Raw genomic sequence first — 72,089 nt, 5'->3', positions numbered from 1 at the left:
CCCCAATGGACATAGCTCAATACCCTGAACTCAAGATTTTGGGGAACAGAGATGCTGCCAGACCAGCCTCTACAGTCATCTTCCTAAGAAATAGCTCCTATGTAGTCAGAAAGGCAACCAACAGGTCTTACAGGTGCTATTTGCCACCTGTACTGAAAACCTAAAAAAGAAAATCATCACCAAAGTCCCTCCCGCTCACTGCCAAATAGTTTAGCATTGGAAACTGATGGGATTTTTATGAACGTAAATGACTTTAAAGAAGAGACCATCTACTTTGCCCCTTTATGCTAAGGAACATAGGATCTTTCCATATGATTTGCGGTTGTAATCTTCCATATGTATTGTCTGTACCACTCCCTATTAGATTGTGAGCTTCTTGAGACTAAAGGTTGTCTTTTGCCTTTCTTTGAATACTTAGCACAGCACAGTGCTTTGCATATAGTTGGTGCCTAATGAATGCTTTATTCATTCATATTTAATAAAGATAATGTAAAGTTTCACACTAGTGTTTAACAAATAGCTTCACAAGTGCAAGATGAGAGAACCATAACTAGAAAGCAGTTCAAGGAGAAAAAAAAATCTGAATTTTTTAATGGACTCTATTAATTGACAATATGATATGATTCCCCCCAAACCCCCAGAAAGATAATTCTATCTTAAGCTACGGTGCCTATAACATGGAGGTGATAGTCTCATGCTGTGTCATGGTCAGACTGCATGTAGTGTATTAGCTCATTGATTTCAGGGTTATGGTGATTGAGAGATCAACTCTGTCACCCTCCTCCCTTCCCCCCCCCAACCCCTCAGTTGGTTTCTTCATTTGGCGACACTGGAAGACAACTCTGAGTGAGTTTCCTGATAAATCTAATAGATAACTCTCTCTTTGGATAGTTTAAACAAGGGGGTGTGTTTAGGAAAAGGGGAAGGACATGGAAGTTTGATGGGAGAGAGGGTTTAGGGTTTCCCTAATTATAAAATACTCCTAAATTGAAGAATAGTAGAATAGAGTCTTGAATTGAGGGATATGGCTAACAGGTTGAGGATTTTTAGTGACTTTTGTCCAGTAGGGAGAAATCAGTAAGAGAAGGATCTTCTCAGTCCTTACTCCTTCCTGTCTCAAGAGCAAGAGGCCACTTCCCACAGTTTGGCTGTTCCTTTCAACAGTCTCCCCCCAGTCACCATTCCATTCCAAAATGCTTCATGATTGACAGCTTCTGCAAATCTTACTCCTTTGGCTCTGTTGCAGGTTTTCTCAAATGTTCTCATTCACAGTAGTCTGCTGTGATTGACCTTAAGCAATATGCTTAGGAAGGTCATCAATGATAAGTTAGAGAGCTTCCAGAGGGGGATAATGAAGAGCCTTTTGGGGTTTAGTTGAAGGAAATGGATATGTTTAGCCTGGAGAAAAGAAGGCTTAGATAAGGCATGATAACAATCTACAAGTATTTGAAGATACTTCCCTGGAAGAAGGGTCAGGCTTCTTCTGCTTGGTCCTATATTGGGGTGGGGAGCAGAACTTGGAGCAGCAGAACTCAAAAAGAAGCAAATTCCTGCCTGATATAAGTAAAAAACTTTCTAAAAATTAAAGCTATCTAAAAATGCAAATGGATTACTTCAGTAGACAGTGGGTTTCCCCCATGAAGTTCTTTGAACAATGGATGAACATTTGTTGGGTATGTTGTAGATGGTGTTTTCCATTCAGGTTTGGGCTAGACCAGAAGGCCTCAGAGGTCTCTTCTAATCTGAAATGACTCCAAATCTGGCATTCTTTCCACTATGCCATTCTGACTACATAAGAAGTGGTCTACTATTAACCACATAACAGAATCAGCTTCCTTGATGTACAAAACCATATGCTCCTTGATGGTACCTCTGCCTGGCCCAAGGAAATGTCTTCAGAGGTGGCATTGTGAAATTATACAGACTCACTGAAAATACATTTTCCCTTCTTCTTGTCTTAGCTATATCTGCTCATTTGAACTATTTTTTTTTTTTATTAAAGGGGCTAGGAGTGGAAAGATTACCAAGATTACTGGTGCATGAAATGATTGAGAAATGTTTGCCGTTTAAAGCAGTTTCGCTTCCTGCCTGATACCACAAAGAAGCTTTTTAATAAAGTAAGTCTTTATTTTTTTAACCCCACTATATTGTCTGGTCTGCCTGGATTTTACTTTTTTTAAATATGTTTTCTAGTGAAACACTTAGTTTCTATGATATTCTTGACTTAAGGCTCTTGAGTATAGGGGGAAAAAGAATAGGAATTGAGTCAGAAGCCCCAGGATTGGGGGTCTTTGCCCCTCTGGTCCTCAGTTTCCTCATTAAAACAAAGGCATTAGACAGATGATACCTAGGGTTTCTTCTACTTCTCTCATTCTGTGATTTTGTGAGTGACCTTATTCTAATTTGGGAAGGGGGTAGTGAGGGATTAGGATTCAGCCCCAGGATAGGACCTGAGAAAAAATGAGAAAGCAGTTTCTCTCCCTCCTTCAAAGAGCCTAGGCTGAGTCAGGTAACCATGACAGTTAGGAAGAGGTAGGTAGGGCCCCAGCCTTTAGTGATAATATAAGTCTGTGCCTCTGATAACAATGCTCAAGAGATATTTTATAGGTTGGGTGTGAGGCAGAGAAAAGGTGTGTGTGTGTGCCTGTATGCGTGTGTGTTTGTGCATGCACACATATGGCCAGGTATGTGTTTGATTCAAACCGGTGCTTAGGTGTAAGAAATGCCTTGGTTTTTTTTCAATTACGCTAACTTGACTCATAGTCTTCCAGAGTCCAAATCCAATACTCTACCATGCCATAAAGCCCCTTTTGCTGTTTTCTCTCCTTAAGAATGTCATCCCTATTTTCTTTCAGTCAATCCATATCTTGCCAGTCATTCAATGGCTCATCAGAAGTCAGCTTCCTCCATAAGTCTTTCCAGGGATTTCTATTAGCAGTTGTTAACAATTACTCATCCAGACTCAATTAACTTTTAACTAAGGTGATATGGAGGGAACAGTTGAGGCTGAAGGAACTCAGTGTCCAGAAACCCATGTCTGAAAAACTGAAAAGAACTTCAATAGCCACCAGCTCAGTTTCAGGGCCTCGAAGGAGGGGCAACCCACCACCTTCCAAGGAAGCCCGTTCTTCTTTTGGACAGTTTTCATGGTTAGGAATTTTGTTTTCTGACATCCAGTTTCTTTACAATTCTTCCCCCTTGCTCCAAGTTCTGCCCTTTGAAGCCAAAAAGAACAAATCCAATCCTTCCTCCACATGACAGTCTTTCAAGTACTTGAAGACAGCTATGGGGTCTTCCTTGACCCTTTTTCTTCCTCTAGGTCAAGAATCCTTGATTCCTTCCACCAGGCTGAATTTGAGTCTTCCCAATTTGAAGTCCAGTGAGTGAGCCATTGAGTCATACTGCTTCAACGGACTCGAATCCGGGCCTTCTGACTCCCATTTCAACATTCTTTCTGCTGCATGGCACAAAGCTGCCACATATCCAAAAGAACTGATGTGGGCCTTTGAAAACCCATGCAAGAATTAGTCTAGATTTGTGGCCTGTTCTCCCTGACAGTCTCCTAAAAGTGCAACTTAATGAATCCCTGAACAGTTGCATTTTTATTGGATGACAGTAGTAAAAGTGCCCCTAAACAGCTCTCTGCTGAAATAGAAATGGCATTGGCACTACCTGAACCACGCTCATCTGTGTATTTTAAAACAATTTGCATTTGGCCTCATGATATGTTATTCTTTACTACTTATCCTGATGGCAGCAAAACTGGCTTGTTCAGGAGTGGAACCTGCTCCCAGCCCATGGATCATTGGAGTCCTGTAATGTACTCCATCGCTGGCAATCGGAGGAAGTCACCGTCTAGTTCATGGTCGCAGCCAGACCACTCTGCAGCGGCAGCGCCTGGCATCCAAACAGAGGTAGGCATGGTCAGGTGCTCAAGCTGCAGCTTCCAAATGGAAGGAGCTGGGGCGACTTCCCAGCTGCCTGCCAGCCCGAGCATGGGGGAGGGAGCCCATTCCCAGGGTCTCAAGGTAAATACCGCAGCATCATTTTTCCCTGGCATGCCAGCTTGGTACTTCAGGACTTTCACATTTATTTTCATCTCAAGTTGCCTCTTCCCTGATTCAGCCAATTGAGCTATTCATGGCAATTACCTGATTTTTATACTTGGCAAAATGCATGTAAATGGGTCCATGAAGAGAGGACACGTGGAAATTATTCATTTGTAAGTAGTTGCCACTCATTGAAGTTAAAAAAAAAATTTAAGGACTCATCCATAGTCTTCCTCTGTTTTTAGGAGAGATTCAAGTCCTGGCTCTGATATTAGTAGCTATGTTAGCCTCAAGCTAGCAAAGATTTTTATTTTCTAATATGTTAATAGCAACAATACCTATAATTTGTCATATGTCATTTATTATAGCATAATATATTTGTCCTATGTCATAAATTATAATAAATATGCTTACCTAAGGAGAAATAATTCAGCTATGATTATGCACCCAAATCTATCTCATTCCTTTTTTTCTCTCCATCCCCAAGAAGAGAGTTAATATGATTCAGGTTATACATAGATTATCAAATTATATATATTTCCATGTTTTCTCCATTGTAAAACAAGACATTGTTTATACTAGAGAAAAAATCATGGAGAAAATAAAGTAAAGAATATTACATTTCAAACTGCCTTCAGACTTCATCTTCCCTTCTATGACCATGGGTATCCTCTTTCGTGATGAGTTCCTTGGAGTTGTCCTGGATCCTTGTTGATAAGAATTAAGCCATGCACACATATTACCGTTGTTACTGTGTACAACATTCTCCTGGTTCTGCTCACTTCACTTTGCACCATTGTATGTAAATCGTTCCAGGTTTGGGGGAATTGATTCCTAGTCATTTTTTGTCGTTTCTTTTTGTCATTTCTAATGGCACAATAATATTCCATTACAATCATATATCACAACTTTCTCAACTGTTCCCCAATGGATAGATATCCCCTCAAGCAAACTTTTGTTTTGTTTGTCACACAAATTGTCTAATAATTTTGTCTAATAATTGTCTAATAAATTCCAAGAACTAAAGAGGAAAAACCAAAAGTGAAATGTTTCCTGCCTCAAGGATTTAAAAATCTAGCTTCAGATCCTTTCCAGCTATGACCCCTGGGCAAGTCAACCTCAATCTGCCTGAGTTTCCTCAGTTATAAAATCAGGATAGTAATAGTACTTATGTCCCAAAGTTGCTGTCAGGATAAAATGAGGTAATATGTGTAAAGCGCTTCACAAACTTGAAGTAATATAGAAATCCTAACTCCTATTGTTATTGTTAGTCATAGTAGCTATATATGTCTAAACTATGTTTTATAGGTTATGTATTATCATATACAACACATATTATCACACATAATTTTATATGTATTGTTTATATATGCCTATGATAATGTTTATAAATGCACGTTTAGGTCCATACACATACAAAATAGATGCAAAGTGATTTGAGGAAGCAGGTACTAACATCTTATTCCCCTTCTTTGAGTCTCAGCTGCCTTAACTACAAAATGAGAATATTGGACTAAATCACTTAATTTGAAAGTTAGAAAGGACTTTAACTGTCATCTAGTGAAAATCCTATTAAAAAAAAACCAACCTTTTTCTATATAACACATTTGACGTGTGATTATCTAGCCTCTGTTTATAAACCACTGAAGTGGGGAAAACTTCTACTTTGGGAGAGCTTGGATGGTTAGGAAGTTTTTTTCTGATGTTAAACCTCAATTTGTCTTTTCACAACTTCTATTCATCATTTCCTGGTTCTGCCCTTTGTGGAAAAATAAAAAGGAAGACCAGATCTAATCCCTTGTCCACTGGTCAGCCCATTACCTACTTGGAGATAGTTATTATTTTCCTCTTCTCCTAGGTAAAGATGATCTGGCATTTATTACCTCAAAATGCTCTGATGACTTCCTATTGTTTATTAAGCAATGTTCAAATATCTTTGCCAGGATTTCAAGGCATTCTATAATCTGATACCATCACCTCTCTCCCCCAAATCATGGTAGAGTGAAAGAGCAATCAATTTCAAATCATAAGAGCTGGGTTCAAAGCCTAACTGCTATTTACTCCCTGTGTGCCACTAGGCACACACTTTGCTGCTTCCAGTCTCAGCTGCCTCCTTTGTAAAATGGGGTTATTGGACAAGATGATCTTGAAAGTCTCTTTCAGCTCTAAATCCTATTATCCTATAATCCAATCTAGCTCTGACATTCTAAGGAACTGTGAGTCTTAAGGATAAAAAGTAGATTAGCTCACATAGAAATAAAGACAGTCTCTGATTTTCAAATTCTTTCCTTACTTATGACCCTTCCACATGAAATCATATGACTTAGAAATAACCATTCCAGCTTGGTGGTTCCAAGAACTCAGCTTTCTTTCCAATCAATGTTGTTTTAGGATTTAAGAATCTCCCCTGCTTTTTTGTTCTTGCAAGGTAGGTATAGACTCCAGTGATTGCTTAGATCACAGATTATAAATCATAACATTTAAGACCAGAAGGAAACTTGGAGGTCATCTATTTTATCTTCTTTATTCCATGAATGTTTTACAATGAAATCTTGGGAAGTAAAGTGGCTTGCCAGGATGCTGGATTTGGATGAGGGATGTAGGAATGTGATTGCAGGAGCAAAGAACCAGAGCTGTAGACCAGGTAAGAAGGCTAAAATAGGAAGAGAAGATTAGAGTACAAGGAGTCGATTGTTTGTCACTCAACATGTATCCTCAAAGCATTAGCCTTTTGTGGGAACTGTGTGCCTTTCTTGCCCTCATCCTCATGGGACCAACCATTCCCCCTTCTGACTCAGTTGCCGTAGGAAGGCGAGGACGCGAGATGTCGAACAATTGGCCTTTTCCACTTTTCATACAAACACTGGTATTCTTTCTCTGGTTTTGGGAGCATCATCCAAGAATCAGTACCAAGAAAATTCCCCAACATGTGAAATAATCACAACTAGAATTGGTAGCTGTTAGGTTGCCTGATCGGGGGCTCCTGAAAACCTTCGCCGAGTCAAGGAATACAACACGGGGCAGTTACTCCCAGTAGGGCTCTTCAGGATACAGGCTCTGATGTTGCCAGTAGCCAATTTCCATGCCAAAAATTTTCTCATCCTCCCCTTCCTGTCCCATCCCCAATCCTCCACACCTGCCATCAGTGGGGCCCCCTAATACCTATGAAATTAGCATGAAAATATAGTTTGTCATAATCGGCCAAATCCCCTGAAACTTAATAAAGTACTCAGAGCTTCAGATAGATTTGCATGAAATTTACCTTATCCTTGGTCTTTCCTATATCAGGTTTTTGTTTTCTGTGTGTGTATTTTTACAAATATTTGCACATTCCTTTGCATATGTGTTGCTTATATGACAAAGAGCATTCTCATCCTATAAAACTCAGAGTCCATAAAAATCATGGAGTATTTGATCCGGGAGGGTTATATATTAAAGGTGATGATCTATTATGACTATCTTACTTCATGGAGGAAGCAACTGAGGTTCAGAGTGGGGAATGTAGTTGGCCAAGCTGCACTTCAAATGAATGGCAGAAATATAACTACAAGTCAGGTCTCCCAGATTTCTAATCATATTCTCTTTTTTACTAGACTATACCTTTACCCTTATGTATGGTTTTCAGATTGTATTTGAGAGAGAAAGAGGTCTCAGGGTAAATACCAGCCTCCTGCTATCTTTTTGGGATTTGCTCTTAGGGGAATAGGAACCAAGATGTCCTAATGTAGGTCAAATCCTGCAGAACCTTACCTGGGTCTCCCACAAATCCCTGGCATTCTAAAAGACCCTCAAAAAGGGGCCTGAGCCAGGAATTCCATAAAATGGCTTCTTCCTTTTCTTCTTCTTTTTACTCCTCCTTCAAAGTATACTTTGGACAGGATGTAATTAGGACTACACTGATTCTAACAAGGAGCTACTTTTGTCCCTTGTCTGATTCTATCCTTTGGGTCACAAATCAGGATGCTTTAGAAAAGCTAGAGAAAAAAAAAAGAAGCACTCTTTGGCAGGAGGATGCTAATTCACCCTCAATGCATAGACCAAGGAGCAAGGGATTTTCCTTCTTTCACAGCTTTGTAGAACAGTTGGATAACCCCCCCAAAAAGTTAAAATTTAAAAAAATAAAGAATTCTGAAGGAAATCCATATTCCACAGGGGGAAAAAAGAATATTCTAAATATATTTTAACTGTATATCTTGAGAATCTGACTAAGTGCTTTCTTGTAGACCCAAATACCTTGACACAAATCATACATTGTCCCTTCTTGGAGCAAACCTTGGGGTATGATCCTGCAATATAGATCACCTAGAAGACATATATGTTTTTGCATATGTGTGTGTTTCTGTGTATGTGTACTTAGACGTGAATGATGAATTTGTTTTCCCTAAGCGTGCATACTTATTAAAGGGTTTTTCTTTCATTTTCATTCCCAGTTGTGGAGAAAAAGAGGAATAAGGCAATAGGGAAAGCAAATAAATTTTAATTTTTAAAAATTATTTTAAATTCCCCCTAAGTGTTAATGTATGAGAGATTCCAGTATCCACATACCATCAGACAAGGTGAATTGATAGCAAATCAGAACTATAAAAATTGCCAGTTTTGTTTTTCTTTTCTCACCCAGGAAGGTTAATAAAATTGCTCAACCTATTACATGTTGTTCATTAGCTTATTTTTATAACTTGGTGACGAGAATATGAGTATATGCATATGCCTATATCCTTAATCCTCCTCATAAAGAGTTGGGGGGTCAAAGACAGAAGAAGAGAGACAGTATCACAGAAGTTGAGAGAAAAGAAGATCAAGAAGATGAGGCTAAATATAAGATGAAATTTAACAGGAATAAATCTTTCCAAAAAATCAGATGCACAAATAAAATATTAAAAAAGGTTTGGAGGTTTTAGTGGCCCATAAACCTGCTCAATATGAGCCAGTGGTAATAAGAAAAGCTAATGCACTTTTCAGTTGCATTTGTAAAGGCAAAGAATATAGAACATGGAGAGAAATAGCCTCTGTATTCCTTTAATCCATCCAAGAAATCCTGCATCAATTTCGGGGTGCTAATTTTAAGAAAAACAATTTGCATAATAGAAAAAATGTAATTTGAAGTCATAGGGTCTAGATGTGAATCCCATATCTGCTATTTACTCTTTTGACAAAGCAAATCTTTTCATCTTTAAATTATGAGGGTTGATCCAGAATGTCCTTTCTCACTCAGGATTTACAATGATGGTGAAACTCAAGCGAATTCCAAAGGAAACCATGAAATATGAGGACTGGTGGAAGGAACAAGAGTTATTCAGCCTGGAGATGAGAAGACTTGAGAAGACAATGGCCAAGGTGATTTTTATGAACTATACATCTGACCATATCACCTTCTATTGAAGTTACTCCAGTAGCTTGTGACTTCCAGGATATAATATAAAGTCCTAGGTTTGGTATTCAATGCTCTTCCTAATATAGCTCCTTTGCACTTTCCCAGATTTTCTGTGCCTTCCTCCCCTCCACAAATTCCATATTTCAGCTACACGGACCAACTAGAACTTTTTAAAATATGGCAAACCATCTCCTATGTCTGTGCTTTTGCACTATCTGTCCAGCATGCCTGGCGTATTCTGCCTTCTCATCATCACCTATTAGTTTCCTTGGCTTCTTTCAAGATTCATCTCAAATTCCACCTTCTCCCTTTCCTGCCCCCCTTTTTCCTAATTCTTTCCCTTTTTAGATGCTCATCATTTAGTCTCTATTTATCTTCCATGTTTCTAGTTCTTTGCATTCTTTCTTTCTCCTTAGAATGTCTACTCCTTGCAAGCAGAGACTGGTTTGGGGGGCCTTTTTATAGCCCCAGGGACATGGCACATAATGGGTACTTAATAAATGCTTGTCCACAGACTGACTTGGGAGGGATGTTAAAGAAGGGATTTTCTCTTCATGTACAGGTTAGCCTAAATGGCCTCTGAGGTCCTTTCCAACTCCAAGAAAACAGGTGATAATGAACAATGTTCGATCCTTCAAAGAAGTCCAAGAGGACTCAGAAGAGATGATTCTCATGATGAAAATACCCTATAAGTGAGAGGACCCATAGAAATGCAATCCTGCAAAACTGGAAATATTTTATGCTATCAATTTAACAGGATGGAAAGTTGGCAGTGCACATGTGGACTTTCCTTAGGGAATTTAGCAATCCAAGCCCCATCCTTATCCATCAGGAAATGAGGCAGTATATGAGAACTTATCATAAGAACTTTCTATGAAATGATTAATTGTAATGAATCATGTAGTATTTGAATAGTTTTACTTTTATACTTTTTGATGAATATATCTCAAGACAAATAGAAATATATATGAAATACAATCTTTAGTTATTTCTATTGGAGCACCATCTACAAAAGAAAACCATACACAGGTGCCCCTTCCATATCACAGGAATGAGGGGTGTAGTGCCCCCACAAACTGGAAAATTTGCCTAAATATTTTTGGCCCTCCCTTCAGATAAGAGAAGACTGATTTTTTTTTCTTTTTTGGAGTATTTGTAGTACTTTATATACATTTATGTGTTACAAAATCTTTAAGATAGGTTCTACATTTCTAGCATTTATGTGTCATCTGCTGGCTTTTGTGTTCTTTTTGAAAACATTAACTTTTTACATATTTTAACTTTAAGAAAAAATGGTATAGATGGTATTAAAAGACAAAATATGTTGATCTTATACAATACTTCACAACCATTTTGTGTATTGCTGAGTTTTTAAACTTTTTCTTTGTCTTCTGCTGGCCTTTGTGAGTCATCTGTGGTTTCCACAAAACTCTCCCCCCCCCAAATTCCCATTTAATTTCTTATGCTGGCCAGGGCACAATATATCAAAACTGTGATGGGGAAAGTCACAATGGCAAAGGGATACCTGGACTTCATCAGTATTAACTGCATAGGAACTTTTAGCCTGTGGGAGGGAAAATTAGGGAAGATGATGGTAGCTTTCTTTAAATCTCTGAAAGTTTATATCATGAAAGAGGTATTTATGCTTGTTCTTGGTGGCCCCAAAGGGCAGAACTATGAGCTTTGGGTGATTATTTCAGAGGTAGATTTAAGTTCGACATAAGAAGATGCTTCATCAGAATCATTTCTCAGTGAATGGAGACAGAGGAATTCATATCACTGCAATCATTCCAGTGGATGAAAATCATCATGAAGGACCTGGAATTATGTGACCTGGGTTCAGATTTACCTCTACTATTGATTAACAACAGATTTCTTCTTTCCCCACTTGTGCAATTTCCCCCCAAATGAAAAGATATGCTGATCTTTAAGTTTCCCTTCAGCTCCAAAATTCTGTGACGCCTAAGGGAGATTCCCATTTAGGTATGAAGTAGATTAGACATCTCTGAGTTTCCACCTGATTCTGAGGTTCTATGAAATCTTATGCAAATAGAACCAATGGTTTCTTTTCCTTTATCCTTTCATTCAGAGATTATAACCACTTCAGAGAAACAAGACTCAGCAAGTCAAACTAAGGGAGGGGGCAGGAAAGGGGAACAGGTCCCAGAAAGGTTCAAAGATAAAATGTATCACTGCTATTGATTTCACTGTTTTAAATACAAGATTTTATTTTGAGAAGAAAGTTTAATTAGCCAGAGACAAATCACCTAATTCTCTTACTTGATAATCGTACTTTCTGCAAGATTTCACCTGTGAAATCCCGCTCAGACACAGCCTCTAATTATGGCCTCACTGAAAAGCAGCATCGCTAAAAGGAGAGGCTCGTTTGGGCTTCAGATTCGGGGCCTGTAAGCAGTAATAATTATATATCAGGTGTCTGTGGTCAATAATCCTGAAATATTCTTCCTCCCATCCTGCCCTCATTTTAGGCTATTAACCTTGAGTTAAATACTCCAATAATTGAACTTGGACTGGAAAAGCCTTGGAAACTGTGGTTGATGTTTTCCCCTTCTCTCCAGTGTTTGTGTTTTTGTTTAAAAAAAAAATAAAAGAAGAAGAAAGAAAGAAGAGAAGAGAAAAGAAAAGAAACATTTGGAAATCAGTCCTTTACTGGACGGATTTCTTCACTTCCCAGAAAGCAAGAAAACAATGGTTTCCTGTAATTGGACAGTTTGATTGGAGGCAGGTGGTGCAGAGCTGAGGAAGCTGGAGCCACAAAGCCAATTTTGGCTCTAAGCACATTTCCTTTAGCTGTGAGCTCCAACAGTACAACATGTAAATTGGATCCACAAAAGACGACTATAAATTTAGTTACCATTTATCTACCAGGCACCTTATCAGCAACGAAGATTCTTCAGAAAATTGGGACGATGCACACATTTGACATGCTGAGCAGGACACTCAGGCTTTTGCCCAGGGATGATCAGCCCCTTCAGGCCCTCACACCAGTTTTGCCAGCTCCCTCCCTTCTGAGAGACAATGGATTAAAAATTCTGGAGTCAGGCACATTAGTGTCTCCCTTCTTCTAATATCAGCTGAGATTTTATTGTTTCAGGTTGGACAGGCCCTTACTTACTTGAAGTCAAGTTATGTTTGTATCATGTTTTATTTTGAACTTTTTTGGAGCACTACATATATTTTGTCTTCTAGTTGTTTTTCAATTATGTCTGACTCTTTGTGACCCCATTTAGGATTTTCTTAGCAAAGATACTAGAGTGCTTGCCATTTCCCTCACCGGTTCCTTTTATAGATAAGGAAACTGAGGCAGAGTTAAGAAACTTGCCCAGGGTCATACAGCTAGTGGGCAACTGAGACTCAGTTAGATGAGCCCTCTTGATTCCAAACCCAACACTATCCATGGAGCCATCTTGCCACCCTACTAGATATAATAATCAAATAGTATCTCCACTCCCAAAGATTTGTGATTTTGTCAAGGTGAAGAATTCTTTCTATCTACAAAGAGTCTGGAACCTTGTAAACCCAAGTCTTAGAGATTTGCCTTTGGATAGATTAAATGACTTCCCTATGGTCAGGTAGCTTGAGTCAGAGGTAGGATTTGAACCTAGATCTTCATAAACTCCAAGCCCAACACTCTATTCACTAAACCCTTTAATAAATATAATAATCTTTTAAGACTAGATTTATCACTTGACTGGAAACAAGATCTGGATTGGAGTTCCATTTCTGCTAGTTAACTAGTTTCTATCTTTGTGACTTCTCTCTTACCTTCCCTGTTCTCTCTTCTGACATTGCCCCGGTTCTGATGCAGGTCCTCCTCCCCTCACCTGGCCTGTTGCAATAGCCTGATGGTAGCTCTGCCTGCCTCAAATCTCTCCTTATTCCTCCTCTTCTGTGCTGTCAAAGTGATTCTCCTGAAGGATCAGGTCTGACCATGTTATTCTCATCCCCTTTTATTATTTTTATTATTAAAACCCTTACCTTCCATCTTCAAATAAATACTATGTATTGGTTCCAAGGCAGAAGACCTGTAAAGGCTAGGAAATGGGGGTTAAGTGACTTGCCCAGGGTCACAAAACTAGGGAATGTCTGAGACCAGATTTGAACCTAGGACCTCCCATCTCTAGCCACCCAGCTGCCCCCTCCTATCTCCTTTTAACAAACTCCAATGATTCCCTGTTATCTCCAGGATAACATATTAAAATCCTGTTTGGTTTTTAATCCCTTCATAATCTGGACCCTCCTAAACTCTAGTGATCCACATTTACTTTGTGATTCAATGACACTAGCTATTCCTCACACATGGCACTCTTATCTTCCAGCTCCAACTACAGGATACGCCATTTTCCCCAGCTATCCCTCATGCCTGGAATCTTCTCTCTCCTCATCTCCATCTGACTTCCTTCAAGAACCAGCTAAAATCCCATTTTCTATAAGAAGCCATTCCTGATCTCTCTTAATGCCAGTCCCTTCCCTCTAAGATTAGCTCCAATTCATCCTGTCTCCATCTCGTTGGTACATGGTTGTTTGCCTGTTCTCTTCTCCATTATTAGAGCTCTTAAGGATGTGTTTTGCATTTCTTTGTGTTCCTAGCACTAAGCATAATACCTGGCACATAGTAGATGCTTAATAAAAACTTGTTGATCTAATTTGTGGACTTCCCTTCTCTAATTCTTTATTACTTTATAATAATAATAATTATGATAATGATACCTAGCATTTATGAGTACTTTAAGATTTGCAAAGAGATTTGCCAATATTATCTCATATGAGTCCAGATAACCTTATGAGGTAGTAAAAGTCTTATGATTTTTATTTTATAGAAAAGGAAATTATGGCTCACAACATTAGTAATGTCAAATCATAGATTTTAACCAGAAAGGTCATCTAGCTCAAAATCCCCTCATTAAAAAAAAAAAAACCCTTAACTTCTATCTTGGAATCAGTACTAAGTATCAGTTCTAAGGCAGAAGAATGGTAAGGTACCTTTGAACTACATTACCCAGGAGCCCACTCACTTCCTGTCGTTACATGCTGACATAGACAGAAGATAAATTGGGTGGAGTTCCGTGTCTGGCTCTCTTTTCCTTTCTGTTGGCGGTTTTGGTGGAGCGGGAATTTTTGAGCAGGTGGAAAGCTTACTCACGTGGTTCTATTTTATCAAATAATAAACTTTATAAAAATAATACTTGAAGTAGTAGATATTAATTTAACTCTTATACTAGGCAATTGGGGTTAAGTGATTTGTTTAAAGTCATGCAGCTAGGAAATGTCCTCCTACCTCCCCTCATTTTTCAATACACCTGGAATGTTCCAGATGAACTCAAGAGTCTGATAGAACCTGTACTTCAAAGTCCCAGGAATAGCAGCATCCATTGTCCTCTTACCTCATAGCACCTTGCTTCTTCTGTGGAGTTGGCTCACTTGCTCCATGTTGACAGCAGTTGGAAGTGGTGGAAAAGTCTTACCCAACAGGGATTGCCCCCTAAGTGATAGCTATGGATTCTTGGGCTTTCCTGCCCAACACTAGCAGTCAGTAAACAACTGGAGTTGGCCATGACATGCAAAGGCTAGGCAAAGACTTGGCTATAAATTGGGTTGGTGCTCAGGACTCTTGGGAGCAGAATTATGGTCTGTCTACACCTCAGTCTAAGGGAAGGTGGGATTTGACCTAGTTATCAGATCCATTTCTTCATTTCCTTCAAGACAGAAAATATTTTTTCTTCCTCTAACCTCCCATAAGGCTTTGTAGCTCCTTTAAGCAGTGGAAAGTTTTCTTGGTCTAGACACAGAGTTTGTGGATTCTGACCCAAGCTTTGCTACTTAGTACCTTTGTAATCTCATATAAAGTCACTTAACCTTACAAAGCCTCATTTTCCCGATCTACAAATTAAAGAATTGGACTAGATGACCTCAGAGATACCTTCCAGTTCTAAATCTGTTATTCCATGATCACAACCTGCACTCTCTGGTCTGCACTGCCATTGTTGGATAATATTTCTTATTCCCCTCTGCATATCCTTCCTGCTAGACTATAAATTCCATGAGGGCAAGACCCATGTCAGTTATCACAACATTTCCCTCAGTACTTAGCAGAGTTTTCTGCACATAAAAAGTCCCTCAATGCATTTCTGTTTAATTAGTTAACATAAATGTGCAGATTTGTTTTAAAGGATTACTTAGTTTGCTTAGCAACACATTATTGCTGCATTGCTGGCCAGTATACTTTTGTACAAGGAAATGCCGCTACTTTTCTCTCCCCTGGTAATAGTTCTATGGCATACATTTGTATAGCTAAGATTAACAAGCACCTTCAGCTTTATTAGCAAATAACACCAGTTCCCAACCTTTTAAAGTATAAAGACACCCTTCTTAGCATAAAAATATTTTTTCCAGTCTTCACATAACAGTAGTTATATTTTTAGTGTCAGTTTATTAAAAGAAAAAAATGATAACAAAAAGCGATAATAATAACTGATGTGTAACATTTTGTTTTGCCAACTATTCTGTATATATGTGTATATGTATGTATGTATATATATATATATATATATATATATATATACAATTTCAGTGCCATAATAACTTAATTAAGTAGTACTCTCAATATCCCTATATTACAGATAAGGAAACTGATATTACAAGATTTGCCCAGGATCATACAGCTAGTGTCTGAGGTGGGTTTTGAATCCTGAATTCTAGTGTACTAGCAAGTACAAATTTGTAATACTTATTCATTATAGTAGCTTCTACATATATTTAAAAATATAAACTTATTTATTTATGAAATAATTTTCAGCTTATAGAAAACATTTTATCTTATTTATGGAGTTGCAATTGTCTTTAAGAGCCCTTTGGAAATTCTCTATGAGCCCACTTCCCACTCAACAGGAGCCTCTTTCCCATAGATCAGGAGCCACTGAATTAAAATCCTGATACCACAGTCAGTTAGGTGGCTCAGTGAATTGAAAGCCAGACTTGGAGATAAGAGATTCAAATGTTCCCTCAGACTCTTCTTAGCTGTAGGACCCTGGACAACTCACTTAGCCTCCATTGCCTAACCCTTGATTCTAAGACATGAGGTAAGAGTTGGCCAAAAAAAAAAATAAATCTGATACTTGGTCCAGATAATCTTACCAGGTAGTAAAAGTCATCTTTTTCTCATTTTAGAGAAAGAAGAAAACAAGACTCAACTTGAGTATCCTCAAATCATAGATGTTAAACTGAAAGGGTCGTCTAGCTCAATGTCCCCTCATTTTTCAGACCTAGAAAGCTCAACCACACAAGCAACAAGCAACAAAGGCAAGACGTCATCGGGTCAGTGGCTTTAGGTCTGACCCTTTCTAGTCTCCCAAGTTGCTTTCTCACACAGTAAATGATGAGGCCAAGATAGAAACTCCCTCAACCTTCAATCCAATCCATTTTCCAAAGACCTATGACTTATCAGTGTGGTAATGAGCCTGTCTCTTCTTAGCTAGGCTGGATCTCAGATGACAGACACGTAGTCCTCTTCTAGAGCCACACATGAAATCTTTCCTTCCCAGAGGGACCAGCTGGAGTTTATTATTCTTACAGAGCATTTTTAAGAGCCCAGAGTGACCTCTACATGACAAGACATCAGAAGAGGCCTTGAATGAAGGACTTTTTTCCCATCACCTGTTCCAAATCTCAGTCTCTTAAGTGACAGCCTGAGAATCCCCACCATGAATGCCAAGAAGCAGCAAAACTCCGAGTGACTCTGTGACTTTTCCTTTTAACCTTTGACTGGTGATATCATATAAAGAACTCCCAGCCTGCTGCATGGATTTCATTCTGAGTGTCTTCAATAGCAGAGTCGTGTCCTGTACTTTTCTGCATGATACTTCTCCTCGGTCATGCCCGAGATTAGCAGCACCATAGTCTCCATGCCCAAGAGACGGTCATAGATGAAAAAGAAAGAACAAGGATCATTTTCTGAGAAGGCCCACATGCACAAATTAAAACTGTCACAAGGCAGATTCAGTTTACACAAGTTGAACTTGGTTGATAGATAACTTGGAAACCTTGGCAACATTACAGGAACTTTTTTCCTTTTTTTTCTTTCCTTTTTTTAATGGATGGCATGGTCTTAAACAATGTCTTCAGTGTGTGAGGGACAAACGTGCTTTCTGTAGAATCTAGGTAGGTAGGATTTTTTCCCACCTTTTCTGAACAAACACATTGCTGATGGTAGATATAAATGAGAAGTGAAGGGAAAATAAGAAAAAGACAGAAGAGGGAAAAGTCATATTGAATTCATTTTCTAATATGCTTCAACTATTTGTCTCAACTCAAATTAGACTTGAGGGAAAAGTACAGTCATGGCAGGTTACAGAGAACGAAGTATTGACCATTATACAGGGTGCCCCAAAAGTCATGGTGACTTTTTATGTTTTCAAAACTTGGGACACCTTGTATTTCTTTATAAATCTGTGTAGAGACACAGACCACATGGAACTAAAGTCTGGTTCAAATTCAAATGCACAGTGCTTTTTTGCTGAAGAAGGATATTATAGAATAAGGGATTTATAAACAAGACTGTAGAGGTCCAATTCAACCTCCTAATTTTACGTATGGTGAAAATGAGACTCATAAAGATTAAGTGACTTTTTTCAGAGTCACATAACTACTAAGTGCCTGAGGCAGAATTTGGTTACAGGTCTTCCTAACCTCAAGTCCAAGATCTTTATTCAATTATTATTCATAAAATCCCTGCTATGCCCTTGCTAGGCTATCCATCCTTCCTATCCATCCCAGCCCTTGAAAAGAGGGGTAATGTAAAAAGAAAGTTTCACATAAAAAATAATAACAATTTAAATTTTAAAATGAAATAAATTGTTCTACAAAGACCAAAATTGTTATCAGTAAACAACAAAGAATTATCTGTTCACAGATTTTCATAGTAGCATTATATGCTATTGCAAAAACCTGGAAGTCACCCAAATGCCAACAGGTTGAATAAACAGAGATACATTAATGGAATATTATCATGTTATTAAGATTGACAAATATGAGAAATATAAGGAAATGTGGAGAAATCATCAAGAAATAATTCCGAGTGACAAAAGCAGAGGCAGAAACACACATGCATTATCATATGAAGAAAAATAATTAAGAATGAATGGACAGGGGAATCAGTAAAGAAATTAATTGAGCCAATTAATAGCTTCAGCAAAGTTGCGAGCTGAAAAATAAGTCCACAAAAATCAACATTTCTATGTGATAACAACATAACCAAGAGGCAATATAGAGCAGGAAATCCCACTAAAATAATTACAAAATACACTAAATATTTGGGAGTTGTTCTACCAAAGCAACTTGATATTTGTATAAATTCAATTACAAATAAGTAACTTAAACAGCTAGAAAGGTATTCAGTACTCAAGGGTGGGCTGTGCCAATATAATAAAAAGGACAATACCACCAATGTTAATTACGGATTTAATGGCATGCCAATCAAACTACCAATAGGATACTTTATATAACTTGATAAAATAATAACAAAATTAATTAGAAGATACAAAAATTTAGAATATCAAGGAAAATACTGCAAAAGGTAGAAATGAAAGGGGAATGGTGCTTCCAGACCTTGAGCTATATTTTAAGCAGAGATTATCAAAGCCATTTGATATTCATTAAGAAATAGAAAAGTAGATCAATAAATTAGACTAGAAAGGGGAAAATCAGAAGTGACACAACTGAATAACTCCGTGTTCAATAAACCCTAAATACCTAGAAAAGAACTCCATATTTGATAAGAACATCTGGAAAAACTGGAAAACAATCTGGCAGAAATTAGGCTTAGATCAATGTCTTATACCATATTCCACAAAAATTCAAAATGGAAAGTGAACCAAATGTTAGAAATTATATCCTTTAAAAATGAGAAATAAAGCAGATTACATTTGTTCATAGCTTTAGATCAGAGATAAATCCTTAGCCAAACAAGGATAAAGGAAATTATTTTAAAAAATTTCCCAACATATCAATCATCAAAGGATATGGACAATCTTCTAATGAAGAACTGTAAACTACTAACAACTGGATTAAAGAATGCTAAACACAAGATATGACACTGGTTTTACCTCACAATGGGAGAAATTTAGGAAAATGACAAAAGATGGAAATATTCAATGTTGAAGGAGTTGTGGAAAAACAGGTAAACACATTGATACATTTTGTTGAAACTATAAATTCCACCTTTACAACTAATACAATAATTTTTAAAAAATAATTTTGAATTATTCAAAGAAAGTAAGTAAAAATGTCTTGATGAGGTCATTGACAAGAAGAAAGGCTGCATTTGTTGTGGTATCAAAGAATTGGAGTCAAAGTAGATGTGAACTGGTTGAATACAGGGTAGTATGTGACTGTAATAGAATATTACTCTGCTATATGAAATGATGACTACAGAGAAGCATAAATTATTTGAACTGACATAAAGTGAAATAAACAAAGCTAGAAATACAATTTATATGACTATAACAATAAAAATGGAAAGAATAACCACCACAAAAGAAACAAAAATTCATGTTAAAGAATAAGTTTGGCCCAAAGAAAAGAAATAAGAAGACACTTCCCCCATCTCAGCTCTTTTGCAAACATGGTGAAAAGAATGGAGTAGGAAGTCCATGGATGTGAATATCACATATAATGTCAAATTTTTCAATGTATTCATTGGTTTTTTCTTCTTCCTTTTTGGAATAATTCTTTATTTTAAACCAAGGAATGGCTTTCTGGGGGGGGAAAGGGATATGGGAAAGGAAACAAGGGGGTGGGGGATCTGTATGATATAAACAAGAAGAGATAGCAATAAAAATCTATTTTGAAAGAATGAATAGTCAAAGAATCCTGATAGGTTTACAAGGAGTAATTGAAAAGTTGTTATGACATTTTATGGTATGAATTTCATTTATTTAAATTAAATAGCTGTAAACTAAGCTTAATTGATTGATTTAGTGTTCAATCTTGCTTCTTTTTTTATTTCTTTTTTAAACCCTTACCTTCCATCTTGAAGTCAATACTGTGTATTGGTTCCAAGGCAGAAGAGTGGGTAAGGGCTAGGCAATGGGAGTCAAGTGACTTGCCCAGGGTCACACAGCTGGGAAGTGTCTGAGGTCAAATTTGAACCTAGGACCTCCCATCTCTAGGCCTGGCTCTCAACCACTGAGCTATCCAGCTACCCTCTCTTTTTTTATTTTTAAAGGCAAATCCAAAACTGAATTCTACATTCTTCTAAACTAGATGTAAGAAGTAACCTCTCCTATCTGGGATCCAAGTTCTTCCTCCATAAAATGAAAGATTGACTTCATGGTATCTAAAACCCCTCTAAAGCTTATGGGGGGGGGAGGAGAGAGAGAGAGAGAGAGAGAGAGAGAGAGAGAGAGAGAGAGAGAGAGAGAGAGAGAGAGAGACAGAAGGAGGGGAAGGGGGAGGGGAGAGGGAGGGATGGAGGGAGGAATGAAGGGAGGGAGGGAGGGGGAGAGGAAGATAGCCCTAGCTGACCTCTTTGTAAATATCCAGTGAAGGAATCATGAAGAAATTAGATTCCACAGTTAGGAATCATAACTTCCAAGCATGCCATTGGCTTGTCTGTAGAGAAGTCGGTTTATCAAGTACCAGTTTACAATATACAAAGGCCTTTACTGTGTCCAGAAATTCTTTGTCTTTGAATGGTAAGAGACTCCAGAGGTCATTTAGTCCAACCTTCTAATTTAAGAGTTGAAGAAACTGAGTCCCAGAGAAGCTGAGTCCCAGGGAAGCTGTGACTTGTCTAAAGTCACTAAGAGAATGAGTGGCAGAGGTCAAACTCCAGCACTCATTCCATCGAACCAAATTATCTCAGTTGTGATATAACAGAAGAATGTAAAACATACAGAGGAGACAGCATGTCAGGTTGGTATGTGGGAAAGATCATTTTCAGCTAAAGAAAGGGAGGCGTGGATAAGATCAGGGAATGCTTCATGGAGGACATGGCATCTAAGGTGAGTTTTGAGGAAAGGGCGAAACTTCCATAGACAGAATGGAAGGCAAGGGACTTTCCACTCATGGACAGCATCATGAGTCTTTTAGAGGCAGGTAAAATCATAGATTTAGATCTGAAAGGGAAATTGAAGGCCATGAAGTCCAACCGAATCATTTTATAGCTAAGAAAACTGAGAAACAAAAAGAGAAGATCTGAATCTAGGTCTTCCTCCCTCCAAGTCTGCACTCTATCCAAATGTCCTTCTAATTTAATTCATTGCTGGTGGAGTTGTGAATTGATCCAACCATTCTGGAGGGCAACTTGGAACTATGCCCAAAGGGCGATAAAAGACTGTCCGACCTTTGATCCAGCCATATCACTGCTGGGTTCGTACCCCAATGAGATAATAAGGAAAAAGACTTGTTCAAGAATATTCATAGTTGTATTCCTTGTGGTGGCAAAAAAGAGGAAAATGAGGGGATGCCCTCCAATAGGGAAATGGCTGAACAAATTGTGGCATCTGTTGGTGATGGAATACTATTGTGCTCAAAGGAATAATGAACTGGAGGAATTCCATGTGAACTGGAATGACCCCCAGGAATTGATGGAGAGAGAAGCAGAACCAAGAGAACATTGTACACAGAGACAGATATACTGTAGTACAATTGAATGCAATGAACTTCTCTTCTAGCAGCAGTGCAGTGATCCAGGACAATTCTGAGGGACTTATGAAAAACAATGCTATCCACATTCAGAGAAAGAACCATGGGAGTAGAAACACAGAAGAAAACAACTGCTTGATCACATGGGTGGATGGCGATATGATTGGAGATGTAGACTCTAAGCAATCACCCTAGTTCAAATATCAATAATATGGAAATAGGTCTTGATCTTATACATCTTATATATCTTATATATAGATCTTATACATCTATACACATTTAAAACCCAGTGGAATTGCACATCAGCTATGGGAGGGGATGGAGTGGGGGGAAAACATGAATCTTGTAACCATGGAAAAATATTAACTAATTAAATAAAAAATTTAAAAACACCCATTTCCTGGTCCTGATTTCCCTTGATAGAGTAATTATATTTGTTTTCTAGTTAGTTACCACCACCTGCATCATATACAGAAGGAGAACACATTATAGTCACAAGAAATACAGGGTAGTAGAAAGACCACTGTCCTGGGATTCAAGTGACTTTTCCTGTCTTGCCCTGTCCCTCAATTTCTTCCTCTAAAAAATAAGGGAGTTGTTTTAAATGACTTCCAAGTCTCAGCTATCCTATAATCCCTCTATCCCTTTCTCTACTACTAACTGTAACCTGTGCAAGTCATGTCACCTCTCTGAGCCTGTTCCACCAGGTAATAGATAGAAAGGACCTCAGAGGTAAACTAATACAAATTGGTCTTGACCTAAAAATACTATCTAAACTCAGATACCAGGATGAAAGCTAGATGATCCCTGCCTTTGATTAGTTGACATATTAATAAGAATACAAATGGTAACAAGCATTTTAAAAACATCTATCCTCTTCAAGGTCCTGTCCTCTAAATTGAAGATACCAGAAATATGTATACAGTTCCTGCCCTTGATAAGTTCAAGTTAATGAGAACCTAAATGGTAGAGGATAGGGGAGCAGTTAGGGGATTTCTGGGACTCTATATAATTTGGCATCTTCCTTTCCTTTCAGTCCTACCCATTAATTTCCTCTTCACACTAATCCAGCCATACTGATCTTCTTGCTGTCCTACATTCATGACATTCCAGCTCCATCGCCAACCTTTGCACTGGCAGTCACCCATTCCAGGAATACATTCCTTCTTCCCTTCTACCTCATGGATTCCCCTGGCTTCCTCCCAGACTCCACACAAATCCCACCTTTTGCATGAAACCTTTCCCAACCTCTCCAGCAGCTAGTGGACTATCTTCCAAGATTATTTTATATTCATTTTCTCTTTATGATCATATGGTCTCCTATGTTAGAGTGTAAGCTTTTCAAGGGAAGAGACCAGATCTTTGCAGTCCCAGCAATTAGCATGGTATCTAGCACAGAGTAAGCCCTTAATAAATGCTGGTTTCATCCTAGCATTTTTTTAAATCTTTGCCTTGTGTCTTAGAATCAATACTAGCAATCAGTTCCAAGACAGAAGAGTGGTAAGGGCTAGGCAGTTGGGGTTAAGTGACTTGCCCAGGATCACACACCTAGAAAACACCTGAGCCTGTATTTGAACCCAGGACCTCCCATCTTCTGGACTGGCTCTCTATTTACTGAGCCACCTAGCTAGCCCATTGTTCTAGTTTTTAAAGTTATTTATTTCATACTCCAAAATAAAAGTGTTTGCACATATACATGTGTACACAGACATACAAACACACCTACATGCTCTATCTTGGCATAAGCAAGGCTTAGAATAGTCACTGTCTCTGGGCTTTTGTCTAGTATTATTATTCTGTCTTCAGTTTCCTAAATATCATTATTCCTATTAATGAGCTCATCTCCTTGGACTATTCTAGGGCATTGGAATTTATAACAAGCATGAATATGGTTTGAGAAGCTAAGTTCCTCTTGGAGGTTCCTTACAACAAAGGCTGAAAACCAGTCCTTTGAGCCCTAGAATGTGCCAACCACAAGATGTCTATCTCTGGTTTCATTCACAGCTTTAAGAAACCACCATGTTGAAAAGACCAAGAATGGCAATTTGCCTTCATAAACAATATTAAATGTTAAATGTGTTTTATTTGTCTCACACCCTCCAATTCCTAAAATTTCTACCAACTGAACCTAGTTCACCCTTCAAGGACCAAATCATCACCATCCTCCTCATCATCATATTTGCATTGCTCTTTAAGGGTTCCAAAGTATTTGACATATGTTATCTCCTTTGATCACTACAACAGTCCTGTGAAGTACTTGCTATTATTATCCCCCTTTTACAAGTGAAGAAAATGGGCTAAATCTGATCTTTCTTCCATATGACATGGCTTAAAGCATGGAAAGATGTAGCTGACATTCCACTTGACTTTTAAAATGTGGCACCCTGAACTGAAAACAATGTTCGAGGTATGTTGTGATCAAGGCAGACTACAGTAGGTCTATCACTTCCCTCTGCTGAAATTCATTCATTTGTGTAAGTTGTGCAATTCTCTTTCCTTGGGTACATGGCATTGGTGGAATCTAAGGAAAGAACTTCAAAACTGACCCAGCAGAGTCTGTCAAGAATATACAACAATGGAGATGAAGGTAATTTTCAGATTAGTTGAGATAAGGGAAATTGAATTTTGCAATGATTTTCATAAAAGAAGTATCTTTTTATATACACTCCTTGGTTGAGAATAGATTTAGATCTAAGAGATCTTTGAGCTCATCCAGTTCAGTGCTATCATTTTACAGATCTGGAAACTGAGATTCAGAGAATAGAAATGATTTGCCCAACTTCATAGAGTTAGTAAGTAATAAAGATGGATCTTCTGGCTCCAAATCTAGCATTCTTTTCACTCTAGCTACCTCCCTTCTAGTTCTGATGGTTCATACTTCCAAATTTAACTAACAGTTTTGATGTCATTTTATATAACTTAATAGAACAATAAAATTCATTTGGAAAAATAAAAGATCTCAAAGAAATAATGGAAAAAATAAAAGTGAAAAGGGAATAGATCTCATATTATAATATAAAGCAGTAATCACCAAAGTATTTGCTACTGGTAAAGAAGAAAAAAGTATACCAATGTAACGGTCTAAATAAAGAAGAATCAGGAAAATTTGTCAATGACACAATGTTCATTAAACTCAACAACATTATCAGATTGGGAAAGAATTCCTCAATTGACAAGAATACTGGGAAACCAGGAAATCAATTAATCATAAACCAGGTTAGGGCAAAATCTTTATACCATTGATCACAATAAATTCAAAATGCATATATAACCTGAACATTTAAGGTCCTATCATAAGAAAATTGGAAGAGAATGAAATCAGCTACCTATTACAACTACAGCTAGGGAAAGAATTCTTAATCAAACAAGGGATAGAAAAGTAAATAATTTCAATTACATGAAATTGAAAAGTTTATAAACAAAATTAATGCAACTAGGATTAAAAGGGTACTGTCCATCAGGAAAAACTCTTTACATCAAATATTTTATTAAAACAGGTATTCATAACCTTTTTTTAAAAATGAACTCCTTTGAAAGTACTATGAAACCTATAGAATCACCAGAATTATGTTTTTAAATGCATAAAACAAAATACATAGAATTACAAAGAAAGTTAATTGTATTGAAGTATAACCACAAAAATATTTTAAATACATTACAAGCCTTTCTTGAAGGTGTGATATCCAACATAAATTAAAAAGTAACACAAATGTATGACATTAAAGTCATACCCCAAAGGATATGAACAAACAATTCACAAAAGAATTAGCAAACTATTTTTAAAAATCCAGAAGATCAAACTGATAAGAGAATGCAAATCAAAACAATTCTGAAGTTTCATCTAGAAAAATAGCAAAGATGATAAAAGTTTGGAAACTGTCAGTGTTGTAGCTAATATAGAAATGTTTCATATGACTTTACATGTGTAATTATTATTATATTAATTGCTTTCTCAATGGGAGGAGGAGGGCTGGGAGGAAGAGAATTTTAAACCAGAAAAATTTAAGAATATTAAAATATATTTTAAAATGTCAAAAAGGAAACTTTCAGGGTTGGAGAGACTGTCAAAAGACATGCACACTAACATATTGTAAGTAGAATGTTATTTGGACCAACAGATGTTGAAAGCAATTCTGAATTATTAAAAAAAAAGTGACGAAATGCCCATCTCAGAGATGATACACTTGGGCCTACACCTCAAAAAAGTTAAAAGAAAGAGTAATAATAAAAAAGAAAGAAAAGAAAAAGACAAGTAATGTGTACATACAACAAATATAGACATTCTCTTTGTGGTAGCAAGGGATTTGAAAATTATTGAATTACAAGAAACAAATGGCAGATCTAAAAAATATGCAAATACTTATGTGATCTATTATGAGGTGGAAAATGAAATAATTAGACACATAAACAATATATACAATGACTACAACACTACACGTGTTAATTTAAATAGAAAAAAGCCATAGCAAAAAAAAAAAGTGGAAACTAAAGACTATAAATAATAAAGGCAAAGCTTATCCCCAAAGAAAGAAGAAAGAAAAGAAAAAGAAAAGGCACCCCCTTCCCTCCTGCAAATTTCAGAGACCATGAGCAACATGAGTCAACAAACAAGAACAATTTATTAATTTCCTGCTATGCAGCAGGTACTGTGCTAAATATGCATTGGGGATACAAAGAAAAGTAAAAGATAGCTTCCTCCCTTTCAGGAGCTTACTTGTAGGGGAAGATAGGATGCAAAGAATACAAACAAGATTCATATAGGTTAAGTGGAAGATAATCTCAGAAAGAAGGCATTATTATTATGTGGATTAGGGAAGAAAGTTTTGGTAGAAGGTTAGATTTCAGCTAAGATTTGAAGGAAGTCAGTGAATACATGAGGCAGAGATAAAGAAAAAGAGAATTGGGGGGGAGACAAACAATGAAAATGCAGAGTGGAGAAATAGAGGATTTTATGGGATAAACAGCAAGACCAATGTTACTGGATTATAGAGTATGTGGAAGTGTATAGAACAGAGTAAAATGACAGAAAATTCATGTATAGGTTAATTGCAACCAAGTGGTTTTTAAACATTTGTTTCATGAGTCTCTGGGAAGATAGAGGGAAATATTAAGAAATCGGTTTTAGATACAGGAGGTCCTGGGTTTGAATCTGGTCTCAGATGCTTCCTAGCTGTCATTTAACCCTCATTGCCTAGTCTTTACCACTCTTCTGTCTTGGAACCAATACATAATATTGATTCTAAGACAGAAGGTAAGGGTTTTTAAAAAAGGAAAGAAATTAGGTTATGTACAAACCAATAATAAATTTAACATAAAATAAAATTTAAAAATAAAATTAATAAAATATAATAAGAATAATAAAATAAGAGAAATATTTGCACCAGATATCCCCCTGAAATTCTGGTATCCCAAACACAAAGAGAATTAATATAATTATATGAATATAGCCATCAAATATACTGAATAATTTTCAAAAAGAGAATTAAAAAATATAAAAGGCTGCATAAAAACATACTGCAAATGGCTAGTAGAGAAATGCTAATTTAAAGAACTCTGAAATTATGCTTCTCACCATATAAGTGGGAAAGCATGACAAAATAATTGATAATAATAATAGTTAGCTCTATATAGTGCATACTATATGCCAGGTAATGTGTTAAGTACTTTATAATTATTATCTCATTTGATGCTCACAACAACCCTGGAAAGAGGGTGCTATTATTATCCCCCATTTTTACCAATGATAAAACTAAAGCAAATAGGTTAAGTGACTTGCCCAGAGTCACACAACTGCTAATTCCCTGAGATCAAATTTGAACTCAGGTCTTCCTAACTCTAGGCAACAAAGTCTCTCCATTTTTCCACCTACTTGCCCCAATACCTTTCATATATTGCTTTTAAATTTACAAAGCCTTTTTTATTTATCATCTCATTTGATCCTCACAACAACCCTGGGGGCGGGTGCTATTATTATCATCCTTGTTTTACAAATGAGAAATTTGAGTTTATGAGAGGTAGGTACAATTGATGTGGAAGAGGGTAGAGACCATTGGATCATAGGTGTAGAGTATGAAAGGACATTAAAGACCATTGCTTCTAAATTCTACATTAAACACATAACACTAAGGCCCTGAGAAATTAAATGACTTGAGTAGAGTCACAGATATTTTTTGAGGCAGGATCCCAATCCAGATCTCTCTGACTTCAAATCAAGTGCTTGGCACATTAACTTGGAATCAGAAAAGAAAAAGTAATTTAATTATTCCTACCCTTTGAGCTAGCAATCCCACTGTTGAGTATAAGAAGTAAAAGAAAGAAATAAAGGTCCAGTGTATACAAAAATATTCATAGCAGCATTCTTTGTGATAGCAAAAAAAAAAAAACTAACATAAAACCCTGAAAACAAAGTAAGTGTCCATTAACTGAGAGAAAGGTGGGAAAAAATCATGGAGTCTGAATTTAATGGAATATTGTTTTACAGTAAAAAAAATGATAAAGGGAAAGAGAAATAAAAGATTTATGTGACCAAAGGCAGAGAGAAAGAAACAGAGCCAAGAGAACACACACAATGACAACAATGCTAAGAATTTTGAACTCTGAATAACTAAAAACCAACCAGTCTTGGAGAAAAGAACAGATAATAAAACAATAGAACTCTCACAGCAGAGAAGTGCCAAACTGGAAGCCGAGAATATGATATATATTGTCAAATGCAGTCACTATATCTGGTTGGTTGGTTGGTTTTTGGCTGAATTGTCTATTCCCATGGTCCTTTATCATATTAATTTATTATACAATTCATCAATTTCCTTTATTACAATTGTCTTTATCACAAAGTCAGACTTGGGTGCAATTGGAACAGAAGGTAGAAATGACTGATGTAAAGACACAAAGAATCAGCAAAATTCTTCTGTGGTTTTTGGACCTTTGATCTTCTTATCTTACCCAAGCTGAAAAGGTAGAATCAGTCAATAAAAATGTATTGTCACTACACGTGCCAGACATTGTGCTCACCTCTGAGGATAACAACAAAACACGGAGAATAAAACCAGCTCCTGCTCTCAAGGAGCTTATGATCTAATGGGGGAAGACAAGACATTCAAAGAAGGGGACATGATGAAGTTCTCCAGCTGGGGTGGGACATTATCTGAGAAGGTGAGAGCTTCAGAGTTTCTGGGGTTGATGAAGCCCAGGAATGCAGCAGGCACTCATGTATGATGAATCCCATTGCTGATCTGCACAGGAGCTCTTAACTGTTCTATTTCTGACCTGAGCTGTTTTGTAGATTAAGGGGAGTTAGGTGGCATGGTGGATAGAGCACTGGCCTTGGAATCAGGAAGATTCATTTTCCTGAGTTCCAATCTGGCCTCAGAAATCTACTAGTTGTGTGACCTTGGTCAAGTCCCTTGACCCCATTTGCCTCAGTTTCCTCATCTGTTAAATGAGCTGGAAAAGGAAATAACAAACCAAATTTTTTGCCAAGAAAACCCAAAATAAGGTCAGGAAGAATTAGACATGACTGAAATGACTTCACAACAAGTAGACTGATCCTTGTGTCACACACACACACACACACACACACACACACAATGTAGATATCCTATCAGCTTATCACACTGCAACTCAGAATTACTGAAAGTGATGCACCAGCTTCAGCCTCCCCCATAGTAGAAATGACAGGATCATCACCATGACTGTCCATAAAATATTTGTTTGTTGGTTTTTTTTTTTTTAAATTAGGGGCTAGCTCTAGCTGAACACTTGCTACATGCATTGTTCCTTAGTCTAAGATGATCAATGCCATAGTCTTCCACTATAAATGCAGGGCTTTAGCTTCTCTTGGCTTTTTCTTTATAGTAGGATATTGTTCGGAAAAGCTTTTCCCTAGAGATTGTCGTTCCCCATTTAGGAAGAGTAGCATTACTCAGCAACACCTCAGAAAGCCAACCAAATAAACTTTTCAGGATTAGAATACCACAAAGCTAACAGTAGGTTGGGGAGGGGGGAGGAGAATGGTGTTTCCGCCCCCTCAGATCTAAAAAATGGGACTTGGAGCATCTGCTTTCAGGCTGCGTATGTTTAGTTTATCTTTTATCACCATCTCTTAAGGTCCCAAGCTAGTGAGAAAGAAAAAAAAATACAGATAAATGAAATGCTTGTATAATTCTTCAAACTTCATTTTAACCTTGCCTTTAAATAGTTCCCCCACTAGCCTCTTCCTAAAATCACTCAGCATTTGCTAGATGGACTGGTTTATTCTAAATAATCTCTTCTCCCTTCTCCTTCATTCTCCAATAAGCCTGTGGTGGTGAGGAGAAGTAGAGCTGTGAACTGGATAAACAGTGCCTGAGTCATTTGAAGTGGAACGGATCACTGCTCCAGCTATGTGTAATTCCCTTCCAGTAGAACAGAAGTTAAATAGGTAGCTCTCCCCCCCCCAGCTATGAAACTCCAAGATGCTTAGTTATTTTTGACCCTTTAGTTGAGGATTAGAGCTTCCACAGTCTGGCTGACCACTGGCATATGCCCAAATTGTCTATCATATTCCCTCTGAAACCAAATGGGCAGGGTCTAGAGATTTGAGAATAGTGGCATTTTTACTTATACTGATGGTAACAGTTGAAAACAAGGCATATTATAAAAGACTTTTAAAAGCCTTTAAATGAGGAGGAAGCAAGCCATAGGTTTTTGTTCTTAGTCATCTGTGGCTGAGAAAATTTTGAACAATAATGACTGCAAGTAGCTTTTGGCCACATCTACTCTTCCATTTGCTTTCATTCATTCATTCAAAAAAAAAAAAAAAAGAAAACGTTTCTAAGCATCTTCTAGAGTAAATCAAGTGCTTTTGGCTGAACCAATCTCAGAGCTCTTTTGGCCTCCTCAACATGGGGTTGATTTACATCAACTAAACTTCTGTAGTTTGAAAAAGTAAAAGTCTTAGTTGATTTCTGCTTCTTCTATCCATTTTCCTATTTTTTCCCTAAATAGCTTGTTCAAATGAGTTGTAGCAGCTATTTCCATTGCATGCCATAGCTCTCCTTTTAACCTTTTTTCTTCTAGGTTGGTATTGATTTTAATCTTTCCACTATCAAGCCAGTGGTCTGGCTCTACACAAAACAGGTAATTCTGAAATTACTCACACATCAATAACTAGCTGTTTTCTGTATGTTAAGAGGTACTCAATGCCCTGTGCGTGTGCATATGTGTGAGGTGCATCTCAAGCCTAGCAACACTTAACTGTTTCTCTTAAAGAAAGTATGCATAATATATTGGTGGGAAGGTTCTATGTAGGTAATGAGCTTTTGACCTCTGATTTCTGGAGCCTGAACCATGTTTTCCAATGTAATTTTTGTCACTGCCCCATATCCAAATCTGTACTAAAGTCACCAAGCATTTAAGCATTGATTTAATTTTGAAGACCTTATTGAGTTTTTTTTTATAAAATTGCATTACCTTCTCATTTTCTGTAACAGATATTGGCACATAAGTTAGAATCATCTACATAAGATTCTTTTGCAAATAGTGTCTTGTTTATCATGGTCTCTGAAAGGCACAATGATAAAATGCCCAATAAAATGTGTTTTGTTGCCCTTAGACAAATGAAGACCCATTGCTGCCGATTCCTATATATATTTCTCTGAGGAGCCATACTTCCGCCTACCTGCAAGTTCTTTATGTGCGCAGGTTTAGTTTGTAGCAAAAATATAAATATTGACTTCCTACACAAGTATGTCAACTTGATGGTTGTTAGGAATGGAGCTTACATTTAGAGTGCTAACAGTTAAAATACTGATTTTAGACAATCTAAAAACTGTCACGCTTAGCACCGTGAATCTCCTTTTCCAACTTTATACCATCATTCCACTAAGAAGAACAGAGCACATAGGAATGAAGTACATTTAAATTTTCTCTTTGTTTAATAGGTGAGTTAATTGATTTAATACATTTTATAGGAATTCCTCACTTGATGGCCAAACTCCTGATAAATGAGCCTCTCCTATACTTAGCTTGGCTGGTCTTAAAATTCAGACACATTCCACTACTTGGACCAAACTTTCTGGGTTGGTTGAACTTTCCAGAGTTTATGCTCCATTGACATCACCTTCAAAAAAAGCAGACACCTCCATGCCATGATAAGGCATCTGAATAGGAATTTTTTGGAGGGCCTTGAATATGGTGATAAACACTTGAGCTGAATTTTTTGATCCTAGGCAGACCTCATTGGAATTGTAAATACTGCTCAATATTTATAGTTCCTTTTCAACAATTCAGTTCAATAAGAATTTGTTAGAAACGTACTACATGTCAAGAACTGGGTTAGGCTTTAGAAACAAAAACAAACATGATTACAGTTTCTTCCCTAAGAGAACTCATATCCTACCAGGGGTAAAAAACATGGAAGACAGCTAGATGGCACCATTGATAGAGTACCAGATCTGGAGTCAAGAAGTCCTGGAGTCAGTTAATTTCAAATCTGGCCTTAAATACTTTAGTAATTATGTGATCTTGGATAAGTCACTTAATCCTGTTTGCCTCAGTTTCCTCATCTATAAAATGAGCTGTAGAAGAAAGTGACAAACTCCTCCTGTATCTATGCCAAGAGAGACCCAAATGGGTCACAAAGAGTCAGACACCCCTGAAACAACTGAACAACAAAACAAACAACCTGTTCATAGATAAGGAGACATGAACTATATGGAGTTATTTCGTAGAGGGTTATGGAGATCATTGAGAAAAGAAACTTAGGAAGTGATGATTGAACTAAGCTTTGAATAGAATCGGGAATTCCAAGAGATGAAGATGAGAAGGGAAAGCAATCCCAGGATTAGGGACTTCCCAAACAAAGGGGTTGGAATGTCATGTTCAGGGAACAAGCCAGTAGGCTAGCCCAGCTAGAATTAAAGTGTGTGAGAGGGAGTGATGTGAACTCAATCTGAAAAAAATCAGTTGGAGCCAGACTGTGAAGGACTTGAAATGCCATACAGAAGAGTCTCTATCTTTTTCTTAGAATCAATGGGAAGATGCTGCAGTTTATGAGCAGAAGTTTATAATGGTCAGACTTCAGCCTTAGTAATATTAGCTGGGCAGAAGATACACTAGAGAGTAGAGGGACTAGAGGCTATTTCAGTAATCTGGGCAAAAGGAAGGCTATGGGAGAAGAGACAGATGCAAGAAATTGAAATGAAGAGGTTTAGCAACTGGCTAGATTATGGGGCATGAAGAGGAGTCTTGAAGAGTCAAAGATGGCTCTGGGGTTGAAAACCTGGGTGAGTGGAAGGCCAGTGGCAGGAGCCATCAACAGAAAGAAGGTGGTTACAAGCACCACGTGGCTGTGATTCATTCTGGTCCCTACATAGTCTGATCTCACATTTTCTACCCAAAAGCAAAGAAGTCCCGATGGCTGCTGCCATTTGCTGGATTTAACAACAATGAAAACAAACCCTCCTGCCCAGGGAGTTATTCAGCACCCTGGACACCGGAGGGGCTTGAGGAAAAGGTGAAATATTGAAGATTCTGGGGCTAAATTCAGTAATAATACTACAAGTTCACCAAAAAGCATTATAGTGATTACTGAGTTATATTAGGAGCGTATTTAAGATAACATCTTATTTGCACAATGTAGTTCAAATAAGTGGTTAGGGCTGTCAGCACAATTGTTGAAACGCCCTATGTACATTAGCATAATCACTCTGGAAGAACTTGCCGCCTGCCTTTAAACATATGAACAGCTAAAACTGAGAGAATAAATATATGTCTTTTAAGGTGGTGGCACAGTTAGAATAAGGGGGTTTAGGTTTATGTGTAAACAGGAATTTAACTGTCTCTTCAGCACACAGTGCAGGAGGTTGTGAAACTCTGAGTTCCACCCCTGCTTGCTTGGGTGAGGCCTCAGGCGCATCTCTCTGGGAGCCTTGAGAAGCCAAGCCCATCCCAAAAAACCCTGTTCTTGTTGTTTTAATCATTTTTTCAGGAATGTCTGACTCTTCCTGACCCCATCTGGAGTTTCCGTAGTGTCCATACTGGCATGGTTTGTCATTTCCTTATTCAGGTCATTTTACAGATGAGGAAACTGAGGCAAACAGGGTTCAGTGACTTGCCCGGGGTCACACAGTTAGTAAAGTGTCTGAGGCTAGATTTGAACTTAGGAAGAAGAGTTTTCCTGTGTTATATTTAAAATAGTTGGAGACATAAACTGTGGCATTTAAAAGAAGTGGATGCCATAAACTGTAACTTTTAAAATAGTTGAAGGCCTTAAATTGTGGCAGTTAAAAGAGCTGGGGTCATAAATTGTAGTGAGTAAAATAGTGGAAGATATAAATTATGATAGATATAAGAGTAGGTGAGTAAATTGTGACCGCAGAAAATATGTTTCACTACAGTGTCTTGGTTTTTAAATCAAATATAAGGTGGTCGCCAGGGAATATATTCCCAATCATGAATATGCCCAAGTCAATTGGGTTTTATAGAGAATTTAATTAATAATACAAAGAGTAATCAAAGAAAGAGAGAGAGAAAAAAAAGTAGAAGTATGAAGGGCCTTAAGTCAACATGGCCTAGACCTGAGTCTTAAGAGAGAGAGAGAGAATCAGTCAGTCAGTCTTTTATCACTCACCACAAGGTCTGTCTAAGCAAGGATTCTAGTGACACCAGGCCAGCTCCATCTCAGCTGACTTCATCAGAGAGAGTTCCAACCAGAGTCCTCCTCAAAGAGAGATCCAGCCAGAGACTGTTCCAAAGGGCCTCTCTCCAGAGCCTCCAGAGGGACAGAGTCCCCTCAGAGGAGCTCCAGCGAGACCTCCTTAGAGATTGTCCTCCAAGAGCTTCCCTTCTCCAGAGCCTCTCTCAAGAGATTCTTCCCAAGCGATCCTCATGCGAGATTTCTCCAAAAGGATGTCCTCAAGAGATTCTGCTTTTTCTTATATAGGGGTTTTTCTCCTATGTCACCTCCCCTAAGTCCTTACATCTACCAATCACTGTAGACGTTTTCCAGAGGACAACCCATTCTAAAAACACTGCTGGGTCGACTTAATCCCTTTAGTAAGTTTGAATCAGAAAAAAACACAGCTGGGTCGACTAATCCCCTCAGGAGAAAACCTCTAAGTAAGTTTTCACCTCTTTGCTCCTGGCAAGTTTACAAGTTGCCTTATAGGTACCTAGCATCCCATTGTATCAATTTTAAAAACAGGCCTGGCTCAAAGAACTCCTAAGCATGGGTCCAAGTACTTTCATTGTTTAGCAAGGAGTTTTCTCCCCTAAAGCAGTCTTAAGTATGGGTGGAGTAGAGGTCCTCCCATTTCTGATCCTGGCGAGTTCTCACATCAAAATGGGGAATGTTCCCAGTAGGGAATTGTTCCAATTGAGAATTCCCCATTGGGGAAAATTTTTAACATTCACAAGTTTGAGAAATTTCAAGATTTACACCTGACTCTAGGGCTGGTGCTGGATCCATTTCCCCATCTTGATGCCACCTACATGTTCCCAAAGAACCCTAAAATGAAAGAAATTAATGTCTGCTGAGCACAGCAAGTTCTTTGTCATGAGTGTCGTGGAATGTCAATGTTCCAAAGTACATTAAGGGATGATTTCATAACAAGGTTAGACAGAATGGTACTTTGAGGAAAACAGGAGTTTTTAACCTTTGTCAGGTACCATGAACCCCTTAAAAGCCTAGAAAAGCCTATGCACTCTTCAGAAAGATAATTGTGACAACAATGATAAAAATAACAACTTAGATTTCTGTAGTACTTCCTATGTGTTATGAAAATGATAATAATAATAACAACTAACATTTACATAGTGCTTACTATGTATCAGGGACTAATACAGAGTACTTTACAATTATTATCCCACTTTCCCTCTCTTCATTTATAATAATGATAACAATAATAACTAATATTTACATAGTGCTTACTATGTATCAGGGACTATTACAAAGTGCTTTAGAATAAGTATTTCATTTGGCCACTCTGGAATGTAGGTACAATTATTAACTCCATTCTATAGATGAATAGATTGAAGCAAACAGAAGTTAAGTGACTTGTCCAGGGTCACAGATTGGTAAATATCTGAGGCTGGATTTGAACTTCTTGTTCAGGAATCTTCCTGACTCCAGGCCAAGTATGAACTCCCTGGTCTACTTAGTTGCCCTAGAATTTTATTAGTTGCCTATATTTGTAAGTGAAGGAAATGCTAACAGTTAATAAAAACAAGGATGTAATTATCTTCCAATCCCAGTTCAAGGATGCCCTGGAATTTCTCTACCAGCTCATTAGGGGTTGACTCCCAGGCCATTATCCCATCCTATTTTTCATCTAATCAGCAGCTCTGTTTCTGGATTGATTTGAGTTTTAACAGTTCTCTGGATCTATAGTTGATCCCAACATTTCATCTTCTTTCCTCTATTTATGTTCCTTTCAGATCACTCAAACCAGCACGGGACTCTCCATGCCTGTGTTCTCTGTTGGCATGGCAACTCTCTCTCTGCCCCTCTGGTTTGACCCTTGGCTTCATGCTTTGACCACCCTCTGTGCTAGCTTAACTCTAAGCTCTGAACACTGTGGGTCTGCAGGACCAGAGGTTAACCCTTCCCCAGCTGGGCTAGATAATCAAGAATGACATTTGCCATTTGCAAATGCTTTGTTTTCACTTGATGTGATTCATGTTCTTCCATGAGGGTCCTTTTCCTCTGCCTTATCATTTTGTGAAGGGGGCACTAGTTCATCAGTTGTGGTAGGTCTTTCCAAGAAGAATTCAATTTAGTAATATATGTCAATAATATCAATATTGCTTTCATATTGCTAATCACAATATCCATAGATGCTTCCAAGTAGAGAAGTTTACAGAAGAACCTCCCTAGGAATTAGACAGATCTGAGAAGTCCTCGTCTGGCACACACAAACTGTGTAATGCAAATCTCTAAGATTTGTAACTGTAAGTTGTCTTTGAGTTGTCTTTCTGCATCAGCCAAAAGAATCTCTGCACTAGAAGCTCCCCAGCTGGATGAAGTCACAGAACTGGGCCCAAACAACCTACCAAAAAGAATGTTTTTAATTTTTAAAAAAATGTACAAGTGATGTTAAGCACTAGAGATACAAAGTCAAAAAGCAACACAGCTGGGGGCAGCTGGGTAGCTCAGTGGATTAAGAGCCAGGCCTAGAGATGGGAAGTCCTAGGTTCAGTCTAGCCTCAGACACTTCCCAGCTGTGTGACCCTGGGCAAGTCACTTAACCCCCATTGCCTAGCCCTTACCACTCTTCTGCCTTGGAACCAATACACAGTATTGATTCTAAGACAAAAGGTATAAAAACACACACAGTTTTTGCACTTAAAGCATTTATAATATACATGGGAAGTGATGTCTTATATGAATGGTGATATTATTAGATTGAATGTGATGGAGGCAAAGAAGGGAATCATGCTCTAGAAGGATTTAAACAGGGAAAGATCACTTTCAGATGGAGGGGATGGAGGCTGGTTTAGAAGGAAGTAGGAAGAGAAATTTCAGCAATTCACACCGTGAAATTAGCCTCTGGATAATCAAGAACTGATAGTATCGGGTTCCAGACTTCTCTTACTTAGGGTCATAGACACAAGTACAAAAACAATGGCTAGAAATTTTGTATGGAGTTAGTTGTTTGTGGTTTGCTGCTGGACTGACCTGGTTGAAACTCCTTGCTAGGTCCATAGTACTTCCTTCTTCTACCACCCTATACAACCTTTGGAAAGGAAAAAAAATACATACATGCATAAATATGTATCTACATATATAAAGATAAATACTGGGTATTTGCTTGATAATTTTGTTACTTAAATGAGAAAGGTGCAGCAGCTACACTGGGGGAGACATGAAGTCAACATCTTCTGACAACTGAATTCAGTTAAACAAATATAGATATAGATATAGATATAGATGATGTAGATATAGATGTACACCTACATATCAAGTGGCTGCTGTACACAGGGCACAAAAAGCCCTAATAGGGGTCCCAGTCTCTCTCCCTTCAATTAGGAGGCTTCCTAGAGGCAGCAGGTAAAGACAGAAAAAGGTTGGATCTCTAGGTTGGGCTTTAAGCTGCATTATGTTATAAGAGCAGAGCTGTGTGTATTGAAAAGAGGGAAGGGAAGAGTCCATTGAAAGATCTTTTTGTCAGAATAGTGTGATCCTGAGAAAATGGCATGGTGAGGTGGCTTTCCCTATTTGTCTACTTTCCCCTGTGTTGTATGTGATGCTGAGGAATTCTTGTGCTTCTGGCTTTGCTATAAGATTTCTGAGGGCTTTGGTATCCAAAACACCTAAAAGTTTTCCCAGTACTATCCCAAGGTTTAGTGATAAATACATCCATGCCATCTTCTCAATCCCTTACTATTCTTTCAAGTGTTCCTAGATCAGAAATTATGATGCCTTGACATTCTGTATCAATGAACCCAATTGTAATCTCTCATATGAGGAAAGCTAGATCTTCCTGAGATAAACTCAGTGGATAGACTAGCCAGATAGGTAGGAGTCAGGAAGAACTACATTCAAATCCGGCTTCAGACAACTACTGGCTGTGTGGACCCTGGACAAGTCACTTAATTTCTAGGTGCCTTAATCTACTAGAGTAGGAAATGACAAACAACCCCATTATCTTTGCCAAGAAAACTCTAAACAGAGTCACAAAGAGCAGGATAGGACTGAACAACAATAAAGCCTTCTTGAAAGCCCTGGCCTGACTTGTGTAGCTTTCATCATCCCTCATTTCCAGACTAGACTACCATTACCCACAAGAGGGAGGCAGCCACTCCATTTTGATCTTGAAAATTCTGGAACCAGGAGTGGTGAAAAAACAAGATGCAAGATGAGAAGTCAGATTAGGAAGATTCAGAAGTTAAAGATCTAGGGAGATATCTGGAAGACAATCAAAAACAAGGGACACAGGTACTGGTTTCACATTTTCGTGTAAGCCAATATGTCAGAAATTAGAGCAATAAATGAGGGGAGAGATGACCAGGAGACTGAGGGGCTGGAGATGTATACCTCTAAACCCCCTTGGGAAAGATGGATTACTGGAGTCTTAATCAGTATCTAAACAAGCATCATTGAAAAGTTTTATTGGGTCAAAAACTTGAATTTCTCTGGAATGCTAAAACTTAAGAGGCTAAGATAGACCAGAAAGCTAAATGTGGGAACAGAAATATAAGCAGGGATGGACAGGCCTATATCAGGAGGCAAGATTTAGGAAAGACTGTCCTACAAATTATTTGTCTGACATAGCCTGCTTCTTGCAAGTGTCAGCTTTTCATGGAGGTCAAATGCATTCTCCATCTCCTCTAAGCACTGTCATGCCATTGTGGTCATCAAAGGCTAGATCTGCTGTGTATCCTCATGACTACGCCATACTGGTAAGGTCACAGATCCAACCAAATGGAAGTCAAAATATATCATTTGGTTAGAAACGAGATAAGTAGCTAAGACAGCAGAAATATAATCAGAAGTAAGAAGAAAACCTCATCAATGGTTCTATTCCATTAGAGCCAAAAAATCTCCAAAATACTTTTCTGCTGATACACAAGCCAGTGCCATGCAAGGCAAGCTCAGGATTTAAATATAAGTGCATTGACATCCTATTAAGAAGATAGTAAGGTCTGTCATTCATGCAGACACCTTCATTTTGTCAATATGGTATCATTCATGTGGAAGACTAGACCATACGGAGATATTCTGTCACTGGTTCCAGTGGACCCCCATGTTATTGGGATAAGCCTTCATGCCATTGGTTACATAGCCTGGGACCTTGGACTTTTTGTTCCTTGTCTTTTGTTCTAGGTAGAGGGAGCAGCGTCTTCAACCTGGGCCAAGAGCATGAGCCACGGGCATCTCAGAGTACAGGAATCCAGGCCAAATGTTGTAGCCAGCCTGGCACTGATACCCGGAGGTGCATGAATCAGGGACTCCAGCCCAAAGGATGCGGGCTTTGGATATGAATGTGGTGAGACCAATGCTATGGAAGAATTGAGCTATATTTTACCTTAATCCCACCCATGACCCCTCCCAGGCCAAGACAGTCTAGGGGGAACTTATTACCCAAGGGCTTGTGGGAAAATGTTTATATGTGTTTGCTTGCTATATCAGTGAAGTAAACATCTCTTTTTAAAAGCTAAATGATGTTACGTGGTTAAATGTCACCGACTCCCTAACACATGAAAGGAGCCCAGCCAGAAGAGGCTCAAGTCTATGGCAGAGAAAAGAGATACCCCCAAATCTCTCAGTGATGATGTAACAAGTCTGGCCCTGAAAGAATGGAACCAAAGCATATGCATGTTATAGGACAGAATGGACAGAACAATCACGTTCAGATGACTTGACTTTGAGTTCAAATTTGAATATCTCCCACCTATGTGGCTATGAGCAAGTCATTTCATCCCCTGAAGGTTCTGTTTCCCCATTTATCAAGTGAAGTTGACATTCTTCTAGAAGGTATAGTATCAGACCAGGAATCAAGAAGCTCTGAGTTCAAATACTGTCTCTGACACTGGATGACCAGCTTCACTTTTATATAAAAATAAGTATTTTGAGCTACATAGTCTTTAAGGCCCTTCCTAGCTCTAAATCAATGACCCCATGGTGTCAGTCTAAGGCATGTCCGACCTTCATCACTGGGTAATTGTGAGGAATGGTTCTATATTCTTTAGAACAGGCTACTCTTTTTTTTTTTTTTATCAGATTCCCATGGCAGTATGGATCAAGCCCATGGTGCCCTTCTCAGAATGTTTTCAAATGCATAAAATAAAATACATAGTTGCAAACACAAGTAATGAAATTGAAATAAAAATGTATTTTTTCTCAACCAAGTCCATGGATGCTCTAAAATATATTCAGAGACCTTAAGTTAAGATCTGCTTTGGAAGGTCCCATAAAGATGGTAACTTTTATAACTATTATCGTTATTCACTTTGTCTGATTATTCATGAGGCCATTTGGATTTTTTTTTTAGCAAAAATACTGGAATAGTTTATCATTTCCTTTTCCAGCTCATTTTATAGATAAGAAAACTAAGGCAAATAGGTTTAAGTGACTTTTTGATAGCTAAGTGGTACAGTGGAAAGAGGATGGAGTCAGGAAGACTTGAGTTCAAATCCAACCTGACTTACTAGTCGGGTGACCCTGGGCAAGTTACTTGGCTTCATCAGCCTCAGTTTCCTCATCTTTAAAATGAGCTGAAGAAGGAAATGGCAAATCATTCTAATATCTTTGCCAAGAGAAACCCAAATGGGGTCACAAGCACTTAGACACAACTAAAAAGTGACTAAATAACAACAACCAGGGTCATAAAGCTAGTTAAATATCTGAGGCCAAATTTAAACTCAGGAAGATGAGTCTTCTTGATTCCAAGTTATAATCATAGACTGACTCAAGCAGCAGGGCACATGGGGTTATATCTTAACAATTTTCCTAGTAGCAAGCAATCCCTTTGAAGCCAGGGACTCTTGAACCTTCTTCTTATCGTTATGTCCCCAATGCCCAGCCAGTTGGATTAAACTGACAATAGTAGATCTTCCAGAATTTTCCCAAATTGTGAGTCAGCTTCCATTCTAGAAGCTGTGACCCTAAATTGAGGGATAAGTAATATAGCTATGCTGGATCCAACTTAAATCCAACTCAGGGGAACCAATTTTTTTTTAAAGGGAAGCATTTACACACCATAAATCTACAAAAGCTGCAGATGAGGATTTAATGTATTGTTTTGTTGATTGTCTAGATTTAAGAAAGTGAAGGAGAATATTTGAATAATGCAGATTAAATTTAACAGTGTACTTTGTGAGCAGTTCTTTGGAGAAGGGGAGAATTTATGACTAAATAATATATAGAAAACATATCAAATGAATAATTTTGATTATACATTAAAAAGCTTTTATACAAACAAAACTAATGTAACTAAGATTAGAAAGGAAACAACAAACTGGGGAAATTTTTAGAATAATTTTCTCTGATAAAGGTCTAATTTCTCAAATATGTTGATAACTAAGTCAAATTTATCAGAAAACAAGCCATTCTCCAATTAATAAATGGTCAAAGAATATGAACCAGTAATTTTCAGATGAAGAAAGCAAAGCCATCAATAATCACATTTTTAAAAATGTTCCAAAACACTCTTGTTTATAGAAATGCAAATTAAAAGTACAGTGAGGTACTACCTCATACCTATCAGATTGGCCAATATGACAGTAAAGGAAAGTGATGAATGTTGGGGGGAATGTGGCAAAATTAGGACAATAATGCATTACTGGTGGAGTAGAGAATTGATCCAACCATTCTGGAGGGCAATTTGGAACTATGCCAAAGGGGTTAAAAAGTATGTTTATCCTTTGATCCTATAATACCACTACTATGTCTGTATCCCAAAGTGTAGCATACCAGGCATGTTAGCATCTTAGAAGTATGGTTGATGTATTGATATTGTATCATATATATTCATTTACCAGACACATGGTCAGATCAGTTAATGATCCTTGTATAGTAGTTACAGTCCAAAGGGCAAGAGAATTCCTGAGTGGCCACAGGGTCCTAGCTCACACCTTGTCAGACCACATTCCTTTACAAGGAATGTTTATCTCCACCTCTTTGATCTCATCATTGTCAATTCAACCAATGTTAAAACCTATGCCATGTTGCATATTCATTGATCACCTCCCAATCCACATTCCTAAAACCTCCAATAAATACTGGGCAACAAGCAGGAATCTCTCTCTTACTTCTCTGGATCTTCTGATTGCTCTTTCCTACCTCATTCCTCCTGACCTCTCTTTTCTCCTGATGTTGTCGCCCCTATGCTTCCTATTAATCCTCTGGCACTCTTGTCCATAGGAGGCATTAAGGAGTTCTTACTCCCCACCTGTTTTCTTATTCCTCATATTTCCCATTAATTCTCTGGCACACTTGTCAATGGGAAATATTCATGGAGATCACAACTCCCCACGTGTTTTAACTTGTTGTCTCTGAGTCTTTATTATTCACCCATTTCCTTCAGTCTCCCTTCTCCTCATGTTATCACCCACAGGTAAAATATATAGGAACTGCAGGTTGGTCTCTATACAAATAAATCATTGAAAAGGGAAGAGGACCTATTTATACAAAAATATTCATAGCTGTTCTTTTTGTAGTGGCAAAGAATTAAAAATTGAAGAAATATTCATCAGTTGGGGAATGGTTGAACAAATTATGGTATGTGTTGTTGATGGAATACTATTTTGGTATAAGAAATGATGATTTCAGAAAAAGCTGAAAAGATCTGCATGAGCTGATGTAGAGTGAAATAAGCAGAAATGCGGAGAACATTGTAAACAGTAACTAATATTGTACGATGATCAACCATGAAAGCTTGGCTACTCTCAGCAATGGAATGATCTGGGACAATCCTGAAAGACTTAAGGTGAGAAATGCTATCCACCTCCAGAAAAAGAACTGTTGAGTCAGATGGATATGGAGCAAGCATACTATCACATCAGTGTATTTATGGATTTATTTGGGGGTTTTCGTTTTCTTTGAGTATGTTCTTACAACAATGACCAAAATGGAAGTATATTTTGCATGATAATAAAAATAAAATTTTAAAGAGTATACTATAGATATATCATTGAGGGGAAGCCTCTTTTTAAACATTTGCCAGCACATTCATGCTAAGGAGCACCCTGGCAGTCACCACAAAGCTGATCTAGAACTTTTACTGGGACTACCTAGATAAAAGATAGCGCTTCCATACTCAGACCCCAGAGACCAAATTAAATATCATCATCTGACCTTTTGTTGATTGGAGGGGTGTGTGAAAATGTGACCTTGCATTCACCTGGATTCTCGCAAAGAAACTGCTCATTTAAGTAATTGAAATGTATCTTTTTTTCAGACCCAATGATGATGCTGACGGACAGAGTATCCTTCCATTTGTATTGCATTTGGACCCAATTTAAAGTTATTTCTTAGGGACACCTTGTAAATATCCCTATTGTTTACTATAAAATTAATAATAATAATAATAGCTAGCATTTATCTAGCATGTTAAGGTTCATAAAGCCCTTAATATTTGTTATCTCTTCTAATCCTGGCCACAATCCGGGTAATAGATGCTATTATTATCTCCATTTTTAAAATCCTTACCTTCTGTTTTAGATTCAGTACTGTGTTTTGGTTCCAAGGCAGAAGAAAGGTAAGGGCTAGGCAACTGGAATTAAGTGATTTGCCCGAAGTCACACAACTAGGAAGTATCTGAGATCAGATTTAAAGCCAAGACTTCCCATCTCTAGGCCTGGCCACTGAGCCACCAAACTGCCTCCTCTCCATTTTAAAGAGAAGGAATGCGAACTCATGAACAGGGAATGCCTTTTATCTTTGAGGGTACTTAGAAATCCCATGCCCCATCGTCCTACATAGCCAATGCCATAATAAAGTGGGGACAATGACAATACCATTTCTCTCCTAGATTTCCCATGAGGATCAAGAGATAATAATTATAAAGCACTTAGCTCTTTTAGGTTTACAAAACTCTTTCTTTAAGACAACTGTACAAGGTAGTTCAGGAATTATTCTTCCCATTTTACACATGAAGGAACTGAGGCTCAATGATGTGCCTAGAGTTATATAGCAACCAAATGTCAAAACCAGAATTAGAACCCAGGGCACTCCTGACTCCAGGTCCATGATTCTCTCCATCCCTATTACATTGCCTCCAGATGAAGTCACCAGCCTCCAACAACTTCACTGCAGGAATGCCCCATAAGCTCTTGTTACTTCCAAACGATTAACATCAGCTTTCCACCACCAACCACGTTGGTAGGAACAGACCTCCTGGAGCCTGGTTATTCTCATGAAGGGAACACAAGCCAACTCTGTCAGCAGTAACCACCATTTAATAACATTCAACCATGTTAGCAAGTTTTCAAATAAAAATGCACTTCTCCCTCAGAGTCCTGCCCACTGAAGAGAAACGTACAGACAATAAATATGTGAGAATTCTTGTCCACTCAACACATGGAACAATTATTTTTATGACAGCTATCTTATTAGAACCAATTTGGAGCAATTACCAATGAATGCCCCCCAAATCTCTTTTATTGACCTCAGGAAGTCAGAGTCAGAGATGAACTAGCACAGGTGTAGGCTTTGGTAACTCAAAGTGACTTAAAGATATTTGCACCTGACCCTTGAATTCACAGCCCCACAGAAGGAAAAAATTATAACAACATAGAAACTACATCCACGGATGTGGTTTATGTCATTGTCGGCTTCTACAAAGAAAGAGATAAAGTAAGACCACAACTCAAGGCTTTAATGGTTTGGGTTGGTATTGGGTTTCTTAAAAAATATTTTTAAATACCGAGTTTCTCTCTCCCCATCCTAATTCTACGTGCCAACTAGAAAAGTTTCATTTGACTATGTATGATCATAAAATGGTCATGGAGGGAGAGCAAAGGGATTTGAGAAAGAAAGTCCAAGTGTTGTGCCATTGTCCATGAAATTTTGAAATGACTGACCAGTGGAAGGTCTTCAGTGCATTGGGTAGGTTTTCTGTTCAAACCTATGGATAGCACAAGATGACAGTCAGTGGGTTGCAATCTAATTTGGTAAATAGAGTACTCATACTGATGAGATAATAAGAATTGGCATGCATATAGTACCTTAAAATTTACAATATTCTTTTATAAACTTTATCCCATTTGAGCCCCCCAACAACCCTGTGAGGTATGGAGTAGGATTTATTACCCCTATTTTTCAGATGAGTAAATTCAACTTTAAGAAGTTAAATCTCTTTTACATGGGTAATGAGTGTCTGAAGTGGGATTTGAACTCAGGATTTTTCAATTCCAAGCCCAGCATCCTAGCCACCATTAAAGTATTTCTCATCTCAACTGTGAATGACTTGGCTATTCTCATTAATGCAATGATGCAAGATGATTCCAAAGGACATATGATGAAAAATGCTATCCACCTCCTGAAAAAGAATTGTTAAGAATATCAGTGATCAAAATATAACTACCTTTTATTTTATTATTTGGGGAATTTGGGGGGTTGTCTATATTTTCTTTTGTGATATGGCTAATGTGAAATATGTTTTATATTATTTTACATGTATATTCTATATTAAATTTTTTCTCAAGGAGGTAGTATGAGAGGAAGAGAATTTCAAACTCAAAATTTTTAAGACCAATGTTAAAAATGTTTGCATATGTAACTGAGAAAAATAAAACAAGAAAAAAATAAAATACAAAATACATAAATAAAGTAATCCTCATCCAAGGTGGCACAAATCCATTTAAAGAATGCCAAGTTAGAAATGTAATATTTTGGACCATTTAGAATTTAATAAAGCCTGCCTGCTCTATGGTGTTTAAAATAAACTTGAACCAATAAGGACAGATATCTTAGGAAGGTCTTTGATCCTCAAGAATTACCAAACCTCTCTCAGTCACATTCAGGCTGGGACTTTCCAACTAAGAAAATTTAAAACACAATATAAATGTGAGGGTTTTTAATTAATATTTTTCCATCTAAAAATGTCACAAGCTTCCCTAGCTAGGCAAAGGAAAATGCTTCTGGGTCAGACCTGTTTGCAAACATTACTGCTTGACAGCTGTCACAAGCCTTTTTAATGCCACTGCATCTCTAGTTGTCCCAAGAGGTTCAGTCCTACCTTAACAGAACCCACTTGGGTTTCTCATAAGCTGTTGTTCAAAGTCCACCTCCACCTGTGATTTCAGTCAAGTGACTTCCCCTCTCCAAGTCTCAGTTTCTTATTCTGCTAGAAGAGAGAATTCAACTAATTGTTCTGGATTATCCCTCTTATTCTCTGCTCTAGGACCAAACTTCAATGATAAAAGTATATGTTAGTGATATAAATGGTAAGGGTTTCATCTGAAGAAAAGGTTCTTCTTTGATCATTAATATCATAACATTGTCTACTTATGTGTGAACCCTAGAAATGGGGAGACAGAAAACAGCTGAAGTCTGTTCTAAGAATTAGAAATGTTCACACTAAAACTGCAGTGACCTAAAAATAGGCTGATGCATCTTCCCACTCTGGAAAAGAAGTTTATTAATCACAGCAGGGGAGAAAATCCAACAGGCTCACTCTCTTCCATTCAACACTCTAGTAAAATGTCATTTGTCTACCTGCTAAGGTTGGGTTTTTTTTTTTTAAGTCATCATTGCTCAGGGACACCCCCATCACTGCCTATATATGAAGGCCATAATTTCCCCAATTCTCAAAAAAGAAAATGAGCCTGGAGACAGCCCAGCTGAGTTGAAAAAGAGGAAACCTCAGTGTGAAGTGGTAAAATGATTTCTTCTCACATTTCGGGGCAGTTTTACCCATTAGACACGGCCCAGAGCCAAAGCCATATCTACTTCAGCTAAAAGGCTTTCTTTAAAAAAAAAAAAATCAAGGGCAAGTCTTGTCAAAGCTCTCGGTCTGATTTCCTGTCTTCTAAATTTATTCTTGTTCCGATGGTATCTTATTCCTCTACGTCACAGATGATGGCCACCTTTTAAATCTCAAATCTCTCAGGAACGCCTCAAATAAAAGGAAACTAATTTGTCAAAGGGCAAACTTTCTAAATGCTGTCAGGAAGTGGATTCCTATGTGGGACATCATTAGGGCAGATTTTCCTCCTTTTTCTGTATTCCTTGGATACCGTGATGACAAAGGAAGAGGGACAGAGCCAGTTTTGATGAAGGGAAATGCTATTAAACCAAAATGACCTACAAATAAGCTTTACCACATTGTAGTCTTTCTATCACCTGCTCTGTCCAAAAATAAATAAATAAATAAACATCCCATTAAGATAAAGCCCAAGGTAGACAAAGAATATTCTATCTGGAGGTGAGTATTTCCTTAACTGAGCCCATGTAAATTCAGGTTGTTAGGACCATTTGGGGGGATAGAGAAGTAAACAGTCAATGGAATTCAAGGGTACACATGAACATTTGGATTAGGGAACAGGCCTGAATTTGCATAAGACACATTTGTAGACAGTACATGGCACATAATAAAGGTCAACTAAATATTTATTGAATTGAGTTATACTCAAAGTGGACAATAACTTACATGAAGATAAATCATCATCATCATTTGAGAGGTTTCTCAGTCCAATGCCTAATGTCATGGCTCAATAGCCATACTGGCTAACCTGTGTTCCTCAGGGTAGACTCCATTCCCATTTCCCCTTTTCCATTCCCCATGCTGCCTCTCAACTTTTTCCAAACTCAATGTATCACAGAATCAGAGAAAATAACTTTTTTCTTTGGCTTCTAGACATGTTTCCTGCATATCAGACTGGAAGAACATAACTACACAGATTTAGAGATAGGAAAGACCTTAGAAGGCATCAGATCCAACCTCCTTATTTTGGAAGTAAGGAAACTGAGGCTCACAGAAATTACATGCCCACAGTCACAAAAACAGTAAAGACATGAATCCAGTTTGGGATGCCAAAACTCATGGCTTTCTGCTGTGTCATGCTGTATCCTGTGATTTTGGCAGTATAAGGAGTCAAAGCACAATTTTTTTAAAGTGTAAGGGATTTGAGAGATCATTAGTTCCAAGTCCCTCCTTTTACAAATGAGGAAGCCCAAAGAGAAGCTATTTTCCAAGATTACCCAGGTACTAAATAGCAAAGTCATGCATTTATATGCACATCTTCCAATTGTACATTTAATGTTCTCTTCATTTTACTATGTTGTTCCATCAAAAATCTGAATACTAATTATATCCCCCCCTAAAAAAAATTAAGTTATAAGGAATAGGAACTAGAGCTTTGATGTCATTGATACTAGGAGCTCCCAAATGAAGAATGTTCTCTGCCTGTACAAGTCAGCATCTTCTCTGAAGCATATAGTCTCAGAGAGTTGCCTAGAATATTGAAAAGGCTAGGGGTCAGGAACAAAGCCAGAATACCTTAGAGGCGAGTCTTAAACTCAAGGCTTGTCTGACTCCTAGTCCAGCTTTTTACATGATACACTATGCTGCATCTCATGAAATTATGTCTGTTATAAAAACACTACATGCACTAACTCAAAAAATGAAAATGTCTTGGTTTCTCCATTTTGCTCCTAAATATCCCCAATCCCACCAAAATCCCTATTTTGCTCTGAGGTATATTCCCAGGACATACCTGAGAATACCTCCCAGGTATTATGGATGTTTTCAACATATCTTTCAAGCCCCAAAGAATACTGTGATTAAATTTATTTGAGAAATGCTTTTCTGGAACATATATTCCTCTTCAATGGACATGTTGTTCTATATTCATTTTATACACCAGCTTTTTCTGATAAAGATCTTAGAACTTAGATCTGGAAGAGATCTTAGAGAGGGAGAATCTCTAGTTTAACCTCCTTATTTTAGAGAAGAGGCAAGAAGAGAAGTAAAGTACCTCAGATCAACCAGGTGAAAGTAGTAGCAGAATTGAGATTTTAATCCAGATCTTCTAGTTTAAAGGTTTCCATTTCCATTTCCCAGCAAAACCTCAAATAGGGCAGGTAGGTAGCACAATGGATAGAGCACCAAACCTGGTGTTAGAAATATCTGAGTTCAAATCTGGCCTCAAAGACTTACTGTGTGGCCCTGGGCAAGTCACTTCACTCCTATTTACCTCAATTCCTCATCTATAAAATGGTGACTCTGGAAGAGAGAGAAATTTGGGGAAGACAGGAAAGGATAGAAATGGAGGTAAGAGGGTTGGGGATTTCCCTAATACTACAATGAGTCTTAGGTTGGAGGATAGTGAAATATATTTCAATTCAGAGAAATGGCTGATAGGTCTGGAAATTCAGTAACTATCATCAACAGAGCAAGACAGAGAGATATCTGGACTTTTCTCCTCCTTTCTTCTGCCTTCAAAGCCAAAAGACCACCTCCTTTCTGTCTTTAAGGTTAAAGACTTAACCCTTCAGTTGATCTGTTCCTTTCTTCCAACTGCTTCTCCTGGTAACATTCCAAATGAGAATATTCTCATTTAAATGACAGGTCATCGTTCTCAGCTGCTCCTGTCTTTTTGCATGCTTCCCAAATTTCTCTCTCTTCCACGGGACACATTGGAAAAGGAAATAGCAAACAACTCCAGTATCTTATATCCATGGGGTCACATGGAGTCAGCCACAACTATACATCAAAATTTCCATTCCCATTTCCCCTTTTCCATTCACCATGCTGCCTCTCAACATTTTACAAACTTTCATAGAACTGAGAAAATAATTCTTTCACTTCTAGACATATTTCCCGCCTATCAGCCTAGAGAAGCATACCTAAGGCAGGCACCAGGTTAAAAGTCATTTATTTAGAGTGATATGATGAGAGAGTATGTCAAAGTATAGTGGGAAAATCAATGGAGATTGATTTTCAAAGAGACCTAGTTTCAAATCCTGTTTTTGCCACTCTATCTGTAGGTTCTCAGTCAAGTTCCTTCCTTGCTTTGGGTCCTTGTGTAATTCATCTGTATGTATGTGAGTGGGGTAGGACAGGAGATCTCTAATGCCACTTCTATTATTATTCTTCTAGTAGTTGGATAAATTCTAGAGGTGCTCATCATTTTTCTTTTCTGGAAGCATGATGTGGAGTATAGGGGAAGGATACTGCTGGAGGCATCCAGGATAAATCCACTGCTACATCACAGAGCTCATTCGAAATTTCTAGGAAAGGATAACCATGGGGTTAAATGCCCAAATTTCCCCACTGCTGAGTTTTCCTTTGCTTTCCTCTAAAAATATCATGTGTTGCACCAAATGTCTTTCCTCTAGCACTTGGCAGACCTGCCCAAAGATCCATGCAGGAACATATGCCTTGCTATACTTCTCAGATGGCAGGACTTCTTAAGAACTCCCTTCTCTCTCCCCTCCTCTTACCCAAAGCCCTCTCTGCAACCTTACTCTTGGGATTGTGGGAGCCCTTGCTATTCTAAAGAAGTCTCTGGAGACCCTTAAATAGAGCATCTGCAGGCAGCCCTCAAGCCCTCCCTTCATCCTTCTCAGAATTGTTCTGAATCACTAGATTTTGTTCTGTGTAACTTGTTTGTTCAATTGTTTTCAGTTGTTTGACTCTTCATGACTTCATTTGGGTTTTTTTTACAAATATAAGGGAATGGATTGCCATTTCCTTTTCCAGTTAAACTGAGGTCAACCAGGTTAAGTGACTTGGAATGACATAGCTAAGGATGTGTCAAAGGTCAGATTTGGATTCAAGAAGATGAATTTTCCTGATTCCTGGCTTGGTACTCTAGCCACTGCACCTAGCTGCATTTGAATGTTAATCAAGGTATAATAATACATTCTATGGAAAATTGGAACATTATACTGTTTTCTCTGAGCTGCTCTTGAAAAAAAAATCCTTCCAATTATGGCAAAGATGTCATTTCTCCCCTGATTACTATAGCAAACTATGAAGCTAGGCACTAACTAAGGAGTCAGCTTTGTCTCCCAACTCATCTTTCCCTAACCTTCTTCACTGCTGCTTTTTCCTAGTTTTTGGTTCTTTTCCAAAGAGATGCTTTCACCACTTCTAGGCTCTCAGGAAAATGATGATCTGAAGCACACTTAAAGTCTGGCAAGGTCAAAGAATTGCTGTTTGCAAGAGCTTAGAAATTTGCAGTCAGAAACCCTAAAGCAAGAGCTGTAGAACAGTATTACAGAATCATAGTCAGAACTGGTAGGATTCTTAGATCCTAGAATATCAGAGCTAGAAGAGAACATTAAATTGTAGAATATCAGAGGTTGATAAGCGCTTAAGACATAGACTATCAGAACTAAAAAGAACTTTGAAACCTAGAATGTCTGGGGTGAAGGTAATCTTTCAACATAGAATGTGAGAGTTGAGGACCCTAGAACAAGAATAGTAGAATCCTTAGAAAAATAGCATATAGAATATTATATCTTTAAGGACCGTCTATTCATCATTTTAAAGGGGAGGAAATTGAGGCATTCTAGAGATTGAATTATTTGACCAAGGTCATATAGGCAATAGCAAAAGCTAGAATAAATCCTAAATCTCCTGATTCTGAATCAAATCCTCATCTCCACTACTATAACATCATCTAAATGCCAAATGTTGAAATTCAAAGAAATTATTTGTTTTCATCTATTTCCCCAAACTGAGAACCAATCTAGATGCTGTTAGTCTAAATATCATAATATCTCCATAGATCAACTTGCGTAGGCTCTTTGTATAAACTACCCTCCTCTGAATAGTTAATACTCTAAGTGACATCATCATTCAAACCTTCAAATAATAGTTTCTGCCATTCTTTGTTACCCAGTCTTAGGAAATATTAGTATGTATTTGTTTCAGGAATGCTCATACTCTGTCCATACAAGGATATAAAATTCTTCAACTGAACAAATGATAATACTCTAAGAAAAGAGGATTTTGATACCAAAAGCCTTTAAAGCATGATCAATCTGTTTGGGGGACATAGAGAAAGAACACCTTGGGTAGGTGTATAATTTAAATGCTCTATTCACTATTATGGAACTAATAGTATATGTAATTTTTCCATTAAGTAAACAAAAAAAGCCCCTCAGATCTCACAAGTAAAGAGGAATATTGCATTTTATTTTATAGTTCCTCATAATAAGGCCTCCAAGGATCCATTCTATTTTTCTCCCTCTTTTTCTTCCTTTCTTAATTTGTTCTCTCTTTCTTTGTTTCTCCTTTTCAGTCCTGAAAGTCATAGAGACATACAAAACTTAAGTCTCAGGATCTTGAAGGAAGGAAGAAAAGAAACTATAATACTTTATAATTAGTATCTTATTTGATCTTCACAACAATCATGGGAGGCAAGAGTTATAATTATTATTTTTAATCCTATCTACAGTTGAGAAAACTGAGCCAGACAGAGGCTAAATGTCTTGCCCAGAGTCACAGAGTTGGAAGGTATCTGAGGCTAGATTTGAATCAGAGTCTTCCTGACTCCTGTCCCAACACTCCATTTACTATACCACCTACCTGCCAGTTTTTATTTTATTGTATGAATGTGGGTTCAATAATGAGACTCACGCTTTTATATTTTTTTAAATAAGGTTCCATCTAACATTTGCCTAAGAATAAAGTGCTTAAAGAGAAGCTAGGTGGCTTAATGGACAGGAGATCCTAGGTTCAAATTTTACCTCAGACACTTCCTGAGCAAGTCATTTGACCCCAACTGCTGAATACTTACCACTTTCCTGCCTTGGAATACATCTGTAGTATGAATTCTAAGACAGAAGGTATGAGGTTTTCTTTTTTTCTTAAAGAAGAAAGTGTTTTAAAAGAGAGGATTTTTGAATCCCAAGTGTTAAGAGACCAAGTCTCTTCCATTTTCTTGCTTGAGTAAATTATTTCCCCTTTTTGGGTCCCAGATTCCTTCTTTATAAAAGTCAAGGCACAAAGCCAGATCTTCTCATTCCAAATCCAGGAGCTTTCCACTGCCATAGAAGTTTATTCTACACTGGAAGTCTAATAATTTGATGGATGGCTAGAAATTTTGTAGCTCTTTACTCAGAAAGCACTCCAACTGAAAGGTAGAGTGACAGAGTCACTCATATGCCAAGGTCTCTGGAATAAGGCTGCCGACTGGCTACATGACAGTCATCTCCAGGAATCAGAGCTTTATTTAAGAAAATAACTCATGAATTAAGGAGGTAAGAAACAAATCAAGAACCTGACACTTTAGAGCGTTTTTTTCTTTTTGTTTTCTTTTTGTTTTTTTTTAAAAGAGAAATAGTTAGGGAAAGATTCCTGAATTTGGAGTCAAGAATATGGATTCAAATCCCATTTCTTCTCCCTTGCTGGCTATGTGAATTTGGCAAGTCATATTAACATTTTAAGTCACATTTTACCCATCTATAAAATAAATTTAGGGCATCCGGGTAGCAAATTGACTAGAGCAGAGGACCTGTAGTCAGGGACCTGAGTTCAAACCTAGTTTCAGACAATTACTAGCTGTGTGATCCTGGGCAAGTCACTTAGCACTAATGGTCTCAGTTTCCTCATCTGTACCATGATCTGGAGAAGAAAATGGCAAACCACTCTAATATCTTTGTGAAGAAAACCCCAAATGGGGTTCACAAAGAGTGGGGCATGGTTGAAACTACTGAACAACAAAATAAATTTAGATGGGATTCTTAACTTTTTGGTATTCTATATCCCTTTGGTAATCTAGTCCAGCCTATGAACCCCTACATATTGTTGCCTACATTCATAAATTGAAAGAAATGTGAAATTTCTATTAGAAATTAGTGAAAATAAAGATACCCAATACCTTAGATCTAAATATGGATAGATACCCATTATCTAATAGAGCAATGGGATGGTTCGAGCAGCCTTCTTGGGGAAAAGAAACTGAGTAATATGGAAGTCTTCTCCCATCATTACCATCATCAGGTCAAATGTGGATATAAGGAAATGTTGTCATTCTGTCCCATAAAACTGTGCTGGTTGGTTTTAAATGGAGATCACCATTAGCATTGTCCCAGGAAAAAGTAGCTGTGGAGTAATGAATGAAAAGAACTCATGTGGTTGAACCAGAAGATTTGGGCTCAAATTCAAAGCTCTCCTGGGGCAGGAAGGTAGTAGCATCATGTACACTGGCTTCCAGTCAAGAAGTTCAAATATGGCTTTAGATTGTAGCTATGTGACCCTAGGCAAGTCATTTAAACCTTTTTGCCTCAGTTGTTTCATCTGTCAAATGAGCTAGAGAAGGAAATGTCAAATTACTCCAGTATTTTTGCCAAGAAAATCACAAGAGTTCCCAAATAGCCAGACATGGCTGAAACATCCCAACAAAGCAATTCTGAAACGTACAGAGTTGAGGGACCTTGAGCAAACAACTTCACCAATCACTGTATCTAGGTTCCCATCCAGCCCTAGCCTGGTAATGTGAAAAGAATGTACTCACGCTGCCTACGTCCTAAGGCTGTGATAAAAAAATGCTTTGTAAAATTAAGGTTCTACAGAATTATAAGCTATCATTCAATATCTCTATCTATCTATCTATCTATCTATCTATCTATCTATCTATCTATCTATCTATCTATCTATCTATCTATCTATAAAAGGCTGGCCAAAGGAATCAAACTTAAAGTCAATGTACTCCAACCCACTCATTTAGCTAAAGAAGGCACTGAAGTTCTAGGAGATAAAGGAAGGTTACTCAGGTAATCAGTGGCAACTAAAAGAAAAAACCTGGCCTGCCTGACTCCTAATCTTAGGTGCATAAATTTACAACTGGAAACAAGGATTGCTGGGGCAGGCTCAAGCTAGCTAGTTTTTAACCTTTCAATGGGAACATTTATACGTAGGAAACAGTCAAGCACTGCTTATCAAGGTTTGCTTTATCGCTTTGTTGATTGCCCAGACTTAAGAAAGCAATGGAGAAAATATTAAAATTACAAATTAAACTTTAAAATGTGTCATGAATATGGTTTTCCCCACTAGAAAATCAATTGTTAAACAATTATCAGCCCTATCCTAATCCAAGGAACTTCAGAGGCTATCTAGTCTAAACCTTGCATTTTACAGTTAAGGAAACTGAGGCCCAGGGAAGTTAAGTCATTTGCCCAAACACTCACAGAGAAGTCACTTGACTCTTCCACTAGGGAGTTAAGTGGCATAGTGAAAAGAAGATGGAACTTGGAGTCAGGAAGAGCTAAATTCCATTTATTAGCCCTGTGACTCATGGCATGTCATTTAACTTTGCTATGCTTTAAATTTCCTCATCTGCAAAATGGAGATAATAATAGGACCTACTTTACAAAGTTGTGAGTAATGAATGATTTAACATATATTAAATCACGAAACATACATGTGTCATATTATATACATGCCTGTGTCGTATAACATATAAAAATAATGTAACATAGATGAAATACATGTGTTATATTATATGTACATTATATTATGCAAATATAATGTAACATGCAAAAAGTAATGTGATGTATAATGTATATACATTATATTGAGTGCATTAAGTACTATAACATAAAATACATATGCTACATTATATATGCACATTAAACTAGATACATATAATATAACAAGCATAAAATAATATATGTAGTATAATATACATATTATATAACATGCATATTATGGATGCCTACATACATAGAGTAGCATTCACAAAAGGTTGTAACGTATAAAGTAGCATACATGAGTACAATATATGTGTTTTATATACATATATAAATATATAATGTAACTTGAAAATTGATTCTGTAATATGTATATGCTATGTGTATGTAAATATATAATGTAGTATAACATGGTATCATATATATAATGTAACATATGTGGGCTACATTATATGTGTGTGTTATATGTACATAAATATATAAAAATAACTTGCAAAAGTATTTTGTAATATATGCATGTTATATGTATATAAATGTATAATGTAGCATGCATAAAGTGGTATAACATATAAAGTAACATACATGGGCTACATTATATATGAATGTTATATGTACATGAATATGTAAAGTAATATAACCTACAATGTAACCTACATAGGCTACATTGCATATGCTTATTCTATGCACATAAATAAATGTAATGTAGCCTACAGAAAGTAAACTCTCTGATGTAAGCCTTGATAGCTTCCTCCCTCTGCCAGCCATACCATTACTATGAGTCTACAGTATACCTTAGCCATGAATCTCTTTTCGCCCTTCTCCATTACAGCTCCCACCCACAGAAGGACAATTCATACCTAGTGGACAAAAGGTTTCGGGGAGGCCTCTGACCCAGTGAGTTTGGCCACCTCTGTTCCTGGACACAGCACAGCTGTCTAGAGATGTAACTCCTGCCCACCCCTGGATGAGGTGGACCTTGGGAAATTCTCAATAATATGAACATGACCCACTTGCCATTTTTTGATTCCTGTCATCTGATTCAGGGACTAATTTCAGACCATCTTCCCATTTTCACTTCACATCATGTCACCAGGACACGTGTTTAATTAGTTAGCAGAAATGGAATCTGCGCCCCTCGGGTTACCAGGGGCAGGGGAAGAGTCTCTGCAGCTTCTACTTTCACTCAAGCTCTCAGGAGAGATGATGCAGCAAGAAACCAAGAAGCCCTCAGGAAGTATTTGTTCCAAAGGGGGAAAGGAGGGGGAGGGTGACCCAGAAAACAAAAAAGAGCTCCACCCTTTCTCACCCCTAGCTCTGCATTTCTGTTCCGCTGGGTGCCTTAGCCCCAGAAATTCACATCCTAGCCATGCTCAAAGCCCAGCCCAAACCCCATTCAGAAGCCAAAGATGACAGATGCAAATCATCCATGCATGTGAGGACAGAGAAACAGACATCCCCCAATGTAAGAAGTACATGTGTGCGTATTTCTTCCATTAAAAAAAAAATGGATTCAGGGCTGACAGATGGACACAGCTGTCTCATTAAGTGATAGTAATTCACTGGGAGTAGTTTTCTGAGGTTATTATTTATTGAGTTAGCAAGGGATAATGGCTAAAGGGCTAGACCTTGAGTCAGGAAGACCTGGGTTTAAATTCCAACTCTGACCTGGACTTGACGCCCTATAAGCCTCCCCCAACTCTCCAATAGAAGGTAAGCTATCAACTATTGACCAGCCTGTCTCAGAGTTCCCAAACCATCGGAGTTACACAAGTAACGTGTGTTGGACATACTGTTACCGGCATGATTGTTACTGAGATGCGCTGTTGCCTAGGGGCCAGAGCCTAGGGCTTAAAGCCCTAATACCAGGGAGTTCAAGTCCTGACCTACTGGTCCTGTGAGCCTCCCGCAGGTCACTGCTTTCAGTAACTCTCCAAGAGGAAGCTGCAGAGAAAGTGCTGACCTGCCTTCCCAGAGTGGTTTTCCTCAGCAACGTTTACATGATCATTACGCGCCTCTAAGAGCAGGGCAGCTTGATGGCACAGTGGATAGAGGGCTCTGCATGGAGATGAAGAGAACTCATTGGGGGGGGGTTCAAATCTGGCCTCAGATACTTACTGGGAAATCATTTAGCCCCGTTTGCCTCCACTCCCGTGCCACCCTGTAATCTTGGGTTCTCAAAGGCTAGCTCACCGGAGCTCAAACTCGGGCAGTGCCTCCCCACAGTGGAAGGGCTTTGGCCATAAATCCACGGATGTATTATATTGCCTGAGGAGCAGCCCAGCTAAATGCAAAGATGTTTGTTGCCAAGCCACTGGCCTTCCATGGAGGGGGATGGAGAAAGATCACTTCATTCTCTGAGCCTCATGTTCCTCCTCTGTGAATTTAGGGGGTTGGACCTTAGTGACCCCTAAAGTCTCTTTAACTCTAAGATCTCTGATCCTGGGGCAAAGCTCTATTGCCCGTTACTTTTATTTCCTTTTTCCAGGTAGTTCTGAATGCCTTAGTGTCCTCCCATCACACCCTTCCTCCATCCCCAACAATCTGTTTGTTGCAATCAGGTGGTTGGGAGGTTCACATTTCCTATTGGTGTCAAAATGCAAACTGACCTGGGCTCTGGCTACAAAAGCCATGGGTGTCCCATTTCACAGGGCCCAGGGTCTGTCCCCTCCCCTGCTCTGGCCCCTCCCGCATCCCCTTGAAATCCCAATCAAAGGGAGGTAAGCCCCTGAGTTAGCTGAGCCACTCACTGGTGGTCAGGGGTGGGAGGACTGGAGATGCTGTTACACAATAGACAACCTGGGGCCCACTGAGCTAGACAGATTCTCCCCTCTTCCCCAGGGTTGCTGGGGAGCAGAGAGGAGGTATTTCAGCCTGGCCCCTAGCCAGCTGGTCCCTCGGTGCCAGTCTAGGCAGCATACACCTGAGCAGAGTAAGAGAATAGGTGTGTGTAAACATGATTTGAAAAAGAAAATATCTGTACAAATACAGCACTTGTTAACACAGGTGTTTATAGGTGGAATTATTTTCCCCGGGCAGGGGCTATCTCTAAACCCTCTTTGTTAAGTCTGATCTCACACCTGCAGGGACTTCCCTCTGAAATCATTACACAAAAGGAAAATGGATAGTCCACACAGACTTTGACCAAAATCGGGTTTGTTTCTGTGCCTTTCCCTTTCAGGCATTACTTTCACCTTTTAAAGTCCCCTTTCTTCTCCAACAGGATTTTGCTTGTTTGCTACTGGGGGCTTTAGTCGGAGTTTTGCTTGGGATCATCACAAAGGTGTTGTAGAATGTTAGAGCTAGAAGTAGGCCTTCCAGGTCATTCCAGTCCAATGCCCTCATATCAGAGGAAGAAAACGAGGCCCCTTTATGTAATGGAAAGAGGCAAGAGGAGGCTTGGCTCCAGCTGCTTTGTTAGGAGCTATGTGACCCTGTTGGTGATAATGTTTATTTATCACATTGCTTCAGAACTTTAGAGGCTTCTAGGCATTTCCCTCACAATAATCCAGTGAGGTATGCAGCATAAATATTATTATTATAATTTTCCAGGTGAGGAAACTAAGCTCTGTCTTCTTTCCCTACATTCTATCTTGGTGATTTCATTAACTCCTGAGACTTCATTATTATTCCCCTTTGCAAGACTTTCAGAGCTATATATCCAGGCCTAGTATCTCTCCTGAGCTCCAGGGCTGTTGGATTTTCAGTCGTGTCCAATTCTTCATGACCCTAATAGAGGTTTTCTTGGCAGAGACACTGGAGTGGTTTGCCATTTCCTTCTCCAGCTCATTTGACAGGGGGGGAAACTGAGGCAAATAGGGTTAAGTGATCTGCCCAGGGTCACACAACTAGCAAGTGTCTGAGGCTAAATTTCAACTCATGAAGATGAGTCTTCCTGACTTCAGGCCCAGTGCTCTCTCTACCACACCACTAGCTGCCTAGGGCTAGAGAGCCAACTATGTTATGTTATGTTATGTTATGTTATGTTATGTTATGTTATGTTATGTTATGTTTATTATGTTATGTTTATTATGTTATATTATATTTATTATATTATATCTTATCATATATAATATTATATTATTCTATGTTATATTTTTATATTATACTATATTTTATATTATATCTTATCATATCATATGTATTATGTTATGTTATATTATTTGAACATTTTACCTCTCAAAATCAACATGTACAAAACAGAATTCATCCTACTACTCTATAACGCTGGGAGTTCCCTATCACACTTATAAGATCAAATATGAACTCCTTGGTTTGGTTATAGTCATATCTCCCAGCTCCAACTTACCTTTCCAGCCTTAGATATATTACTTCCCTTCATACTCACTCTTTGATCCAACCAAACTGATTATCAAGCTGGAGCTCTCAAGCAAATACTATATCTCTGGTCATCATTTCTTTACATTGACTGTGCCCCATATCTGGGATGTACTCCTCCTCACCTTGACCTCTGGGCATCCCTAAGCTCAGCCTAAATACTACATGAAGACTTTCTAGATATCTGTCCTCAGCTACCAGAATCTCTCTCTCTCTCTCTGTCTCCCTTTCCCCCTCTCTCTCTCCCTCTCCCTTTCCCTCTCTCTCTCCCACTCCCTCTTCCCCTCCTCCCCCTTTCCCTTCCCTCTCTCTCTCTCTCTGTCTCTCTCTCTCTGTCTCTCTCTCTCTGTCTCTCTCTCTCTCTCAGACACACACACACAATTTACCTTGTATTCATTTTATATAAACTTCTGTTGTATAAACTTATCGGCACATGTTATCTCCTAAAGAAGCAAAGAGTGTTTTCTCTTTGTCCTTACTATCCTTGGCATCTATTGCCTGGCACATAGAAACTACTTAGTTAAAGCTTGTTGAAACATAAAAGGAGATACCCACAAGTAAATGAGAAGAACAGGGAATATACTACCTATCAAATTTATGGATAGGAGAGGAATTTATGAATCAACAAGAAATGGAATATATTGTGAAATATAAAATGGATAATCTTGAATACACTAAATTGAAAATGGTTTTGTACAAATAAAACAAATTGCTAATATTAGAAGAAAAGCAGAAAATTGGGGGAAAACTTTTATAGACAGCCTCTCAAAGAGGGGTATCATATCTAAATGTATAGTAAATTTTGTCTAATTTATAAGAATAAGAGTCACCCCCCAATTATAAAAGGACAAAAGATATGAATTGTTTTCAGATGAAGAAATCAGATATCTCTAGTTACATGAAAAAAATGCTCGAAATTACTATTGATTAGGGAAATGAAAACCAAAACAACCCTGATATATACTTCACACTTACCAGACTAGCTAAAATGACAAAAGGGCAGAGTGACAAATATGGGAGGAGATTAGGAAAAATGGGAACACTAATGCACTGTTGGTGGAGCTGTGAAGTGATTCATTTTGGAGAGCAATTTGGAATTGCACCCAGAGAGTTATAAAATTCCTTATACTCTTATACCCAGCAATACCATTGCTAGGTCTGTTTTCAAAGGAGACCAGAGGAAGAGGAAAAGTACCCATATGTTCCAAAATAGTTCTAGCAGCTCATTGTGGTAACAAAGAATTAGAAATTGAGAGTATACCCATCAATTGGAGAATGATGGACTAAACTGTGGCTTATTATTGTGATGGAGTACTACTGTTCCATAAAGAAATTATAAAAAAAACAAAATTAAAAACATGGAAAGAACTATACACAATGATGAACAGTGAAAAGTGAAAAGAATAGAACCAAGAGAACATCGGATACAGCCACAGGCCTAATACTGGAAGAATAAACTGTGCATTTTATGAGAAAGGCTTGACTGAATCTATAGGAACATGTTGGCCTCCCTGATGATATCCTTTGAAATTTGGGAAGGATGGGGAGGGTCTGGGACACTTGTAGATAGGATTTATTATGCAGATAGGAAGAAAATACATTAAATATATAGAAGATTTGTGAATTCATTTGTGTACTATCTTCTTTTTTTATACGGAAATGCTTGTATTGTTTGGATTTAACATTTGGAATAACTTTTTAAACTAAAAAAAAAAGTTTGTTGACAGGAAGCTAGGTGGCTCAGTGGATAGAGATCCAGGTCTGGATATTAGGAAGACCTGGGTTCAAATCAAGCCTCTGATATTTCCTTGCTGTGTGACCCTGGGCAAGTCACTTAACTTCAATTAATTAGTCCTTACAGCTCTTTGCTTTGGAATCAATAATTAGTATCAATTCTAAGACAGAAGGTATGGACTTAAAAAAATCTTGTTGAATGACATATCTTTCCTGAATTTAGTTATCTATGAACATGTTATAACCTCCTTAATTAAATGTGAGTTACTTGAATAGGAGAGAGGATTCCTTTTTTGTCCTTGTATCCTTAGCACAGTGCCTGGCATAGTTAGTACTTAGTAAAGGTTAATCTATTGATTGATTGGTTGACTGATTAGTCATCAGAGACATTGAAGAATATTACCCAAGAATTGCCAGCAGTCTTTAGAAAGTCTAACACAAGAAAACAGGACGTAGAGAGTCAGTTAAAAAAAAAAAGTGAGAGGCTAGAGACCAATGAACCTTGCCAATTGTTCCAAGAAAAATAAACAATCCTTTTAGAATTAAAAAACTAATAAGCAAAAAGGCAAAAAGTCTTCCACTTGAATTTCTTACAAATCTCTGAGAGATGGAATTGTGTTTAATTAGACATTATTTGTGTCATTCTAATTAAGATGACCTCATGTTATAATTATAGATACACGAAATTACTTGGAAGTAATCAGAATGATTAGATATAGACTGTCTGCTGGTTTGGAAACTTTAGTATTTACACCAATTCTGTGCACTTCAATAACTTTCAATCACACATTGCCTTTCTGAATGGGCAGCAAGCAGCTCCTGAGGGAGTAATGGGGGTGGCAAAAGAAGGGGGGAGAGAGAAAAAAAAATAGAGAGTGAGAGAGAGAGGCTGAAATATGAATTAGTACATTAGAAGATTGATGAAGTGTCCGTGATATGAAGAAGGGCTTGGCCAGAGACTAAGTATAGAATCATAAATATTATAATAGGGGAAATATCTTATTAATCATCTAATCCTAAGTTTCTCAAACTTTTTGGTCTCACAATTCCTTTGTACTCTTAAAAATTGCTGAGGAACCCAAAGATATTTTATTTGTATGGAATAGATCTATTGATATTTACTGTATTCATATTATAAATTATTTTCTAATTCATTAAAAATTATAATACAAATTACATGACAACATAAATAAGACATTTTATTTAAATTTTTTCAAATTCTAAGTTTCAAATCAAATAAAAATTTTCAAAACAAAGACATTTAACAAAAAATGTGATTTTTTTCAAATTCCCTTAATTTCTATCTTAGCAGAAAAGTCAGAGAGTCAGCTAGATGGCTCAGTGGAGAGTGCTGAGCCTGGAATCAAGAAGATTCTGAGATGAAACCTGATCCCAGATACTTCATAGCTTTGTGATCCTGGACAAGTCACTTAACCTGTTCGCCTCAGTTTCCTCATCTGTCAAGTGAACTGGAGAAGAAAATGGTAAACCACCCCAGTATCTTTGCCAGGAAAACCCCAAATGAAATCAGGAATAGTTGTACATGACTGAAACAAATAAAAACCAAAAAAGAAGACAGCTGGGTTCTCATCTCTGCTTCTGAATTTAATGTGTTGCAATAGGTTGTTTTGGTTGAATGAAATGGTATGAAGAAAATCTGACATCATATAAATAGGTAGTTAGAAATGGGAGAATTCTTTTAATAGAAAAATAATGTCTTAGTACTACCATGAAAATAATTTTAACTTTAAAAACCCCCTGGAAATATCTCTAAGACTCCATGAGGTTCTTAGAGAACTTTGAGAACTGCTGATAGCCCAGACCTTTCATTATACAGATGAGAAAAACAAGTCCTGGAGTCATAAAGTGACTTCTCCCCTTTATATTATAGACTTCCTAAGGACAGGAATTGAATCTGATTTGGTCTTTTTTATATCCAAAGGATAGCATGGAACCATTTGCAGGCATTTAATTTCCAAGGACATACAACAGTACAAATAACAGAGTAGAGTCTAGAACCCAGATTTTCTGCCAATCTTGTGCTTCTCCAACCATTCTAGTACCTTGTTTCATAAGAACAATTTAGTAGATTGATTCTCATTCTTTGTATCAGGTTAAAGCACTCTACAAATTGTCCCATCAAAAAAAAAAAAGATATTTCCAGATGCATCTGATGCTATCCCAATCCCCTGTATATATATATACCCACTACTAATAATTATCTGATAATTATTTAAAATCATAAATTCAGGGCTGAAAGTTGCTTAGAGGCCATATACTCTTCATTTTACAGAGGAGGAAACTTTGGTCCAGAGAGGTCAAACACCTTGGCCAACATCATACAATCAACATCAATGGTGGGAATTTTCAAGAAGCTGTACTTTTTTTTTAATTGAAAATTTTTATTTAATTAATTTAGAATATTTTCCCTGGTTCCATGATTCATGTCCTTTCCCTCCCTTTCTTGCCCCCCCCCCAACCATAGCCGATGCTCAATTCCACTGGGTTTTACGTGCATCATTGATCAAGACTTATTTCCCTATTATTGATATTTGCACTAGGGTGATCGTTTAGTCTACATGAGAAGCAGTACTTCTTAATTTAAAGTTAATTTATTAATCAAACACTCAAGACAATCTAAAACAACCACTAGACTGCTCTACAATCCAAAAAGGCACCCAGAGAGCAAGTGAGGCAAAAGAAAGCCTGGAAAAAGAGTGATGGGGAATCTCTCTGGCAGGCCAATATATATCTCTTGTGGTCTCACCACTCGTTTCCTCCCCCTGGACACCCCAAGAGATCTCTGCTTGCTAAATAACCATTGAGGAGGTAGACTTAGAGTCCCCAACTTCTCCTTTATTACTTCTTCACAGGAAGAAACAGGTCTCAGAACCCCTATAAATCTCTTCCTCTTCACCATGTAGCTAGGTCACTATAGTCCAAAAGAGTGGCTAGAGCTTGCTAACTTCATTACCCAGGAGAATTCTTATTTACAGATAAATAAGGAGCAGGTCTCCATCCTGCCTCTAACAAAGGCTGGCTAGCCCAGAGAGATGCCTTGAGGACTGAGAGTATAAAAAACTTTAGCTTAGAAGCTGACTGACCTCTAAAACTCAAGGTTTAAGAAAGGTTTCAAATAAAATTATTACAATTAGTCATTTTCCACAGTAATGAATGACAGAGCTGAGATTCAAACCAAAGTACTGTGGCTCCAAATCCAAGGAAGAGGTCCCAATTTGAGGCAAGACTCTTGAGTTTGAACACCTCGAGTCCACATCCTCTCTGCCTCCAAATCAGAGCTACCCCTTGGGTTCTACAAAGGGCTCCTTGCTCCTGTGGTCAGAACTGCAGAGAGTGTAACACTCTTCTCTTTCCTCTGAGACACCATCATTTTACCTGAGTATGTGACATGGATGCCACGGAAACAGCTCCAATTGGATGCTCAAGTTCCCAGCCAGCAATTCTTGGCATTTTATTCAGGGGGCGTTTAGCAGTTCAGTTGTGAATTACCACTTTTTAATATCTTACGGCAGTGACTTATCACTCTGTGCTGTGGTGACATTAGCACCCATGAATAATCATGAAATAAAGAGAGATAATTAATATTTAACTTTGCCAGAGGGAAGCACTTAGGGGGAAACCATCTTTTAGTCAGAGTAGCTGATATTTGTCAGCTGGAGGGCAGGACTAATTAGATGCATCAGGCAGCAGTGACAAGGAGTTGAAAACAGCTTGTCAGCTCAAAAGTGACTTACAGCAAATGACTAAATGTAAAGTTACATATACACAAGCAGGCACACAAACACACACAAACACACACACACACACACACACGCAAAGGTGTGTCTCTGATCCTTCTCATTACTCTTGAGCTCCAAGGGGGGTGTCTAAAGGTCTGCTTGTCAACACTAGCTCCAAAATGCTGGGACAACTCCTGTATCTTCTAAGGATGCTGTGGGTTTTAAAATTAATAATCAATAACTAAATATTATATGTTATAAAGTTTTATTAATAATAACTAAAGCAAAAGAACTCCCTGACTTCAGGATGAGGGAGGGGTTACAGCCCCTTAAATGCAATCACACAAAAGGTGGGGACAGAGGAAAATGGAATTTTGGGAAAAACTAAGGGACTTCTGGGGGATGAAGTCCAAAGGCTCAAAATCTCCATTTATACAATGCCTAGCTACAAATGAGGCAGAAGCTGCCCAGCAGGTAAGGAAGAACACAGGGAATTAGGCACTATGGATCTCAAACCTTGGATTAGGAAGAAAGAGATCCAGATGGAACGTTAGTCCTGAGCTCTTCAAGGATTAGCTGTGTGAGCTCTATAGAAAACACTGTATATCCATTGACTCATTTGCTTACTCCACTGCTAGGGTTCCATTAGATGACCTCTAAGTTGGGCAGCTCAGGGGACAGAATACTGGACCCAATGAAAGGTCCCTTGGAGATCTAACATTTCAAATTGCACTTTATTTTAGTTCAATGACATTGATTTGAAAATCTACCACATTCAAGACAAGGTGCTAGAGGCTAGAGCCTAAGAAAGAATAGCTTCACTAATCTGGGAAACAGATTAGAAAGTTCCTGGAAAAGAGATTTTTCAAGACTCCAAGCTCTCGGGGGCAGATGGGTAGCTCATGGATTGAGAGCCAGGCCTAGAGATGGGATATCCTAGGTTCAAATCTGGCCTCAGACACTTTCCAGTTGTGTGACCCTGGGCAAGTCACTTGACCCCCATTGCCTAGCCCTTACCACTCTTCTGACTTGGAACCAATACACAGTATTGATTCCAAGATGGAAGGTAAGGGTTTATTTAAAAAAAAAAAAGACTCTAAGCTCTCTTAAGATGCACATATAAAAATAGTTAAATGGCATCTAAGAGTATTGCATAATTTTTGTGCTTTGATGATCATTGTGATTGAAAAAGTGAGTTACGTACCTACTGTGTTCAAGCATCATGTCATTATTCAGTCACATCCAACTCTTTGTAACCCCATTTGGAGTTTTCTTTTTTAATTGAAAAAATTTATTCAATTAATTAATTAAGAATATCTTTCTATTGTTACATGATTCATGTTCTTTCCCTCCTCTCTTCTCCCTCACCCCCACCATAGCCAAAGTGCAATTCCACTGGGTTTTACACGTCTCATTGACATTTGGAGTTTTCTTGACAAAGACACTGGAGTGGTTTGCCATTTCCTTCCCCAGCTCATTTTTCAGATGAAGAAAATAAGGCAAAAAGGGTGACTTGCCCAGAGTCACAGCAAGTAAGTCTGAGGTCAGATTTGAACCCCTGAAGATGTATCTAAGTGATTCTAAGCTCAGTGCTCTATCCACTTGGGCCATCTAGATACCCACTCTGCTAGTGGTTGGGGCTCTTTGCATACTACCAGCTCTTCCAGGCAAATTAAGGAAATTCTACTAATATTTATTCAATACTGACTATATATTTGGTTCTCTACAAGGCTTTGTGGGAATAATACAAAAAAAAAGAAACAAATTATCATCTTAAACTTTATAATTAGGGATTAAATTTATTCATAAGTATGTGACACTGATGTAGAAATATTTATATTTATGTATGGAAGGATTTTAGGTATTAGGGAAAAAAAGATTGGATTTAATAAAGGCTGAAGTCTCTTCTAATTTCTAAGACTTTATGTACCTGCCTTTCCAAACCATAAGAATGAGAGAAAAGACATGACTATATCCATATCAAAATAGTTAAACACATAACAGTTTAGAATAAAAAAGAATATACTAAACAACAATGTTGCAGGTACGGTGTTACATGATGGAGTTATAAATGCTAACGTGAGAGTCCCTGTCCTCAGGGAGCTTCCATTCTAAAAGGAGATCCCACACTCACGTAGTTGAGTGGTAGCCAGGGAAGGATATTTTATTCAAGGATAGTTAATCTAAATCTCACCCTTTCTAGAAGTTATTATCATTAGATTACTGCTCAGTTTGTGTCTCTATGTTGATGATACTCAGATATACTTATGTAGGGCATGCCGCTCTCTTAACCTCCAAAATCCTATCTTCACCTTCTTATTAGACACCTCCAACTGGGGGTCCCATCATCACCTTCAACTCAACATATTCAAAACTGAACTGATTATCCTCTACATAGATTATTGACAGGTAGCTGTTTGCTTCCACATGTTTGTTTGAATCATCTCCCCATTAAGTTGTAGGCTCCTTGAGGGCAAGAAGTGTCTTTTGCCTTTCTTAGAGGTAGTGGGTGGTATTGTAGATTGAATGCCCAATCCAGACTCAAGGAGACCTATGTTCAAATTTGGCCTCACATGTACTAGCTGTGTGACACCAGGTAATTCACTTCGCCTCTGTTTGCCTCAATTTCCTTCTCTGTAAAATGGGGATAATTAATAGCACAAACCTCCCAGGGTTGTTGTGAAGATGAAATGAGGTAAAGCACTGAGCACAGTTCCCTGGCACATAGTAAGTACTATATAAATGTTAGTTATTCTCAGTAGTATTTTTTTTTAAATCACCACTGCTTAGCGCAGTGCTTTGCTCATAGCAGACAATTTCAAAATGTATATTAATTGAATAGTGGAACAAGATTTCCAGAGAGCAACTGACTTCCAGATCAAGAAGTAAAAGAGGTTAAGAGAAGACATTGGATGGGAGGGAAAGACATATATCAGAGCAGACTAGACAGTATGCATTTGCTCACTCTCCAAATAAGTTCATTCCCTCTTGTTGTGCAGTCATATCTGAGTTTTGGAGATCCCATTTGGGATTTTCTAGGCAAAGATACAAGAATGGTTGGTCATTTTCCTCTCCAGCTCATTTTATAGCTGAGGAAGCTGAGGCAAACAGAGTAAAGTGACTTGCCCAGGGTCACACTGCTAGTAAATGTTCAAGACTGGTTTTGAACTCTTTCTGATTCTAGTCCCAGCAATGATATCCACTGAGCTGCCCCAGGGCTGAGTTCTAAAATCAAGTGGATTAATATCATTGGTAAGGGAAGGGGGGCTAGAAAGAGCCATCATAGCAGAGGTAGGGCTGGATCTGAGCTTCAGGAGGGTCAAAGGGTCCTAAATTTAAGCAGACCTCGGTGGCCATCTAGGCCAACAGCCTCATTTTTAAAATGCAGGAACTGAGGCAGAGGTTCAGTGATTTTTCTTAGGTCATGGGACAGGATTCAAACCCAGGTCCTCTGACTCCAGATTCTGTGTTCTTCCCAGTGAAGCACATTGCCTAGCTGGAAACAGCCATTCCAGGTGAAAAAGAACAGGATGAGAACTGAGCTTGACTGTGCTGCAAATCCTGATCTGGCTGTAGTGATGGGAAGGGTTAAAAGGAAGGGGGGAAAATTGGTAGGCATTTTTCTTTAGCCTAATGTAATGCTAATCCCACAAACCCAGGCAAATCCTAGGCCTAGGGCTGACAAAATTTGGATGGAGTAGTTCCACAGCTCTGTACCTCCTTTAATCTCTTGGGCAGCCAGGGTGATAGCTTTAACTTCATGCTCTCCTATCAGGCTGTTCATGGACCAAGGATGGTTCAGTCCCTCCAGGGAGCAATTTAGCCACACAATAGACAGAGGTGAATATGCTGCCGAGATAGACAACAGCAGAGAGGCAGCAGGGAAATGTGAAGAAATGCCAGTCTGGGGAAAAGCTTTAAAAAGGGCACATTTAATAAGGCAGGGCAGCCTGTGTACCAGTTTGTCATAGGCAGAGGGACCAACTGAAAGCCCAATCATCTAGACACCCATTAAACAAACTGTCATTATTTCTCTGATAATTTGGATTAAAATATTTATACCAGCAACACGTTTGAAACAAAAAAAAAAAGAAAGAAAAGAAAAAGAATTTTTCTATCAATTTGCTCAACCCAAGCATGCAGTTCATTTTGGCTCAGAGAGTGGGAGGTGGGGCGGGAGAAAGGATAATATTTCTCCCTTCCATAACTCAAAAACAGGCAAACAAAATAAATATTGTTTGACAACAAACTGGCTCATAGTGCTCTGTAGCACTGTGTAATGCTGGGTCATTTCTTTTTTTTGTTTGTTTTTAAATATTCCTTGCACTAGTTTGATTGAGTTCTGATAAAAGCAAAGGAATTCTGGGTTCAGCTCAAGGAACTTTTCTCTTTGTTATTCATTTGCAAAAAATGAAAGAGTTATTACAGCACAGTGTTTTCACCCTCCCCACCTGAAGGCTTTTCCATTGAGTTCATCAACCACACTAGGTTCTTTGACTGGGAACTCAAGACCCCCAACAAAAGCTAGACATAGACTTCCCAAACCCCACAGAGGATTAGGAGATAGAGATTCATCCCCACTTATTTCAAGGCTCCAAAAAGCACCCACTACTCAAAGGGAAGTGGGAAGAGGACTAGGCTTAAGGTCAGAAGAACTGGGTTTGAGTCCTTGCTCAGACTTTTCCTACCTCAGAGACTTTGGAAAAGTCCTTTCTCCTCTTAATTTCCTCATTTACAAAATTGAGACAAGGGGGGCCAAACCCGCAAAGCTCAGGTTTTTGTTCTAAGAATTTCTTTACACTACTGTTAAAAATTATTGTGGTCCTCTCCCAAAGAATTTTTGCTTATGTGTGTAAAATCTATCAATATTTATCTTATTAGAAATTAAATTAAATTTAGAATTAGAAATTAATTAATTAGAAATTAAAGGGGGCAACTGGATGGCTCAGTAGATGGAGAGCCAGGCTTAGAGATGGGACATCCTAAGTGCAAATCTGGCCTTTGACCCTTTAGTGACCCTGAGTTGGTCACTTAACCCCCATTGCCTAGCCCTTACTGCTCTTCTGCCTTAGAACCAACACATGGTTCTAAGACAGAAGATTTTTTTTAAAAGAGTTTAAAAAAAGAAATTAAAATTTCTTAGAATTATTATGAAAATAGTTTTGACTTTGAAGACCTCCTGGGATGGTTTTGGGGACTCTCAGGAGTCCCCAGATCATTTTTTAAGAATCAATGGACTAGGGGGCAGCTGGGTAGCTCAGTGGATTGAGAGTCAGGCTTAGAGATGGGAGGTCCTAGGTTCAAATCTTACCTCAGACACTTCCCAGCTGTGTGGCCTGGGCAAGTCACTTAACCCCCATTGCCTAGCCCTTACCACTCTTCTGCCTTGGAGCCAATACACAGTATTGACTCTAAGATGGAAGGTAAGGGTTTAAAAAAAAAAAGAATCAATGGATTAGATGGTTGTTTGGTATAGAGGAAAGAATACTACCTCGAGGATTTAGGTTCAAATCTTATCTCTCTTTCCTGCTATAAGCTGTATGACTTTGAGCTAGTCAAGTAACCTCTCTGGGCCTGTCTCATCATCTGTAAAAAAGAGAAGGTTGGAATAGATAATGTGGGTAGGTGGTTCAATGGATAGAGCTTTGAGCCTAAAGTGAAAGAGAGCCTAGTTCAAATCCAAGCTCAGACCCTCACTAGCTGTGATTTACTTAACCTCAATTTGCCCTGTTTCATCTGTTAATGGAGGTCATGATAGAACCTACCCTAACCAGGTTGTTGTGACTATAGAATGAGATAAAATGTGTAAGACACTTTGTAAACATTAAAGCACTATTTAAATGGTAGCTGTTATGATAATAATCTTTCAAAAGGTCCTTCAAACTCATAATTGACAACCTGTTAACACTTTGTATTTATAATTCTTGGTCTTGTATTCTAATTCTGGGTTTTCTATTGAGTCAAGTCTATCATCCAGTGTTGTACCCATAAGTTTTACACTAGTAGAGCCCTGGGAGTAGTTAAAGGACAACAAAAAAATACAACTAACTAGATTTAGAAAGGAGGTGGGAAGCAGTCAAAGGGAAAGGGGTGGGGAAATGTTTCCTTGTCTCTGGAACTTGTAAAAGTTAAAATTAGTCTCAATAATAAAAATATTATATTCTATGAAGTTCATTAAGGACCACTAGAAATCAAGGAATAAAGAGGATACAAAATTAAAACTATGTGCTCATGGTTGATTGGCCCATTTAAAATCCCTGCGTTTAGCTTACCACCATACTTGCTGCATCATTGTAAAGGAAGAGAGGACGTAGGAGGCATTACTGCCAGTTAAATACCAAAAAACT

The sequence above is a fragment of the Monodelphis domestica genome, chromosome 1, assembly GCF_027887165.1.
Source record: "Monodelphis domestica isolate mMonDom1 chromosome 1, mMonDom1.pri, whole genome shotgun sequence".
In the NCBI taxonomy this organism is placed as follows: Eukaryota; Metazoa; Chordata; class Mammalia; order Didelphimorphia; family Didelphidae; genus Monodelphis; species Monodelphis domestica.
Note: the sequence above shows the minus strand (reverse complement) of the source record.